This window comes from Magnolia sinica, chromosome 5, assembly GCF_029962835.1.
Source record: "Magnolia sinica isolate HGM2019 chromosome 5, MsV1, whole genome shotgun sequence".
NCBI lineage: Eukaryota > Viridiplantae > Streptophyta > Magnoliopsida > Magnoliales > Magnoliaceae > Magnolia > Magnolia sinica.
Genome location: NC_080577.1, coordinates 16,223,278 through 16,295,366, shown reverse-complemented (window position 1 = coordinate 16,295,366; position 72,089 = coordinate 16,223,278). Strand labels below are relative to the sequence as shown.

Genomic DNA, 72,089 nt, shown 5'->3' with positions numbered 1-72,089 from the left:
GGCCGATCCAAGATTCAAGTGGGCTACACCAAAGGATATGGTGGAACCCACCGTTAAAAAAATGGGGTGTTACAGGCTAACCTTTAATGCGGACCACCCATATGTGAGACTACATTAATATAAGGTCATCCATCATATGGGGCTCACCTTTTATGTGGAGCATTTACTATGCAAGCCCTACCTTCAATGTAAACAATCCACCATGTGGGGCATCTTTTGATATGAATCATGCGAGAGAGCCTCCTTTAACAAGGACCATGAAAGAAAGAAAACTAAAAACTCACAAGTAAAAAAGCTAACGAAAATTGCTTATTAATATAAATAGCTTATAATACATAAGTTACTTTCACCATAATACTTACCAAATTAACTTAAAATAAAAAAAACATAACTTAATTACTTAACGCAAGTAAGAAAGTAACTTATTTGGTGGTATCCAAACGGCCTTTAGTGTGGCCCACCTGAGTTTTGGATCTGTCCGATTTTTAGATTCATGCTGTATTATGGTCCTTAAAATGGATGGGTAGAGTGGATTTGTCACGAGAATCTCAGTGGCCCCGCACAACTTCCGACTCAGGAACGTACTATGGTCGGGCTCACAGACAATCCGCGTCCCTATAGAATCCCACGTGCTAGAGTAATGCTATGGTCGTTCTCTCTGAAGCATTCACGCTATTGCATCGACAAGTGTATTCAACACGCGTCGCGTGCTGGCAATGTAAATCTGTGGGGCGCACGATGATGTGTATGTGAAATCTAATCCGTTCATCAGCTGATGAACGGGTTGGATATCATATAAACATCACAGTTTGCCGACTTGAGTTGGATTGGCATAATTTTCGGGCTTACCCCTTAAAATAGGGCTCTCACGTGGTGAACGGATTGGATGTCACGTATACATCATGGTCGGCACCACAGATATTCATGTCGTCTGCCTTGGAGCAGAGGACCAAATCCTCTCTAAGCGGTTCACCTATTTGCGTGTGGCATATTATTTCCATTTGCTAATGTGGCAAATTTCTTTTTGAGATCTAAGCCGTCCATCGGGTAGGTCCCACTTTTTGGATGCCCTTAGGGCAATTTTAATAAATTGTTCACTTGTTTTGTAAGTTGTAGATCAACCAGCAAGTGGACAAGCCTAATTCGTGATCATCTGATGGACGGATAATATTGGTCCTCTAACCAGGCGGCTCAATCTCGTGTGAGGAAAATGAGCGGTCAGAAAAAGAAGTCCAATGGTCCAGATTGAACCAACATGTGGGGTTCACTTGATGAGTGTGTATTTTTAGGTATCAGCATGTTCACGGTGTCCCCTACCTAATGAGTGGCCTGGATCTCTAGCACGTGTGCTGAATGCTCGATCTCTTAATTAACATGTCCCACCAAAGGATGGGGATTGCGTCCAATGGGAACGTTACTATATGTGCCCGTTGTGTGGGGCCCATCATGATGTGTGAGTACCATCCAACCCATACATCACATGCCCTCATCATGTTAAGAGTAAATTCCAAAATTAAGCCTGATCCATTAATCATGTGGGCCACACCAAAGGGAACAATGGACGACAATGAGGGAGGGGAAGTCCACCAAAAGGAACGTCCGTACCTAATGTGCCATCCAACCCATTCATTAGGTGAACTTCACCATGATGAGGGAACTGAGTGGTAGCCCAAACCAGCGATATGGGTGGTATCCTCACCGTGGGGCCCACCTCGATGTATGTATTGTATATCTACGCGGATGGGATGATCCCAAGAAATGAAGTAGATAAAAATCTCAGGTGAGCCACACCACTGGAAACAGTCGTCATTAAATGCCCACCATTAAAAAATAAAATTTCCAAGGATAATGTAATACTTATTTTCCATATCCAACCTGTTGATAAGGTCACACGGACCTAAATAGAAGGCTTGATCCAAACTTCTGGAGTCCACATAAAGTTTTTAATAGCAAACTTTTGAGGCTTATAAAAAGTTTCTAATAGTCATTCACTATTTACTATTTCCAGTGGTATGGTCCACCCGAGATTCATATGGAGGCAGATATCAAGGTGGGCGCCATGGTCAGGGTACCACCTACATTGCTAGTTATGGGGTACATGCCAAGTTATATTCCTTGCTACAATGAACATTAGGGGGCAAATTAGATTAATGGTTTGGATTCCAAGGGTGGTATTTGTTCGCTACTTATTGGAACTAGAAGCCATATGTGCTAACGAAGGCTTTTATTTCATTAAATGTGTGTGATTAGGATGGTGTTGGTGTGTTAGAGATTTACTTAACTTATATTTGATTAAACGCTTGAAACCCAAGCGCCAAATGAGTCGTAGGATTCAACTTGTGAAGGGTGACTGGATTGTCCAGCTACCAATGTTGCAACAATCAGGCAATTTAGAAGTAACGTGTTGGTTATTTTGAATGGAAACATTTTACCTTGAGCGAATGACTTTTCTTTTTATTGGTGATTGCGGGCCTTACATCTCTCAATAATACTCTAATAGATGAAAAGAATTATAAAGTAAAGGCTGAAATCTTAAATTTATTGACTTATAGTTGAAGCTCATTGCAATTAGCAAGGAAATAAAAATAAGTAGATAAATAAGTAAAAATAAATATATGCAAACGTTTGTATGAATAAACAATCGAGGTGGATGGTCAGTAAGATGTGATCAAGGTGTGATCTTCCAAATAAGGATCTAGTTGGTCGGGAATTCGATAACAGTAGGTCGTGAATATTTATACTGAAATTGCATAATTATATAACACGATACCATAACACAGAAGTTTTCGGAGCTTAAAATTATGACTAGTATATAGGATATTTTAAAATATTGACCAATTTTAAACAATTTGATTCACAAAGTGAATTAGGTCCAAGATCATATACCATAAAATATTCAATTATATGTGCAACAAGTCTATGATTTGAAATAGCTATATCTAGTGCGTACAATGCATTAATTGCCTAGCATACAATCTAATCATGCATCTATATGAAATTTACAAATCACAACATAAGCGTAATAGAATTGCCTTCCAAAAATAATGGCAAACAAATGATATATACTGGTTCAGCTGAGTTCCTATTCTACTCTCGAATGACGAACTCAAATGCGAGTTTTTCGGATTTCACTATCTCATTTGGTTTTCTATAGATTCCCCAACAAACTTTACAATGGTTTTCAATATGTTCACCACAAACCTTTGTTGTCTGATATGAGGATTTACTCATATACACCCGTGTCAGTGGCTCCCACGGAGACTTATAAAGGTTTTCTATATACTAACCAATAACCTACACATATGAACTCATATTAATGGCTTTATCAAAGACTCTCAAGGTTTTCTATAGGCTAATTAGGAATCGATACAGTCATACACAAGGATCTATGTACACTTTTGCTAAAGGCGGTCCTACACAAGGACATACGGATGCTCCCGTTGAAGGCACTCATATAGGAGATATATTTGAGTTTAGATTTTAAAATTGATAGACTCTTAACTTAAACTCTTACGAGTTCGGATGAGCTTTGTTGATAACGCCTTCTCTATATGCTCGATGAATCTTGATGTGACTTCTCTTTTACTTCTCTGATTTTTTTTGCAGATCTTCTTCAGCTTTAATGATTGACTATCTTGCAATGGTGTACCTATGAGGATACTAAGATAATGGGATGGTGGTGGAATTTCCTACAACTAAGAGATAGTTGGTTCGAATTGGGAATTCACCTATATGAGTATTTTAGATAATGATAGACAAGAGCATTTACCTAAAAAGTTAGTATCTAATATTTAGAGAATGCAAAAGAACATGTATATATTCAAATGGAGCTTGGAATACTTATTAAAGTAATAAATCACAAAGAAAATGACATGGATTTCTTTGGATTAGAGCATATATATATATATATATAATATCATATATATATATATATGATATGGATATATATATTTTGGATTAGAGCATATATATATATATATATATATACACACAGTATGGTAAGTAATTGTATGCACTAAGGTCTCCAAAATATAAAAAACACATCCATTTTGCAAAGGTTTGAATGCCACTTTTATAGAGAAAAAGCTTCAACGGATACATAATGGTTAACTATCGATTTAATCGACAACTTTGTCGATTCAATTGTCAGTTCATAGAATTGTCTAGTTTGCTTGCTGAACAATTTTAGTTGTTCTTGATTGGATTGTCAATTCAATCGGCTTGAATTGATGGACTATCGATTTGATTAACAATCTTCAAAATTTTGCTCAATGTGATTTTTGGTTTTTAGCATATCAGAACCTCAATGACCCGTGCCAAACATGTTCATTTTAAGACTAATGCTTAGGATGATCAAAGATTTTTCTATGGAAGAATGGATCATCTAAAGATAGGTTTTTTAAAACTAAAAAGTGTCTATGACTAGTATCACTAATGCACTTCAATGTACCTATGTCTTCAAGCCTTGATGCTAAAACTCTCCAGGTCTTCAGTCTTCCAACATCTTCTAATGGAGGCTCAATTAATTCAAGACACACAAGCACACATTATTGACAAACCAAAGCATTAACATATACTACTCATATCTGAATAGCAGTGGTGATGCTCAACAACAATGATTCTAAATTATCCTAAACTTTGAAGCAGCGGGCCTGCACGGAAGTGGGGGAATCTAAGCAACGTTGCATTATATAAAGAGATTGTGGTCGGCATGTAACTCGATTTCTTCACCAATCATGTGGATCTCCTCAATTTTCCTTGTAATCATAGCGAATTATCTCAGGCCACGTGTACATGAATGATTCCATAAGCGGCTTGCTATTTTGGTCATACAACGTCCCTGGAAAACTTCGTTAAAGCTTTGACGTGATTGGATTCTTTTCTTTTATAGGGTTTTTTCTTTTTTATATAGTACTGGTACTTTATACAGTACTCTCACTCAATTAGCTTTTTATACTTACCACTTATAACATGGCTGCCACGTGTCACCTTCTGAACTATTCAATCTGACCATAATTGGCCGAGCATAAACATCATCTCCAAACCAATGTTGACATGATTTCCTTATTAGTTTAAAAGGAAAAAATCCGAGAGATTTTCTGGACCACTTGCCTCAGTGGCTTAGGACTACTTGAGTGAGGCTAAGGCACCAAAGTCACGTTGGAAGAGGTTTTATCCCGGGGATCAGATTAGGATACGGGATGCATCTTATCTTCTCATATCTGAGTTAGCCAACTCACGGGAACTCTCTTTTGAAAGCAATTCACATTGGTAGATGTAACATGTACGGGTGAATTATTTATGAGAGCCTTGAATTTATTTATTTTTCAGAATAAAAAAGGCCGTTTGGGACTTCCCATCCCATCCCATTCACACTCTCTTCATTAATGGATAACTACAAGTACCACACCACCCGTGAATGAACGGTCCATATCCTCCGCCGTTTTTCTTTTAAACGGTGGTGACTCTTTTTTTTTTCTTCGTGGCACGCAATCATGGGGCTTGTTGACAATCCTAACCATCTGCATTATCACGTTCGTTGCTAGGGCTGTCCAATCAGTCTGATTTTACGGTTATGCTTCATCCACGAAGGGACTCGAATCTTGGACGTCTGGATTAACGTGCATCCACGGCACTTGCATGTGGTGGGTGAGTCACCACCATTTAAGACATTGGTGAGGGAGGGTCTGAGACCTTGATTTATTTTCCATTAATCCGTAGAGGGTGGTCCATGGAATCCTGACCGCACATGCTATGCCTCATTGGTTCATGCAACTAGCACCTGCCATATCATAACTCAGCCACGATGACTGACTGGATGGTTGTGGGCCCCACATCTTTTCCCACCACGCAAGCACCCACTAGAAAGGGGCGTGGTCTCTAGAAGGTTATGATCACAGCCGTCCAAATCATAATCGACTTATGAGTCACATTTCACGAATACGAACTTTGGTACTCCGACAGATTGTGACGAATGATACGCAGCCATTTAGAAATTACACACCTGCCATATAACTATTCAAATTGAACCGTCCAAATAATGGGTCCCAGTTTAGATGTACGATGAACGAAACAATGGATTATATTTGAATATCCGAATATCAGATTGGTGTGCATTTATTGGACAGCTAAAAATAAAAATATCCAATGGTCCTCTTTTGACAAACAAGTGGCCACAAAACCGAGGTTAGAATTGCTCAAACAAGCTAGACTTAATGGGTTCCACAATTTAACTTATTTAATTTGTATCAGTTAACAATTTCTGAGCCAGGGTATCAGGCATCACACTTTTTCAGAGTATCAAATAACTCTCCGCGACAGTTGGAGAAGAAGCACAATGCAAGTTTATGACTACCTCCTATAGCGACAAATCTGACTTTGGCTCGTTAGGCGAGTCGGTAGAGGCATATCCCCGGAATAATTCTCGGGAGATTTTAAAATTTTGAGGTCTTTCTAGCGATATTATTTGGAAAATCTCACGAAAAAATATTTTTTGTAAATTAATAAAAATTTAAATTTAAATAGATATGTATAATATAAATTTAAGAGTTTTACTATTTTTCCTACTAATATTGCAATAAAAATGTGCTATTTTAAGATCAGCTAGTATTTTGAAAATATCGTGATTATATCAATTGGTGATTTTTTTTCATGATATTATCCCAGAGTTGCAAAATCTCGGTGATATTTGTCAGCCTACGGCCGCATGCGTCGTATAAAATAAAACCATAAGCCCACAATAAAAAATATGATAGGGCCATCTTTGGTGTAAAGTAGCATAGCGATGCATCGATCTGGACCGTCCATCTAGTGGGTCGTACCATGGATATCTAATTTTTGAAAAATCACATCCATCAAATCTAAGTCTATTCCAACTTATACAAGTACAATTGGTTTTTATCAGTGGTTAGGATCAACCAATTGACATATTTTGAACCACTTTCCATCAACAGTAGAGAGAAAGAGATGGACGATCTGGATTAACAAGTCACCCCGCCATATGTGCTGTGGACGGATAGTTTTATCCCTGGTTATGAATCCAATCTAGTTCTGTACGTCCACCGGCCGCGTCTTTAAATCCATGGTTTTACCATATTCATGGGCACTATCAACGAAGGGAATTCAGCTCAAGTCCCATCAGGTAGCACCATTTGATAGAGCCAGTAACCCTTCATATATACTTATAATGACTTTTCAAAAGTTTGGCCCAATGCTTTATTTCTATCCTAACTCTATCATGGTGGGGATTGCGCCATGATCATGTCACCACTGATGAATTGATGTAGCAGAATTTGACTGGGCCATGTCCTTCTGTTAGAGATGGAGCCCACCCAAAAGCATGTTGAAAGGTTGTTAGGTTGAATACGGACTTGATTCGCCCATCTCTGATAGTAGCATATGGCATAATCAATCCCACACTGCTGGGTCACCACAGCAAGAACATGGATTGCCTGCCGCTGGCTGTTGTAGGATCTCATTACTATAAAGGGAAGCTAGGTGAGGTCCACTGTGATACTTGTGAGAAATCCATCATGTCTATCTGATTTATCATATCATGTTAGGGGATTAATGCGGGGGCTTTTTCACACCGGTTCGAATGAAGTGGCTCGTGGGATGCAGAGGCACACTTGGGGTGGGTGGCCCATGAAACCTATGAATTTGAGACCCGTGTGAGGTGGAACTCATGGATTTGGAGCCAATAGAGATTTGAAACCCATGAATTTGGTGCCCACGAGGAGGGTTCGATGAAAGACCTAACTCATGAATTTGAAGCATGGGCTATGAGATAAAGGGATTTATTCGCCATACTTTATTAGTTCGAGCTTTTAAATCAAGTGGTTAATTGTCCTGCATTAGGCATGAGCTCAAAAATTAGGTCAATCCAAATCTCAAGTGGGCAGCTAGATAGGAAACAATCAAGATTGAATGACTACTGTCGAAACATTCGTAGAGCCACATAAGTTTCGGATTAGGCTAATATTTTTGTGTTTTTAGTTCATCTAACTAGGAATGCCCTTATTTATGAAGGGTATGGATGGCATATAAGCATCACGGTTGACCTAGGGCGAGGTTTCAACTGTATGAATTCCTCCATCCACTTTTTCTTTTCTCGCAATCCACTTGAGTTTGGTAGGCAATCCGCATCCAGGGGATCAGTTCAAATGACAGACATATAGCATATAATAGACCATTCGTATCCATTACTATGGGCCCAGGAGCAAACTATTTCGGCACAATGTTGTAGTCTTCTCTCCGTTGATTCTTACTTGACATTTGAAGTGTACGAAAACATTCCCATGCATGCATCTAGTTGTATGGTTGTATTGGACTTTTAGACATCCATGCCATTTTGTCCGGAGCTTCTATTTAGCCCAATCTATTATTCATAGGCTGCCTTAAAAGAATCATATTAGATATTTATTTATAATTTATATAAGATTGGACCGGATCTAATGAAAGGTCCAGAAAGTGATGACCATGCAAATGAGTCCAAATGCATAAGGTGCACCGAACATTTCCATACATTGAGCCCGCTGGACCATTTATCATTAGAAGTATATAGTTTGTTTTTTCAATATTGCAATTTTCTATTTTCTTATTAAAAAAAAAAGACTTTGGGCCTATTTGGTAGACCCCTAATCTCATTTTTTAGGTAATTTATGTGTTATAGATCGAGCTTTGCTATACAGGTACATGTGTGCAATAAAGCTCATGCATGGTAAGATAAGTCTGAGATCCAATCCATCTATTAGATGGGTACCACTATATTGGTGCCATTGCTCCGGTCCAAATTAAATACGATTAATCCAGCATGGGCTACGCGAGCTCTGAATAGTTTACTGCCTTCCTACCCACCAAGCAAACCGTATGGTTTCTTGGTGATGACCAGCTCAATAATTAGGTTGATACACTGGTAAGGAAAGGTGGGTTACAATTCACAAAACTGTAATGTCTCGAAAAAATCCATACAAGAACCCGATTACCACCTCAAGCAGAAATCACCCAGGACCAAAACCTTTAGAAATTAGGTTAATATTAGCAAGTGCTAAATTAGAGTGCTTATGAAATTAACACTAATCACTTTAAATATAATCTGCAAGACCCAAACCGGGCGGCATCATTGATGTTACGTTACCCTGAAATCTAGAATCCATCCCTAAACCCGGTTGCTCTTGGGAGCACACCGAAACTCCGCATCGGACCTTGACCGCACGTCGAAAGTCCGATTACCCCGAAACTATACAGATATGACCGCATGACTGGACTTGACAACCCCCTTAGAAAGCAAGTCTTAATTATGTTTAAAAATGCACAACTTGAGCCCGGAGCAAAGAGTGTGAGAAACGTGAAAATATTAAGAAATAAAAATCTGAATTTAAGTAATCTGAGTCGTGTCGCTTGCGGGCTAAATATAAGGATTCAGACTGTCAGAATCTGACCCAAATATACCCTCGGATCAGGAGAAATGTCCCACACATGTCGGTGTACTTGTGACCCTGATCGAGTGGCCGTGACCGTTGAACTGAAACTGGTCCGCCACGGCTGATCTGTAAATTCGATTGGAACAAAAACTCAGCCTGACCTAGATCCATAGTCAGGGAGCTTAAGTCCGACCGCACGTGAAAAAGAGGCCACCAGAAGTGCTCCGTTGGGCTGGAACAGTTTATATTTGGATATAACCTAAGTATACCTTGGTCCTAGGGCCATTTCCATTAAACCTGGGCCTATATAAGGACCTTAAACACTCTCTCTCATATGTCATATAAATTTTGCAAACCCTAAGGGAAAGAAGAGAGAAAAGAGAAGAAGAAAGTGAGGAAGAGAGAGAGAGAGTGAGAGATAGATGTTGGGATCTTTCCCTAACACTCCACGTACTTAGCCACCCCCTCTGTATCACAAATTCGACATTTTTGATAACGTACTTAGGTAAGAAAACCCAACCCTAACTTGTCTTAAGGTTTCCAACTATTGTAATAGATGAAATAGCTGACCTATTCCCTGATATAGGTTATTGTGGTGTCGTAGACAAGACTTAGCTTTAAAACTGAGTTCGTTACAAGTCTATCGGCGAAATGTGCGGACTATAAACATATATGTTATAATTTTCAAGGCTTTCAATATCGGTTAATGGTTTATTACTGATGTGGGTATTATTTCACATGCCAAATGCGATGTTTGTTAAGCGTTTTAGATATATATGAACTATGTGGAGTTTAATGTATTCCATGTATTTATAAAAAAGACCATATACGTATGGAATTTGGAATTACGTTTGCCATGATTAATTGCCGTGTGTTTATCCTAGTTGTATGTGTAACAACTCCTTGGTGAAAAGATTTGCCCTAATACGTGCTATAACCAACATACATTCTGTAGGTTAGGATATGTAGTCTAAGTGTTTGTAGAAATATCTGAATGATCAGGCATGTAGTAAATTGTACTTTATATGGGCGTTGAGAATAAATTCTCAACTACCTTAACGATGTGTATGATTTCCTCCATATAACTTACATCCTTTGTCTGTTTTATTTAAGGACTACATATGTGTGAATTCATGTTTAAGTTGAAATCTATCAAATGCTCATATTGCTAGTATGATTGGAATTATTGATTCATTACTGTTCTGATTAGCTCGTATGATTATTTGTTATAATTGAATGTATTTGGGACTACGGAATAGTCCAGGCAATCGGTAACAGGCATTGAATAGGTGTCTGAGGTTGTCTCGCCACATAGGACGTGATTGATGAATCTGAGCTGTACTTGGGATGTCGGCAGTGGTTAGGTCATACGGAGTGCTTACGCACTTCATGTCGATCAACTCAATGTATGCTCGTACTAGTCGAGCTTGTCAAGTAACCCGATTGACCCAATGTATGTTCACTATGTATGGACGCTACTGCTTGAATTAATGTACCAAACTTACCAGTGAAAACCCTTTTAAACCTTGGTACCTCGATCCGCTAAGACTCATGAGCCGGGCATGGTGGTATGGGACACCGTGGTCGAGCTGTCGGCCTACACTGGGGTGACGAGCCTCCCCGTAGTGACCAGTGAACAACTCAGACTTGTGAACCGAATACGGTAGTATGAGACACTGTATTCGAGCTGTCGGCCTACACTGATAAGGTGACGATCCCTTTGTAGTAACCTCGAGCGTACGCTAAGACTACGTAGAGGCGACGAGCCCTTACGTAGCAACAGGAGTATACTAGGCCTACACTGATAAGGTGACAAGCCCTTTGCAACAACCTAGAACCATATCATCGTATGAGATTTACTAGAATTGACGACCCTAGATTGGATCATCGTTTGAGAATTGATATAAGGGAGGTACCTTAGCTTCTCAATTCTGCTGTATGAAAAGGACCAATAAGAACTTGGTAATCATGATCATGCACTACACTGCATGTGCCGTTTGGCGTTGGGCAGAGCACTGAGGAAGTGACTGACATGCGCGACCGTTAGATGAAGATCACAGAGAGAGTGCAGGCGAGGGCATGCATCATTTATACATATCATTCTTCCATTAATCAGAGTATTTAGGAATGTTTGATTGTATTGCTTTATCATTACTGCTTGACTAAATTGATAACATGTTAACCTTTACTTTATTGTTCCACTGAGTTGATTACTCACTCCCACGTTATGGGACGGTGTTGTACACACCAACTAGACTCTGTCTTAGATGCAGATGGAGACCCGGCTGATGAGGCGAAGGCGGACTTCGTAGACGATGAGGATGCCTTCTCCTATATGAAGTATTCTGGCAGGTTTACCTAAACGTTCTGATCGGCGGGGCTTCAGGGTTATATTTGTAGTGGATTATTACATTTTTGACATTTTGTAATTTGAAACAATACATGTAATTATTGACCTGGCAATGCGTACATGCTTTGGGGACTTATACTGGTTTATAAAGTTATACGTATTCGTTTCAGTCTTCCGCTCGCATATTACATCTGTTCCTGGATTATGTATTGCTGATTTGGTTTAATCTTATTCATGTTTTACGCACTAATATAAATAATATTTAATCATCATTAAATATGTTGCATAAGTGATGCGCTGAAACTCGGGAGTTGGACTTCTACTCGACCCCTAATTTTCGGGGCGTTACAAAAACAAATGTAAGGTTATGAAAAACTTGGATGAAGTTTTCTAGCCAAACCACTTTTTTCAATATTATTAGGGCCTACATGATGAGTAGACCAGATTAATTTTTGGAAAACATGTAAAAGGTTGCTAGTAGGACCAACCTGATGGATGGATTGGATCTCATACCTTTGTGCCAAGTTTGTGCATATGGCGCATTCACTAGCTTTACAGCGTAGGCCTATGCACTTAGCAAAACTCTCATAGATCATATTTTTATTTGGGAGGGTATGTTTTGTTGCACTAAATATCATGATATTTCATGATTAATTAGTCTAATTTTGTGTAAAGTTTCACAATATATCATGAAATTTGGTGCAACTAAACACACCCATAAGATTAAAAGCAATCTTGATAACCAACAATGATCTCTAATACATAATTATAACTAAAATGAGATGAATTTATTTTTAAGCATCTACCAAAACAGTCATTTCATGTTTGATTCCATTCCAAAATAAACAGTCCAAAACCTATATCCGGCTCTGGATGGACCATAAGACAAATCTTACCATGAATTGAATCAATTGATGCCATAACTAGTGAATTAGTGGACACTTAATGCACGATTAAACGAGAAATATTCTTCGTGATTAAACAAGAAGTATTCTTCATGATCTGAAATCGATGAACAAAATCGGCATAAGTGATTTGGATCATCCAATCAAATTATGCTTATGACCAATTCATCATGGGTCCCTTGATTTGGGATGGAAATGGCCACCTTTGAAACCTTCCTGGGGCCCACCATGATGTTTACATGCCATCCAACTTGTTTAAAAGGTGATTCCTATCTAGATGAAGGAAAGCACAAATATTATCATGATCTAAACTTCTATGGCTTCGTTCTTGTTTTAATGATCTGCGCACAAATATTCCAGCTATTTCTTGGGTTGTGGCTTACTTGAGTTTTAGAATTCCTTATGTCTTAAACTAAGCTGGTGAAATTGACAGATGGAGTTCACATAAGACAAAAATCATGGTGGGCCATTCGGAGCTTGGGGTTACAGGAGGAGCCGGGTTACGTGGATGCTGCATCCACGATCCCGCTCACTAAATTGATAGGTCTCAGTGTGGATAGATCAGGCCTTAAAAAAATTCATGTACTTTTTTTTTTTTCGGGGTTAGCTTGTTAGTACACACCTATGTCAGTACACACACTCCATGTTAGCCACCCTCGCTAAAAATTTAAAAAAGAAAAAAAGAAAAAAGAAAAATCTTGTACTTGAAACTTATAGTACTTCAATGTTTGATTATTATTATTTCCATTAAAGATAGGCAATTGCTGTAATTTCTTCTAAACCATCTATTTTCAGGCCACCGAGTTGCTATATTTTCTTCTTAGCCATCCATTTGGGGCCAGTGATGTAAGGGTTAGGATTGCTCAATCAAGAATATTTTTGGGGGACTTTCTCATTGTAGGTGGGGGCCAACAGACCAACAATTTGGATCACAGATCCATGGGCCCCACTTGTCCAAACTACAGCTAAGGATATAGGGTATATCCTCGGTTCTTTTTTTATTTAATTTTAAACAATCGGCTAACATACCTCTTCTTGATATGGGTTTACCTGTACATTTGTAAGACACGCATGCAACGTGAATGATGATCGTAGCAGTGGATTGCCTACTCGTCTGAGTTGACTCAGATTCGGTCGAGTCTAATTTCTCAGTAAAAATGCCCAACTAAGGATGACCAGAAGGAGTCACCCCTGACTCGACTCAGTACCCGACAAGATTGAGTGGAAAAAAATTCAGGTAATAAGCACTTCACTATTTTCAAAATGGTTGTGAAATATTACAGGAGATTAGCTCTCATAGATAAGACCTCATATTTGAAAGTGAAGTTATTGGATTTTCTGTCAGAGCATGTGTTTTGACAAGGCACTAAAAATTCATACTCATTTTACACATTTTCTCAAATTCAACCGACTAAATCGTGGAATCCACTTACGCTCAATCAATGTCAACATTAGATGGGCTGAGAAATCATAACCTATGATTTGTAGACACTTGTTCTTTAAGATATGATCCTTGGATATTCTTATCATTAACTGCTAAGTAAATGTCCACGCCAATCTGATAATAAGATAATCAAATAAGCATAATTTTTAGTTCTCTATGCATGGGACCATAAGTCGGACAGTTTAATTTTAATTACTTATATGCCACATATACTTTGTAAATGTAGCATCATTCATCACATTTTCGCCAAAGTATCAAAGTTTTTAGCAAATTAAAATACGTGACGGAATTTAAGGAATAAACAATATAAATATCCACGCACACTGTGAATAGGTTCTCATGAGAACTTTGTGAGAACCTTTGACACGTGACATGGGCACAAAATTCAGACAGTCCACTAAATGAGTCACCATATGAAATCTTCATGTGAACTTTTTGGCTTAATCCAAAAATTTGATGGGACATAGCACAGTGGAAATCTTGTACACTTGATTTTCCTTTCACTTTGCTATGATACACTAGATTTTTGGAGAAGGCCAAAATGTTAGCTAAGAGGATTTTATGAGGTCACTTATCTAGTGGATATCTAGATTATTTCATGCTCACATCACATGTCAAAAGTTCCTGTGAAGTTCGTATAAGAAGCAGTTCTCTGTGTGTGTGTGTAAAGATCGTTCATGAATGACATTGATACATGTGCGCATCAGATGATACATCCAAATTCAAATTTCAGTAAGCCGGCCCCCCACATAATGCTTTGAATCATGTTAATAAGCATTTTAAAATATAATGCTGACACATGGACTCATTTTTTGGCACCAAATCGATAGATACAAAAACCTTGTTTAAATAGGTGGCTAATTTGCATTGTAATAAGTGGGGTAAATAAGGTGGGATTTGTTTCATAAGCTATGGCCCACCTGATCAGTGGTTCGAACTGATTCTTAGGCCAGGAATCATCATAGTTCGACTCTTATAATTAAAGGATTGAATCTCATTCCAATGTGCCATGCCAGATCTTGCGTTGGCACGTACATGAGCTGCATCGCACATGCATGTGGGTTTAGCTAAGCTCGTCTTGCAAAGACAATCTGCGAAAGGATTGAGGTGTTGTGGGAATAAATTTAATAAACTAGAAACAAATAGAATTGCAAATATACAATCTAATGAGAGAGCATTTCGAGAATAGATTGCGCAAATGGGATTATAAACTTTCCATCCAACGGTTGTGTACAATATGATTTATGTACAACAGTGAGTTATAGAGTCTGGATGTATCCAATATTTTCATTCATACATGCTGTTCCCCATACCGTTGATTTAATGGGCCAGACACCGATGTGGATTCTCCAAAGATCCATTTTTATCCAAATGCTTATCTTTCTTAGATGTCTATACCAAGGCACTGAATTAAGAGATAAGATCTTTCAAACCGTGACATTGTTTGGGATATTCCACATCCCCAAATCAATAGTTTGGATCATCAAAACATGGCCCACTTTTACGCTGATGTGTCCAATCAATTGCATGGATGAAGAAAGATGATTCATCAAGATGTGAATAGTGTTCCAAAGTACTAACCATATACAAGTAGGGCACATGGTTCCATGATCCAAGCCGCTGAATAGAAGCAGGCGGATGCGGCTACACCCATTGCAAGCTACACCCCAAGAAAAAAATATAGGAATTTTAATAGCAGGTAACCCAGGCCTATTTTTTCCAGTGTTGTGGTTAACTTAGAGGGCCTATTCCAATGATTACAATTAGGTGGGATGGAATTGCATTTGGTCTCATGCAGGATTCTTAGTGAATTTTGAAATTCACTATATCCATGGGCTCTGCATTAATGCATGTGTTTTATCTATGTTGTTCATCAGTATGTGCTTTTTACATGGGACATTCAAATTATATACATATGTAAGAGACTGGCATTAATTGTAAATCTGGTACATTGATTGCAATTCCATGGTCCATCAAACATAGATCTCATTGAATATGGTATTTTTCCTGATGAAAAATCTAATCCCAAACGTGGGGATTGGATGGCCAAAATACTATGGTACTTTTAGACACGTAATAACAGTGTTAATCCCATCAATGCAATTCTATACCATTTAGGGCATGTTTGGCCCGACGCACTGGATGGTATTAAGTGGGATTTAATCCCGATTTCTATCCAATAGTCTATTTGGATGGTCGTATGTTACTCCAACGCCTAACGCATCATAAACTGCACTGGCCTCTGAAGGGATTCGTGAAATCCTTCCTTCAGGCTTCGCCCATCCCTCAATGCAACGATGGATACAGGATGGGACCACAGGTGGCCTCATAAGCGGGCCACTGTGATGTATAACTTCAATTCACACTGTTCGTATGTAAGGTCCATTTAGTATAGAGAATTGGACCAAAACAAAGGTAATTCGAAGGCTGTAGTGGATCATACTGTAGGAAGCAGTGGTGCTAACGACACCCGCTGTTGAAAAATTCTTGCATTTCCAAACACTTCCAGGAGTTTACGGCTGGAAGAGGCCCGAATCCCATCACCCAGCCAAATAGAAAATCCGGCTCTTCTAATCTACTAGAATTCCTGGACAAGAGTCCTCTCATTACCTTAAATCTAATTCCACCCCTTCTAATTTACTCCAATGCAACATCCTCCCTTAATCTCCTGACCAAAGAAGCCCTTTCCCATTTTTCGGAGCTAATGTCCTATCATAAAATTGGCGGATGTTACAAAGTCATCATAACAGGCTGTTAGAGCCTTTATTGACTGAATGCAACTCCCATCAAAGATAGACTTGAAAAATAAGTATTCTTTAATGGCATATGAAGTGACCCCTCTCTAATCATATTATTGCCTTTGAAAACAAGGATTGTTCGTCAGATATTTGTAATATATGTGGTTTATCTTAAAACAGCCACCGACACCCATACCCCCACATTCTTAATCCTTGCATGAAACGTTGGATTCTTTTCTGGTTGGGTGGATCGTCCGTCACTGGCGCATTGCTACTTAATGAATAGTGATGGTATCGTGGGCATGTGAAGGAATATTAATGAACAGTGACAAGTGGACTGAAATCCAACATTCATTGCGGTCATGATATGGGATGTTCCAATGAAATGCATCCTCACATCCGGGCCTAATCTTATTGTTATGAAAGGGACAAGGACCACATGTGCATGGAAGGTTGTGAGGCAGCCATGCAGGACCACTTCACTGGACCACAACAATCATTGTCCTTCGGCTGGCTGATCAATGATAGCGAAAATTCATCCCAGCTTAGGTGGACGTGGATTGGGTGGTCACCCCAACACCACGTAGCTACCTGGTGTCGGGACTTTGTGGGGTCCACTATGATGTATGTGTTTTATGCATGTCAAAATTGAAGCGTATCCAAAGCTCAAGTGAACCACATCACAAGAAACAGCCGTATAATGACTCCAAAGCTCAAGTGGACCACATCACAAGAAACAGCCGTGTAATGACGTCGTCCACAGTTGAAACCTTCCTAGGGTCCACGGTGATGTTTATTTGTCATCTAACCTATTCATAAGGTCACACGGACCTAGATAAAGGGAAAATACAAATATCAGCTTGATTCAAAACCTTTGCATTCCCCACATGGTAGGCATTCAATCCCAGCTGTTTCCTATGGTGTGGCCCACTTGAGTTCTACATATGCTTCAATTTGGGGCTCATGCCCTAAAATGAGCTGAAAAATGGATGTACAGCGTGGGAAAAACACATAAATCACATTGGGTCCCACATAATCCTAACATCAGCAACTCACAATGTAGCTACGTGCGTTGGGGTCACCACCCATCAGTGTCCGGCTTACCTAGCAAACAAAGGCAAAAAGAGAAAAACAAGAATTTTTTTTATTGATTTTTCATAATCATAGTTCCTTTAATATTATAGTTTTGAAACTCATGAGTGGACTTGACTCAATCAACTCGAACCGAGTCAACTCAGTTACAAATAAAGTTTTGACAAAAAGAGGCAAAACTTGACTCTCCTAACCAAAAAGAAGCTGTTGATGTGCCCGCACCTTATATGTCCCCAATGATTTTTAGTGGCACTTGGGGTGCCTAATCATTAATCTGGATGGTCCATTCTTTCATACAATTAGGTACAAGCCATAGTGTAAAAATATACCAATCTGGTAAATAGCATGGGAAATGGACAGCTAAGATTGAGCGGAGAAACAAAATAAGTCCAATCATCATCTTGAACTATCTATTTGATAGATCCCACTTTGTATTACTTCTGATTCCAAAGTAGCACTTTGGTTTAATGAGTATGACCATATGATCTATAGCTCCTAAAAATATATTGTTAGAACAAATTGGCCTCGGTCATAAGGTTCGGATCATTTGATTGGTGTGATTCTTGCACCATGCCTTTTTCCCAATGGTGCTATTGAATGAATGGTCCCGATCGATGATTGAGCATACAATGTGTAAATTACTAAAAGTAACTTCATGGGATGTTAGCAAAACTCTACACGCACAAATGCTCTCGGGAACTACCTAGTGCCCATGGGCACTTCTTGAAAACTTTTGACATGTAACATGGCCACAAAATTTGGAAGGTCCATTGAATGAATCACCCCATGAAACTCCATAGCTAACATATTGGCCTGATCCAAGAATATAGTCTGTGGCAAAATGAGAGGCAATCAAAAGCTTTGGGGTTTTCACTTTGTTATGGCCCCTAAATTTTATGATTAGGACAATAATTTAGCCAAATTAGTTTTATGAAGTGACCCGTCCGTCTAGTGGACAGTCTAGATTTAGATTTGTGGTCACATCACATGGTAAAAGTTCTCGTGAAATTCACACACACGCGCGCACACACACACATGTTCAAATTTTGTGTCGATGACATGTGTGCAAAGGTGCGCATGGGTGCACACGTGACAAGGTGTGCAAGTGGGCATCTCTCTCTCTCTCTCTCTCTCTCTCTCTGCATATATATAGACACACACGTGGGTTCTTATGAGAACCGTGAGCACTTTTTGACATGTGATGTGTGATGTGGGCACAAAATCTGGATGGTCCACTGGATGAGTCACCTCATGAAAACCCTACTTGCCTCTTATTTTGTTATGGCTCACCAAACTTTCGGATTGGACCAACTTTTGGGCATTGGGAGTTTCATGAGGTAACTCATCCAGTGGACTGCATATAGATTTTTTACCCACATCATGTGTAAAAAAGAACCCATGAGTTCTCACAAGAACCAGCTCCATGTGAGCATCTATGTGTGTAAAATTATTTTAAACATTTATTACTAATCTAAAACCTAATTTGATAGACACCTAGAAATTAGTTCATCGCATTATTTTTGTTAACCATGATTATTACTGTTAACTTAAATGAGTTGAATTCATTCTAGATATCTACCAAAAAAGGCCTTATATTATTTAATTAATTTGTTAGATATTGAGTATCAACTTTTCTGATTCTTCGAATCAAATCGACCCAATCAAACATGGAATTGAGATTTTGAACTACGAGTAAGATTAGTTTAAAATGGGGACTGATTTGAATAACTAATAGAGTGGGACCCTCATTTCCTTCATCTGTCTTTTGGGTGATTGTGGACTTAGTCTTCAACGCCCTCATGTTTCATGGATGCTTTATAATCATTCAATGCACCTTTTCATGTGCATGTGAACATGGCTTCTCTTTCATAACTACTTCCGTGCCCATATGCTTTGTTCCTTTCGCTTCTTTATTTTTTTTTTATTATCAAAACTACAAGATTAGGGTCTGAATCTGGATTCTTTTCTTTAAAGCGTTTTAGCTAGAGAGAGATGTTTACTGAAGCCCACGTCATGTGGTGCGTAATCACATATGCCAACACGTGCAAGATCCCAGCATTCCATCAAATGGACCACACTGTTTAGATTTTTTTGGAATAAAAATCAGGCCATTTCACTCCACAGATACCAAATGGATGGCTAAACCATCATTTCTGTGCTACGGATAAACGCACTGATTCTCAGCGCACAAGTTCTGATGCAAAGCCCCGATCTCACACACTTGTGACATATTGGCAAAGGCTCCACAAGCGTGTTGGCTTAGTCAGTCCGCTAAAAACAGACCTCGTGATCATGAGGTTCCCGAGGGAGCAGAAACAAACCTCAGAAAAGATTGCACGTGAAATGACGAGAATGCGCATGGTAACAGCTAAGCAAGCCATAGAAATGCAATGAACTCGTACGTACCGCGAGGGCATTTTCGGACTAAAGTGGGTGGTGGGGAAGAGCCTCTTAGATTGCTACCGATTTGGTGGTTACTCTTTCTTTCATTTATCACGTGGAAATGCACGTGGGTGTTTTCAGCCCTTATCTGCTCTAACTGTCTTACCTGCCCCAGCCCTCTTGTAAAGTAAAAAACCAAAGAAAATAATAAAATGAATATTTAATTAGTTCAAATGGATGCTAGTCCGAAGGACTATTCAAATAAGATACTCCCAAGGACCATCAAAAATGGTCCTTGAATCCTATAGGTTGAGGCAAAATGCGATCGGCGGATGATGGCGTGTGTTAACTGTTATGGGGTGGGTCCCACTTCTTTCAGCCAACAGGTGTCTGCTGATTATCTTCATTTGTGGTAGTCTCTTGGACCAGCAAACTAAACTCTTCCATGGGCTTACATCTGGGCCATGCCCAACTGATTTTCATGTAAAAGATGCCGCGTGCAGCCACAGTCGTCTGTCCAGCGCTAATGTATTCCTTCGTTGCCCTCTTAAAAAAATAATTAAAATATTTTCTTTTGGGTTAGAAATGGGGAAGCGGATTACGGGGTCTGCCCGACCTCGGGGTGTGTTGACGTCACGAAGTTCTTTGGGCCCCACCATGATGTATGTGTTATATCCACATCGTCCATATATTTTGTGAGATCATTTTAAGGCATGAGCCCAAAAATGAGCTAGATCCGAGGCTTAATTGGACTGCACCACAGAAAGCAATGGGACAGTGACGCCGACTATTGAAACCTTCTTACACCTGTTATAAAGTTTATTTGTCATTCAAATTGTTCATAAAGTCACAAAGTCACACAGGCCATGATGAAAAGAAAACGAAATGGAATTTAACTATACTAACCTCATAGTTTGGTCAAATTATCTAACGAGATTCAACTTTCAAATATTCCAAGAGTGGCCTGGCAAGCTTCCATAAATCACTCAGACTAAGTTGCCCTTGTCCTTGTTTCCGTAATTGTACATTTTTTAGGGAATAAGAAGTTACGTCGTATTTAATACCAAGAAAGTGATGTGTACGGACCCTTTTTTGCGGGTGGGCAAGGACCAAACTAGAGGGGCCCACATTGACATATGTGTATAATCCATGCTGCCCATCCTTTTCGTTGTGTCATTTTAGGGCTAGGGCCCAAATATCAGCCTCATCTAGACTTTGTGTGGGCCACATAATAGAAAATAATGGAGACAATGGAACCCGTTGTTAAAACTTTTCAGGCTCACTGTGATGTTTGTTAGAAGTGAACACTGCCCAAGTTAAGACTTTTTGGGCCCACGACAAGCAGGCCAACAAGGTGAACGAAACAGATCACTCTATTGTGGGCCTTAGGACGTATCATTTTAGGGGTAAGGCCTAAATATAAGCCTGATCCAGCACTCATGTGGGGAAAAAAATAGAAAATAATGGTGGGGCCACATTGATTTATGTGTATAATCTATGTCGCCCATCCTTTTTGGGCCCATAGCGAGTTGACAAACAAGGTGGACGGAACAGATCACCCCATTGTAGGCCTTAGGCTATTATACCAATGGTTATCCTTTCATTTGGTAGTAAAGGAAGTGAACATGTAACAACCGCAACCCATATAACATGACAACCACGATCCATATAACAAGATAAGTACGATCCGTGACAACTACAACCCATATAACATGACAACCATGACGCATATAACATGACAATCACGACCTATGCAAACCACAATCCATATGGGACCCATATGGCAACTACAACACATATAACTACTCCATGAGAAACCACGACCCATATAACATGACAACCACAACCCATATAACATTACAACTATGATCCTTGACAACTACAACCCATATAACATGACAACCATAACCCATAAATATAACAACTATAACCCATGCAAACCACGACCTAATATGGGACCCATATGACAACTACGACCCATATGACTACTGCACAGGAAACCACAACCCATATAACATGATAACTACGATCCATGATGACAACTATGACTTATATAACATGACAACCATGACCCATGACAATTACGACCCATGACAACTATGACCCCTGCCACATTTCAACCACGACCCTTACCGCATTACAATCACCTGATGCAACCTATGCTACTATATAGATATCGTTTGCACGACTATGGCATGACTTGCACATAAGATCCTTATCGTCTATCGAAGTTAGAAAAGTAACGTGACAACCATGACCTATGTAACATGACAACCACGACTCATGATAACTACGACCCATAGAGTTTTATCTGATGGATTCAAGTTAGTGCAAGTCATGCCTTAGTCGTGCAAATGATATCCGTATGGTAGCATTGGTCGCATCAGGTGGTTGTAATGCGGTAAGAGTCGTAGTTGTCATGGGTCGTGTCATGAGGTAAGGGTCATGGTTGTCATGTTATATGGGTCGTGGTTGTCACGGATCATAGTTATCATGTTATATGGGTCATGGTTGTCATGTTATATGGGTCGCGGTTGTAATGGGTCATAATTGTCATGGATCGTATTTATCATGTTATATGGGTCGTGATTATCATGTTATATGAGTCGTGGTTCTTATTTTAGATCCAAGGCCTATAAAATGAAGACTACGACCCATATTGCATGGCAACCACGACTCTTGCCTCATGACAACCACGACCCTTACCACATTACAACCACGACCATTACCGCATTACACTAACTTGGTGACGTGCCCATCCGCATGACTATAGTGTGACTTGCACAAAAGATCCTTATCGTCCATCAAAGTTAGAAAAGTAACGTGCCCATCCGTACTAAAGCTAGCCTGGCATTTTTCAAATATGAGATGATTATTGATAAACTGCAGGAGTAGGAAATGCAGGCTATATGAGTCGTGGTTGTCATATGGGTCTCATATGGGTCATAGTTGTCATATTATATGGGTCATGGTTGTCATGTTATATGTGCCGTAGTTGTCATATGGGTCTCATATTGGTCGTGGTTTGCATAAATTATAATTGTCATGTTATATGAGTAGTGGTTGTCATGTTGCCTGGATCATGGTTGTGGTTTTCAACGTGTTCACTTCCTTTTCTACCAAACCATTGGTATCATAACTTAAGGCCCACAATGGGGTGATCTAATCCATCCACCTTGTTGGCTAACTCGATGTGGACCCAAAAAGTCCTGACTTCGGCAGTAACCACTTCTATCCACATTATCGGTTGATATTTGGGCCTTACCCCCAAAATGACACAGCAAAAAGGGTGGGTGGCATGGATTATGAACGGTATGGATGAAACACATACATCATGGTGGGGCCCACAGAGCACCGAGCACCAACCATTGGCTGGTGGCAGGGAGAGTAGCCGATTCGTCACTTTCTCAGGGGAGTAGTCAATCCGTCACTCCAGGACCATATGACTTCTAAACCAAGGACAGGAGCATTTTTGTCTAAAACAATATTCAAAGTTTGTCAAAAGGCCACTCTTGAGATATTTAAAAGGTTGAATCTTGTTGGGTAATTTGACTAAACTTCGAGGCCAGCATAGCCAAATTCCCAAAACAAAAATATCGGGAGCGGATTGCTTAGTGAGTAACTCATTAGGCCTACTCTATACGGTCCACCATGATTTATATATTTTATCCACTCCTTCCATCCATTTTACCAGATAATTTTAGGTCCTGAGTCCAAAACTTAAGCATATCTAAAGCTCAAATCGACCACACAATGGGAAACCGTATCAATTGAAAATCTACCGTTAAAAAACTCTTGAGGGCCACAAAGTTTTGGATCAAGGTTATATTTGTGTTTTCCCTTTCATCCATGTTTTTGTGATCTTATGAACAGGTTGGATGACAAATAAACATCACTGCGAGGCCGCAAGGTTTCAATGGTGGAAATCATCATTCCCACTGTTTCCTGTGGTATGGTCGACTTCAGCTTTGGATATGGTTAAATTTTGGTCTCAACTCCTTAAATGAGCTGGGAAAACGAATGGACGGCGTGGATTAATGATTTCAAAAATATGAGCTAGATCCAAAACAACTCATTTCTGGGTTTATATCTCAACATTAGCCGGAAAAATGGAAGGACAGGGTAGATCTCGGACGCGGATTTCCTGTGAAAGCCTTTCGCAGGAAGTTCCTGCTGTGGGGCCCACTATGATGTTTGTGATAAATCTACCCGGTCCATCCGTTTTGTGAGCTAATTTTAGGACTTTAGACAAAAGTGATAAGGATCCAAGACAAAATTTCAGTCTCGACTTTGAGATGAGAGCAAGCCTCATCGAATCTCTATACGAAATCTATAAAGTCGAAATAATTAATCAATTGTTGGCAAAATATCCTAATTGATACATGCTTTAAATCTATTGAAATATATACATATGGTGTTTGAATGTACGTAGGATACTGGACTCTTAGAAGAGAGAGTTTCTGTGGGTTTTAAACTCCTCTATCTTATATCTATTTAAACAAACTCGCTACCTAAAATCGACACCCATGTGAAGATCTCTCCCAACACCGGTATGAAGCTCCCTCTCTCTCACCTTCTTACTTCTATAAAAGTATATTGTGAATAATCTTCGTATTTCCTATCCACACAAATTTCAGATTCGATGCATAGTTAAATCCTTCGTATTTCCTATGGAATAACTCTTCATATTTCATATCCCTACAAATTTCACATTCGATGCATAGTTAAATCCTTTTCTATACAATCCCATAAATAGCAAGAAGCAGTGGGGCCCACTTACCACTGCTATTATATGTTAATCAACCTCCTAATGAGAGGTTGAATGTGGACCGTTGGCAATTTTTTGTGAGCCGTCACGTTCTTTTTGTATAGTGGTTGTCTTATAGGATCAGTGGAAAAGCCTGATTTTAATATGGTCACCTTCACCCAACTCGTGGACCAGTCGGATGGCCCACACGCTCTCGGTCGGCACTTGTGGGGAGTGTAAAAGTGCATGTGGACGGTGCTTGTGTGGGCACCTGGACTAGCTACGTAACTCACGAATTCTCAAGCCACGTGAACTAGCGAGCTTCTTTCGTTATCTCAGAAAATAAAAAAAATAAAAAGAACTAGTGAATTTCTTTCGACAGAAAAGACATGGCTATCCGAGGACGAATACACTAGCCTTGAGTGTGAACAAGTGAGCCCACGGCTCGGTGACTTGGACTGTCGATCTGATGGGGCCCTATGTGGATAGAGGATTCCCCAAAAGTCTCCTAGATTGAAAGATCGTAGCCATCTGAGTTTCAACCCTCTTTTATTGAATGTAGTCCATTTGCTGTTTTTCCTCAGGTTACCCTTGAATGAGTTAGATTTCTTCCATCAAGGAGATTTTTTGGGGGGGACTAATCGCTCATTCACAGTGGGGCCCATGAGATCAATGGTCTAGATCAGCGGGGGATATACCCCACTTCTGCAAACGCAAGGCTCGTGGATATAGTCCCTGTGCTAGTCTCGATGATGATATACTTCCTGTCTTTGAGACCAGCTAGGAAACGGTGTCCTTCCCTGAGAAATTAAAACGCGTCTCTTGAAAGAAAAAACCAAAGAAACAAATAAAATCACTTTCTAACATTTAAAAAAATAATAATAAATAAATAAGCGTTTATAAAAATAATAAAAGCCTCGGACTGTTCCATCTATCCCGTCATTGGTTGATGAAGCAGGGCCCAGATGTAGAACTCCAGGAACCATTCATTTTAGGGTGGCGACATGCCTTCCCGGAAATGATACGGTGGAACTTGTCAAACCGAAATACGATATAGCCACGTCTCCACAGTACACGTGGCAGAGTGGGGTGTGAACAATCAGAACCATCCATCTAATGGGCCCTACTATGTACATAAAAATCCTATCCTCATGCCCTCGAAATGCAAGAAACGAAAAACAGTTAATGGTTGACATCCAGGAAAGTGTAAGGAAAAGAGATGGCCATGATCGGTCAACATACATGCCTATGAAATCTGGCCCATCCATGTCATGGTTAAAAGAATGGACGGTTCCAATTGCCACCATACCCGACCACTTGTACGGTAAAAACGCCACATTTCTCAGTAGACAAGCAAGGAACAATGGCACAAAGAGAGAAATACAACTGCTTTCCTGATTGGCCCACCTAAGCAAGGGACCCACAAGAGTAAAAGCTGCCGGGTGGGTCTTGGGCCCTTGCTTAGGTGGGACCACGCGGTTAGTACCAGAATGCCCAACTGCTTATTATGACTCTTCCAAACTTTCCCGGGCGATATTTTTGCACTGCCTTCGGTTTGGATAGCCGTTGCATTCTTGAAAGCCTTGGTAGTTTCAACGTCCCTTCACTCAATTTCCGGTCCTCATTGGTCCACGCGTCATCCATGATTTAAACCCCTGACCTCAAAGAAATGTTGGGTCATTTTTGGATTATTAATTACCGAAAAAAAAATAAAATCCATGAATTGCATTGTCAAAATTCTCAAATCACCACCACCACCTTTGCTAATGGAGCCCCCACCACAATCCTCATTACTTCTCTTACTCAGTCTCTCTGCATCTGCATTGCAGAGAGCTCATGTCTGCCACTTTCACTACTCTCACCCAACCCATGATTTTCTTTTGATCTTTTGATTCGCTGGCGGCCAGCCAAGCTAATTGCCTTTTTTCTGTTTTCATTCAGTCGGCTAATACCTATTCCATGGACTAATCGTGCAGATCACATGCATTCAAAAGTCTCAAAAAGGCACAACATTAAAGTACCCACTGCTCTTGGTTATTTATAACAGCTCTCCCGTGTCTTAGCCACGGAAGTCTTATGCTTGATGATAGCCTCAGAAGGCATTGCATAATAGACGATGGTGTTTTCCCGCGCAAAATCCTTCTTCCATAGATTCTGCAGTGACGAATTCCGAATGGAAAGCAGTAGCTATGGCTTCTCCAATGATTTACTATTGCCATCCCTTGGCACCCGAATCAACCAAACTACCAGGCTTCGGAAATTCATTGTTTCTCCTTTCGACCAGAGATATAGGTGAACCAAGATTCCTTTTATTATATTATGCTTTCTACAAAAACAAAAAACAAACCACATCACCTCTTCATTTTATTTTTTTATTTTTCCCTTTTCAGAGCATGGGAGATGTTTCTGATTCTTCTGGTCATATACTCTGCCTGGATTTGCCCCTTCGAATTTGGTTTCCTAAGATACAAACCAGACACACTGTTCATCATCGACAATATCGTCAATAGCTTCTTTGCTGTTGATATCATTCTCACCTTCTTCGTTGCATATATTGATCGCCGATCCTATCTTCTGATAGATGGTCCCAAGAAAATTGCAATCAGGTAGATGAATACTTCTCTTATTTCTCGAAGTTCCCTGCTACTATTTGATTTAGCATGTATTTGGATGCACTCCTGAATTGAAAGTAGTCCTCCATTGGCAATAACATCCCTTTCAAGACCAACTTGAAAGGAATGAAAGGTTATTGCAATTTGGAATAGTGCATCCAAATGCAGACTTTGTACTTTCTATTTTGCTGATTATTGATGAGTGAAGTTGGTAGGAAGATATATCTCAAGTCCGCTGCACAATTTGAGTGCAGGTACCTGTCCACTTGGTTTGTCTTCGATGTCTGTTCGACAGTGCCTTTACAACCTCTCAGTCTCCTCTTCACAAATCAAAGCGCCGGCCTAGGATTTAAAATACTCAATATGCTCCGGCTCTGGCGCCTACGGCGGGTTAGCTCTCTGTTTGCAAGGTCCACCATTCGAATTCAAATTTCTGCATTTCGTTTCCCCAAATTCTGAATAATTGCGGTTGAAGAGTGATATTCATTAAGCAGGTTTGCTTTCCTTCAGACTTGAGAAGGACATCCGTTTCAATTACTTCTGGACTCGGTGCACAAAGCTTGTCTCAGTAAGTCATTGACACCTCTCTTTTCCTTTCCCCTGGTCTATCATGAGGATGGCAATTGGATGCTAAATTTGATTAAATTGCCCCCCCAAAAAATCAATTCAATATAGAATAAATATTCAAAGTGGCCATGAATCCATTGTAATTCATGATGACAATCAAATCCCACGTTTGCAATTTGATGTGTTACAAGTTGGAGTTGAAATGATAATGGTAATAATTTGGAGGCCTGTTTACTAATGATGGATGGATGGGGGCTGGCCCCACATTGGTCATTTACATTTTATTGACTGAATTATTACAGTTCAGTTGAGCATCAAAACACACATCACACCATAACGATACTTATCTAAATAATGTTTTCCCCCCCTTTTGATAGTGTGTTTTCTTCTTCTTCTTCTTTTTTTAACTTTAGTTTTGTTCGGTCACAGGTCACTCTGTTTGCAGTTCACTGTGCCGCATGCTTGAACTATCTGATTGCTGACAGATACCCAAATCCAAACAGAACTTGGATTGGTGCAGTAATGCCGGATTTCAAAGAAAAGAGTCTCCGGATAAGATATGTGATGGCAATGTACTGGTCTATTACAACCCTGACAACAACTGGGTATGGTGACTTGCATGCAGAAAACCCTGGAGAGATGTTGTTTGATATTTTCTACATGCTTTTCAACTTGGGGCTGACAGCTTACCTCATCGGGAACATGACAAACCTTGTCGTCCATGGGACCAGCCGCACCAGAAACTTCGTAAGTTTTCTTTCCCTCTACTAGTTCAAGAAAGCCTTCTGCTATTCTGCTGATACTGCTGCTTTATTCCATCTGTTCAGGGAGCAGTTAGGAAGATTAATCAATATTGTTTAGTGGCAGTTGGACAAATAAATCCTATTTCCCAGTTAACCGTGATTCTATCGACAATCAAAAATAATTTCGAGATGAAATAAATGAGTGTGTGTGTGTGTGTGTGTGTGTGTGTGTGTATATTGATATATGTTCTTTATGAGGAATGAAAAAACAAACGCTTCCGAGTTTTAATATTCCTTCTAGAGACCCCGAAATATAAGGTTGTGTTTGGATGATCAATCCCTCATTCTTTTTACAATGAGGGCCAGCCGCCCAAGTTAAAAGTTTAAAACAACCAATGTTTTATATTCCACTTTTAAACTCAGGAAATTGCAATTAGTAGTGCGGTCATTTCATTACAAATTAAAATGACGTCACATCCACTTTGGTCATTTCTTCTATATATATATTGTTTGAAAGGTGGTCATTCCTTCTATATTGAATTGTATTATTGCAATTCAAGTCAAATAAACACGCAAATGCTCCCTAAAGCATTTTATGGGAGATTAAAGGGTGAATTTTCATCTGGATTCCATTAAAAAAATAAAACCCTCCTGGTTCAGATGAAAATTTGTTTATATTGTTCATTAAATTGACTACAGTTCTAATTGAATGAATATCCATGTTTCTCTTCTATAATTAAACCCATAAGAACCACCTAAGGCCCTGTTTGGCAGACTCCAAAAATTGAGTTCAACTCACTTTAATTAACAGTAATTATGTATTAAAGATCTTGATCACAATTACTATTAACATGAACTCCTATGTATTAGAGACCAAGATTAATGCATAATTACTGTTAACTAAGATAAGATTAACTCAATTTTAGGCATCTACCAAATAGGACAAAAGCCTTATCCCAACTACTTCGGTCAGCCTATGATTAAACCCATTGTTTTCACTTAGTTAATACCATGTTTTTCAATGAAATGGGGAAGTTATACCACAGAAGGAAAAAAGAAATAGGACTTTCCATTCCATTGGATGATTAGAAAACTCAATGCCCATGTCAAAACTGAAGTATCGGGAGCTGTGACATTAACTTCCTGATAATTGAGCTCAACTTCTTCAGCTTTTGTGCATACAGAACGTTTCTGCTTGCTATGTTGCTGCTGACTGGTATTGCTTTTGTTTTCTTTGGCTTCTTTCTTTCTTTCTTTTTTCTTCTTCTTCTTCTTCCTCCTCTTCATAGAGGGATACTGTTCGAGCTGCTTCTGAATTCGCAGCTCGAAATCGGTTGCCACGGCGCATAGAGGAACAAATGCTGTCCCACATATGTCTCAGGTTCAAAACAGAAGGACTGAAACAACAACAGACATTAAATGATCTCCCAAAAGCCATTCGGTCAAACATAGCACACACTCTGTTCTTCCCCATTGCTAAAAAAGTCCATCTTTTTCAAGGGGTTTCTTATGATTTCCTTTTCCAACTGGTAAATATTTCACTTAACTTTCACATTTTTTTTCCCATTCAGCATAATGACATCTTATTGATATCACGCAACACTGATATCATCTTCCATCATGAAAAGGTTACAGAAATGCAGGCTGAATACTTTCCACCCAAGGAAGATGTTATACTCCAGAATGAGGCTCCAACAGATCTTTATATATTGGTATCAGGATCAGTGGTTAGTGACAAACCTGAAACTCTTTTACCAAAAAGAACTAAAGGGTCCTGAGCCTCGACAAATATATAGTTTTCCGAAAAGCAGGATTCCGCATATGTGGGGACTATGATCTGATGATTGTTCTGATGGGTCCCATCATGATGGGGGATGCCCCAATTTGGATTTTTTATTTTTTATTTTTTGGCATCCCCCATCACAGAGGGCCATGAGATTAACAATGGGTCAGTCAACCAAGGGCCCTGCATGTATAGAGCCACAGAATTTATATATTTGCTAAGGCTCAGGACCTGATAGTTCATCTTCCATAAAACTCTTAGTAGTACAAAGCAACTATGACTGTTGACTGAGTTGTACAATGGTGATTTGACTGTGGTTGTAGGATTTGATACAATATATTGATGGGAGTGATCAAGTACAGGTTTGTTTACACATTACTTGTCAATTTTTCCATTGATAGAAAATTTCATGCAGGCCAAAACTAACATCAACAAATCCTGCTTATACAATCCAGGTTCAGAGAAAGGCAGCTGTGGGGCAAATGTTTGGGGAGATAGGGGTTTTATGCCAGAGGCCACAACCATTCACTGCACGGACATGCGAGCTTTCTCAAATTCTACGGCTAAGCAGGATTTCACTCATGAACGTCATTCAGGCAAACATGGAAGATGGAAGTGTCCTCATGAGCAACTTTTTGCAGGTAAATATTAGGTTAGAGAGGGACAAACATAGGTCATGCAATATTCTTAAATGGTTTTTTTTTTTTTTGTTCTGTCCATTTATGGGAGAGAGAGGAGCTGATGCTTCTGCTCTCAATTTTACAGCAACTGAAGGGATTCGAAGGCTTGAATTACAAAGACCCACATGTGGATCCACGGTTTGTCCTCAAAGAATGGCTTGACGGACGACCTATAGGAGGAAGCCATTGTTCTCATGTAGGATATCATGATGATTATCCATGTAGAAACCCATCAACAACAGATCATGGAATCCTATGTGAGGCTGCAGAGAAGGGTGAGCTAAACACAATTTGTCATCTTGTGGAGTATGGAGATGATATAAATTCAACAGACTTGGGCGGCCAAACAGCCCTCCATGTTGCTGCACGCAAGGGGCATCTAGAAATGGTCAGAATTTTGCTGGAAAGAGGAGCCGACGTGAATAAAATGGATGCTGGTGGGCGGACGCCAAAAGTAATTGCAGAGGAACAGGGATGGAAAGACATCTACAATATCTTACAATGTTATGAAAACAAAGACAAGAACATAGAGGATCATAAAATAGAATTAAGTAACACAGAAACACTAAATTACAGAAGGTATAGTAAATGTCAAAGCAAGATAAGAGGGAGCCCTGACCTTGTAGAGTCTTGTTTCAAGAAGACAGCAATGAATTGCTATTCAAACAGTGGTAACCATCTCAATGATAATGAAGTCATGAAACTGACCAACAAAAGGGTCACAATCCAAATGTGTTTCGGAAGGGCAAATGCATCAAGGGGGCAGCTAGGGAAGTTAATACTCCTACCAGATTCTATAGAAGAGCTCCTCAGAATAGGCGGTAAGTCTTGTTTGCTTTCATAAGAGTATTTGATTATTGAACTGGAAACTCCACCAGAGAAACTATGATTATTTTCAAATCCAATCTCATTAGCATAAATAATAATGAGATATGATTCTATGAAAATACCAGTGAGAAAAGGATTTCAGATGCTACTGTGTGAAGATCCAGGCTGCTCATCAGGTAGGTAACACATGCATGAAGGGAGAGGAACACATGCATGAAGGGAGAGGATGCACAAACCGACCAATAGTCCATGGATACACGTGTGGCCCACCAATGAGCAAACCAGCTTGATTTTGGTCACAGCAAATATATGGTGGATCTCACTTGATGAACGGCCTGGATCTCACAAACATGCTGCATTGGAATGTAGGGAGAGTAGGATTTGAGATCCTAACTGTGCAAGTTGTATAAGCAGACCTCTAAAATAACATAGATTTTTTATTTTTATTTTTTTAAAATGAGCTGGAATATAATCCAGAGTTTCCAAACTTGCACCGGGATTGATGAAGTAAATCAGGTATGATTGGTCTTGCTTATAATCTCTTCATGGATTGTATCAATCTTGCAAAACTGCAGGTCAAAAGTTTGCAGGCAGCCATCCTACAAAAGTGGTCAGTGCAGAGAATGCAGAAATTGAAGACATAGATGTTATCCGAGATGGGGATCATCTGTTTCTCCTTGAAAATGAGTGAGAAGCTATAGAAAGTAATGTGGTATAGCCATTTCTGAAATGCTATAGTGTAGGAAAGCGGATTTGCAAGTGTATGCAGTGTAGAGTGAGTAAATCCCAATATATCATTTTTTTTTTTTTAAAAAAAAAAAAAACCAAAATTGGTCTTCAGAATTGGAGCAACATACTAGAAAGTTGAGTATTTCAATTGCATCAGGCTGAAGTTAATTTATGATTTCCCAAAGAACATCCATCATTTTAAGAAAACAAGGACTCATCCACCTCTCCTAGAGGCATGTGAGTTGTTATGTGTCTGTATCGTTTGCCGTGCAGATGGTGCTAATGTCAACGAGATGTGGGTCACTCATCCCATGAGCTCCAACATTGATTGCCACTGACTTTATTGAACAATCCTAACCATCTAACCAATAAACTTTGCCTCATTGATTAAACAATTAGAATCGTCCAATCAAGGACACGTTTTCTTTATGCACCATTTATAGTGGAATGCTAAAATAAATAAATAAATAAAAATCAGTGAAATGCTGAATGAACCATGACAATAATGTTGGTGTTCACCCGCTTATGGTAAATGGGCGGAGACACCACAAGCCATTGTGGATGACCTCCCACAGAAAATACATTCGGTGTGGGGGTGGTGCTGGCACTAGGATATGGAACTCGTGAAAATTGGCACTCAAATGGATAATAACACTCACGAAAATTGGAACTCAACCAGGAAAAGAAACAAAATGCTGAGCTTTTGTATGCATGGGCTAACATTCGAATTGAGGTTTGTATACAAAGAACACTTTCAGCCACACAAATACCCAAAAAAAAAAAAAAAAGGGAATTAAAAAAGAATAGGATAAAAGTGCTAGTCCTTCCAAGCCACTGGTCTAAAGCATAACACATCAAGCTGCATTAATGATACAAAGGACACCTGGTTGATTTGTTTCTGACCCATGATTTTCCTTCACAAAATGCACTCAGGACATGGTTACAGAAACCTTCTACATACGGCTCCCAATTCATAATAGATCCCACTGCTACTGAAAATCCCAGGCATTCAGTGTTCATACATGCTAAAATTTGAGAACTGCCAATTTGCCACCACTCCTGCTTTAGGTCTATGATGTTTGCAGCAGATTGCATCACCAGCATCATGCCTAAGGGGAGCTTTTATATTTGAAACAAACTTATCGCAAGGAAGAATTTTATAGGCTGCAATCAGCAAAGACAAATACTTCAATTTTCCTCCCATCCAAGGTCACCATTATGTCTCGTCTTTGGGTGGGCCGCACAATGACATAAGCAAAAGAACTACAACTGCCAATAATCCCACTCAATTTTTCCAAATAAATCTCAAGTCGACATTGCCCCAGTCTTTTGACATTTTAATATCCACTTCAAGATTCTCCCTAGTACGAAACAGAATCTTGTTTGGCATAACGATCAGGAACATTTACTAGTCTTTAATAAGACTTGAAACCTAGGCACCTTCCATTCTTCATGTCGACTTCTGCACTTTCCCGCCCAAAGAAAAATTCTTTCAACTACTTTCCAATTCAACTGAATGGATGATAACGTTTTAAATAGTTTTCTTAAAAACCATCAACTAACACAATTTTTCTAAAAGATGAATGGAAGCTTTCATTTCCAAACAGCCAAAAGACTCCAGTTCTCCACAATTGTGCCCAATCCTACACCTTAAGTCTACCCAATTTATATCACACTCCCAATTAGTCAATCAAAAACTCAAAAGAGAAACTTACAAGAACCATGACCAGATAACAAGAAGAATTATAGGGTCCTTGTGTGTATAGACAAGGAGAGTTCATGTTTGGCAACACACATTGTGAACTGATGGGCCCCAATGAGGATCAGGATGGCCCAAAAGACTTCCATGATAGCTCTTTTCAGAACCATTGTTATATTCTTTTCCTAACCATCTCCTTATGGGCCACTTATACAGCCACTTATATGGTTTAGGAGCTTCATATCTGGGATATTTTTCGGAAATCCCCATCTATGGTGGCACACATGAGATGATGGCTAAGATCAGTGTTTTAAATAACCTGCAGTATGTAGCATGTAGCTTACGCTATGTAGCTTAGTCTTATGCCACGTAGCTCATGAAAATAGCTTAAGTCACTTTTTTTTACACACGCACTCACACCACACACACAGTCTCATGCACTCACACCACAGTGGTATTTCACCACAATGGGTACTCGAACCCACGACCTCGTGTTGAAACTCTTGTGAGTCTACCACCAATGCGTGAGTAAGGACCTGGCTTAAGTCACATATAGCCCACGCTGCATGTTAATTTACATATGCCTACACACTACATAGCCTATGCTACACATAGCTTACAATACAAGTTTATATTCACTAAAATAAAATTCAATTAATTTTTTAATGATTTGTAACATATTTCTATTTTCCAATAAAATTAGTTAATCTTTTCAATGATTTTAATAAAATAATAGAAGTAACAGCATTAAATTAGTTATGTTGATCTTTCTTTATCTTTGTAGTTAATCATTGTCCTATTTTTTTTTTAATTATTTTAGATTGTGTTTGATTGCACAAAATATCACAATATTTCCCGATATTTCATAACATTTAGTGCAACCAAGCACAACCTTAATTAAAAATCTAAAAGTAGCATGTAGCTTATGCTACACATTATGAAGCTTAAGTCTCACTCTTTGAGTGAACGCTATGCTACATGCTATTCACTATTTAAAACACTAGTTCAAATCACTGAAACAAGGCCCAACTTTATGAATGGTGTGCTTTCCTCAAGCTTCAAAATGAATGCGCGCTAGTGCATTTTACTAATAGGCTTTGAAGTCATTGCTTGCTTGCTCAGCGAGCTTTAGCTTCAAAGCCATTGCGCTTTTCAAAGGCCTCCTTTAGGGCCCAGGCCCCTAACTCCATAGTCGCAAGTAAAGTGAAAGTAACTCCATAGCCCTATAATAAAAAAGGGGGCACTTTACGTTTTTCAGCTTCAAAATGTATGTGCACACTAGCACACAACAGCTTTTCAATCGTTCCTTGTTCAGCTAATACCGCCTTCTTTTGAAGCTGATTGTGAAGCAACAAGCAGAGCTTGAAAAGCAAAGCAAGCCAGAGAACCTAGCACGCATGTGGAACATCTGTTCCATGCATGAGATAGGACCATCTGTGCTGCAGATGACCTGGTACGAAAACCAACATGGTCAACTCATCTTGTGTACCATGTGTTTTTTTTATATTTTTGGTGGACAGTTGACAAGCTCTTCTGACCAGTCAATTGCTTCTGTACAGTGATTGCTCACCTGGTAAATTGATCAGCTTGATTTATCGGCTGGGTCATGCGGAAGGTAGGAGCCACCTCATGCATGGATCTTCCAGGTTGGCACGTGTGGAGAGGGTCCGCTTGTGAAGCCAACAAACCTCGAGACTGCAATATTTAGTCGCAACAAAGAGAAAATGTCGAAAGTTGGCATAGTTAGGGGTTGTTTGGATGCAGAGAAAGATCCACTTAAGGCCTTATATCCATATTCAAGGGCACGTTTCATTGTTTCTGCAATTGGCACATCCTCGTATATGGACATGGGCTTCCATTTGGACGGGGCTGTCCACAAATTCGGATATTGTGTTGTCCTAAAGCCCAGGGTGCAGCTATTCATGAACAAAGACCTCCATGAAAGGAGAAGAACCCTGATACTCTGGTAGAGTGTGATGGATGATATGCAGGCACTAAAAAGTTACTAAGGAATTGCATATCTCGCATACTAATTGTTATGGGAAAACCTGAGCCGAACCCGACAAAGGCTAACTTAGAGAAATCGATGAGCAGAACCTCGGACTAATAGTACTACATCCGAACTGACCCGATTCCAAGTTCTTTTGTACAGCTTTGACACTGGCCTGAAATCCGGAAGAAGCCATTACACACCCGACCCGTCGACTCCAATCAGTAGCTCGGAGATTCATAAGCGAAACCCGGCTCATATGAGAATATGGCGTTACACGTCCAACCCGTCGGCCAGAGTCGGAAGTCTAGTACTCGGTGCCGATCTGAGTCATCTAAGATCCGACCAAGATTAGCTCGCTCGTGAGCTCGGATGGCCGTGGGCTAAGATCGGCTCGGATGCATACATGGTCGATGATTACGCAAAGGGATTAACTCCACTAAGGCATGTTTAGGGAGTTATCTGGCGCACGATCTCAGGGTAACGGCCGACATCAACAAGCGTGCAGTTCTCGCCTTGTGTCAAGGATCGTGCCGAGACTAACGGGCACGCTCACTCCACACCAAAGGTATAAATAGAGAGCATAGCAGCAGAAACAAGTACACAAGATCTCGCACCCTAACTCCTAGTGATACCACTTAGACCCAGATTCTTAGCCTGACTTTGGCATCAGAGGGTCCCCTGCTCTAGCCAGGGTCTCCTTTGTCCTTCTTCTATGCAGGCTTACAGAGCTCGGAGCAAGCTATCGGAGCTCGGTCAGGGTAACCAGATTTTTGCATCAACACTGATAATTCAAATCACACTCTCCAATTCATGTGTCTCAGTTTAGATGCATCATGAACCAAGCATTAGACTTATTTGATTGTCTCATTACCAGATTGGTGGACAGTTATAGGACGTTTAAAAATGAAAATATCCAAAGGTCCTATTTTAACAGACAAGTGTACATCAATTAGAGGTTCGGATTTTTCAACTGATCTAATTCTGGGACTGGCAGACCGATATTGGGTTCCACAATGTAATCGGTTTAGTTTGAGTTCATGTATGGCACATGGTATGGTGCCTGCATATCAAGCGCCATACGCTGCCAGAGTAACAAAAACGCCCCCACCCAAAGAAGTTCTTTGCTCCTCGTCCCTACTGAACCCGCACACCAACAAATGTTCGATTTTCAGGACCACCTATCACAGGGACCTGATGTTGCGCACGTGTGCGATGTTTACACACGTTCTCTAGCTCTCCTCAACATCCATGGGCGCCCCTATCCACGCATCCAAACAGAACATCTTGACATCCGTTTCCATCATTTAAATCCTAGACATAGACATTTTTGGGCTATGTGAGCTTTTCACGCATCCAAACGACCCCTAAAGCAGCCTTGAATCGGATTGAATTAAATATTGAGTTGGAGTTGAAAGTAAACAAAAAAAAAACCAACCAACCATTTAGTTGGAAAATGTCGCGATCATTAACTTCAATGGCGATAGCAAAGCCAAATGCGCACAAGAAAATCCAAGCTACAAGCTATAAAGAAAATGAAAAATCTGCATGAGAAAGATTAGAGATCTGGTACGGACCTGTAGTACAGGGAGAACCCCTTCTTCGACATCGCTCTTCAACGAATTCTAGGTTTTTTTTTTTTTTTTTTTTTAAAAAAAAAAATGTTTTATTCCTTTGGGAAGAGGCGACCAGAGGCATGAGAGAGTGGGAGTTCTTTGATGGTCTGGCAGAGTGATGGTTGATACGCGGGTACTCAGAAATCGTATATGTCCATATGCATTCATTGACTCAAAATAAACATCCTTGGTTTTTGAATTATGGATCGGTTATGGTATATAATTACAAAATAATATTTGATTGGACAGTCCTGGTATCTGATTCCGAGGAATTTATTTATTGAATCCAGACCATTCAATGTTTTCATTTCAACCATTCAATGATGCCCAATCAATCGCCCAGTAAGAAAAAAATGAATCGGTGTGAATTCTGTTGAATTGTGAATCAAAACGAGGGATAAGATTTGAACGGTTTGATTTGAGTTGATCGTATGAGAATTGTACTGTTTCTCATCACTTGTGAATCAACGCTCATTCTCTGTCAGGTATGAAAGTTCTTTTCTCAACAAGCGAGGGAGCACGATGAAAATGACAGATGCGGAATGCTTCGTGACCCGACACCGCTCCATGGGGTTGCAGGATTTTATCTCGTCATGGTCGGTTGAAGGGTTTTGGAGGGTATCTGGAATTCATGGGTCGTTCGGGGGTATTTCTTCATTTCTAATGAGTTTTACGATCTCTTCCTTTGTGGAGATTACAACTCCACTCCCTTTTTTTCTTTTTCCTTTTTTCTCATTTTTAAAGTTAAGAAAGTTGCAGTGTAACCCAAATATTAATAAAGTATCAATAAGCTACTAATCTACTGTACGCATAACCCGTTGATGGATTATAAAATAATTAGATTATGAACTGCATCATTAAAATTATATTGATAGAATGATTTGAACAATGCAACACATTGGTAGTGTAAATCACGGTTAAAAAATATTGGTTAGTCACTCAATTGTAACATTATATGTTTCAATGGATTTATTACTATCCTCATGTTGAACATCATATATGCACACTAAATGGATTTATTACAATTATTGTGTCGAACATCACATATATACACTAAATAGGAATATTAAAGTTGATTTAGGGCCTGTTTGTTAACGCTGAATTTTTGTAATTAACGCGGAATTGGGAACATGTTCCGTGTTCAGTGGTGTTTGTTAATGTGTGGTTAACACGGAAGAAGGAAAGTGCTAAGTGGTTTTTCACTGAATTCTTTCTATAATAGGAGTCTGGCTTGTAATAGGAGTCTGGCTTGTTGGTGAACGCGCAATGCACTCAATAAATTTTTTATTAAACAAAAACTTTTGTTTCCAAAATTATCCCTTTTCAAGTTATTATGTAAATTTTTTCCTTTTAAATTGTCTTTGCAATACAAAATCAACTTTTAACATGTGAAACTTCATTATGCCTCACCATAATGTATATGTTTTATCCATTCCATTCATTCATTTTTAAAGATCATTTTAGGGCTTGATACCAAAAATGAGAGGAATATAAATCGTAAGTGGACCATACCACAGGAAAACAATAGTGATTGGATATGCACCATTAAAATTCTCCTAAGGCCCAATGTACTGTTAATTTGACATCCAATCTGTTGATTAGGTTATATAGACCTAGATGAATGGAAAAAACAAAGATCAACTTGATCCAAAATTTTTATAACCCCCAAAAAATTTTTAATGGTCAACGTTCATTCAACGTTGTTTTCCTGTAATGTGGTCCACTTGAGATTGGGATATAAATTATTTTTGGTCTCATACCATAAAATGATCTATAAACATAGATGGACGACATGGATGAAACACACATCATGGTGGGGCCCACATAGCACCGACCATCAGCCATTGGCTAGTGGCAGGGGAGTAGCCAATCTATTTCTGCGAAAGCGGATGGGATACTAACAAGTTGAGTAGCGAGACGGAAGTTACATCACCAAGTTATGTGGGCCCCATCATGATGTCTATTTTGTATCCACACCGTCCATGCATCCATTTGGAAATATAATTTTAGGTAAAGATCCAAAGAATGAGTCAAATCCAAACCTCCAGTGGACCTCACCACAGAAAACAGTGAGGAGAGTGATGCCCACCATTAAAAACTTAAATAGGCCACAAAAGTTTTTGATCAAGCTGATATTTGTCTTTTCCCTTCTTTCGTGTCCCTGTTAACTTGTGAACAAGTTGGATTTGAATTTCAAATAAAAATTATAGTGAGTCTTAGGAAGGTTTCAAAGGTAGGCATGGGAGAACTACATATTTTGGATCTCCCTCGTTCTTTAACTCGTGCTCTAAAATTAAATCTCGAAATAGATGAACGATGTACGCAAAGCACATACATCATAGTGGGCCCATAGAACTTGATGAATTACCTGTAAGTATCCACGTCCAAGTAGGATGCGGATTGGTTGGTATACCTCACACCAGCTATATAGCTGTTGTATGATGTCAACAAGTTCCGCGGGTCCCATCATGAGGTATGTGTTATATCCAAACCATCCATACATTTGGCAAGCTCATATTAAAGCTTGAGATGAAAAATAAGCTGCAAAAAGCAACGGGGGATTGAACATCTACCATTGAAACCTTTTTTAGGGACACAAAAGTTTTAGATCAATATGATTTTATTTTATTTTTCCCTCTTTATACAAGTATTTGTGGCCTTATGAACATATTAGATAGAAAACAAACTTAAATAGGCGACAGAAGTTTTGGATCAATATGTTTTCACTTCATCCAATCGGGAATGACCTTATAAATGGTTTGGATAACATATAAATACAAGGTGGGCTTATTTGAAGGTTTTGTTGCTACTGTGTTCAATCCTATACAACACATAGTGACAATCTTCCTACTAAGAGGAATTGAGGGCCTCATGATGATATTTTAGTTTTTTATTAAGTATTTTAATTTAGTTAAATTAAATATAATGATTTTATTTTCATTTAATAAAAAATAATTTCTTTATAATGTAAAACATTTCCAAACGAGATATAAGGACAAATGTGTCAAATTAACATATTTCAGACATTTAAGATGTTTGTTAACAAGCAATTTATTTAAGATTTAGTACTTAATTTTTGGACTTAGCTATAATTATCAAACAAGTTTTTTTTTTACTTCGGATTTCAGATTCAATCTTCATATTTCAAATTCAAGCTTTAGATTCTAGATTCAGTCTTCAGACTTCATATTTAATAAACAAGGCCTTAGTAATTAAACTCAAACTCATATAAATATATTATATAATTTTAATATATTATTGTTTTTGGTTTGCTAAGGATTCCCAATACAAGCTGTCAAGCATTGCTGAAGGATTCATAATCACCCTAATCAAATAGGCATCTACGTTCAAAAGTTCAACTAGATTTTGTGGTGACCCAACATCACATGGCTTGGTTGTATAAGAAAGTGGTGGGATTTGATTAGACTACATGTTACTTTCATGTGCAGTATCATGATAATAGTCAACCTAACAACTTTCAAACCTACTTTGCATGGGACCCACATAAATTGTACAGTGATCCCATCCCAACACCATGGCGTTTTATGTAGTGTAAGTAATCTATGGGGGCGGCCTATATATTTTACCTAGACCGTGTGAATAGAATGCATACCGTCTAAAACTTCTTATCGGCTAAAAACGTTTTGTATAAAGCTTACGTTTGTGTTTTACCTTTATCCATGACAATGTAACCTTATGAACTGGTTGGATGACAAGTAAACATCACTGTGGACCTTAGAAAGGTTTCAGCAAAGGATATCATTATCCTCACCGTTTCTTGTGGCGTGGTCAACTTGGCTTTGGATATGCTTCAAATTTTTGCTCATGCCTTAAAATGAGCTGGAAAAACGGATGCACGGCATGGATAAAACACATACGTCATGGTGGGCCCCATAGAGTCCTTACATCATGTAGCTATGTGGTGTTGGGTTCACCACGCAATCTGCGTCTCAATATAAGAGAGGGGTCTTTCGCTGGTAAGCAGAGCCAGTAAAGACGGTGCAGCATGTGTGAGTGTTTCAAGATTTGATTCCTAACTATCCTTCCATAGGCGTCAGCTTGTGGATCTGGATGCATTCGGGCCCCACATAGAATCCATCCTTGATTTAGGTGGGCCCAACTTAATGTGTCGGGTGTAATTCTTATGGATGAGTCTAGAGGCCCAGGTGTGGGCATGGAGGGTCTGTCTGTGGGCTGGTCAGGTTTTGTCAAAACCCAGCCCGCATAATAAATCTAAGCTGGAACACAGCTTTGGTCCTTAGTGGGCCAAAATGATCAGGCCTGAGCCCAGCCACGATGATTACGCATGGCCGGAGCCAGAGTCGGGTCTGAGTCTTGAACCAGTCCGCCCACTTCAGTGCAAGATCTGCAGTGATCATTAGGCGTGCCCTGTGATACAAGATACATGGTTTTAAGACTCAGCCGAGTCCAATGTGACTCGTCTGAGTCAACTTGGACTAAGTAGACTTTGTTTGGATTGATATCATGAGTAGAGCTGGGCAGAATCTGATCCGATCCGATTCAAACTGAAAGCCAGGATCAGGTTGGATCGATTAAGCCTACTCAGATTTGACTGTGCATTGAGTTGAGTTCAGATCAATGGCTAATGCGGACTGATCTGATCCAGGATCCGATCCGATCCGCACAATATTCATTCAACACCGTTTTTGTAATGTTGTCTACTCGATGCCCTGCTCTAATCATGGGTCACACCTAACGTAGTCGAGTTAGGCTGATTCACCCCCAAATCCACTAGAGACTCAACTAGTCGGTCCGGTTGTTAAGTCATTTAACCATGACAAGATTTACGAAAAAGGTACCTTTGTATTAAGAACTTAATTAACCAAAGGTATGAAGTTAGGCATTTAAATTCTTGAGATCATAACATTCCATCACGCTCTGCAGCTGATGTCCACAGCGGCCCACTCTATGACGGCACTCACTCCGGCCTCTATTCTAAGTAACCATTTCTTAAGCACGGCTGCACTCTGGTTGCTCAAGTAGCCCTTTTTATGTCGTAGCAGAATAGTGGTATAACATCATTAAAAAGATTGAATTGGTAGCATATAAGCTAGATTTACCACCCAACTCCAAGATACATCTGGTATTTCATGTTTCCTTACTTAAGAAGAAGCTCGATGCTGGAAATATCTAAGTTCATGATTTTCCATAATTAGCAAATGATAGTATTATTCAAGCCGAGCCAAAATCAGTTTTGATCCGTCATGGTTAGAGCTGGACACGAGTCGAGTCGAGTATCGCCTTACTCGTACTCGGCTCTTAACGCCCGAGTGCTGCTCGTACTCGGCTCTACTCGGCCGACGAGCATGGACTCCCTACTCGTACTCTACTCGCCCGAGTACGAGCCGAGTACGAGTATTAAACGAGTCGAGTCGAGTCCGAGTTTTCGAGGCGAGTTCGAGTACGAGTAGAAATCGAGTCGAGTAGAGTGCGAGTTTTTGAGGCGAGTTCGAGTCAATTGGAATTCGAAGTTAAACTAAACAATAAAAGATATAAAATGCACATAATTTATGATTAAAAAACTTCGATAATTACATTAACATATTTACATTACATTGTTCACTTCAAAATGACAATTTATAATTAATAACCTCCATAACAGGAGTGTCTTCCTGTATTGTCATATGATCCATCGGAACTGCTATCTATTTTTTCATATACAAATTGGTTCACTTCCTCTGAGTCAGAAGGCGAAGAGATTTTTCCTTCATGCTCTTTTACACTTTGAACTAGATTTTTCAAACTTGCTTTATATGAAGAATTGTATGTAGTACCCAATGCCCTATAAAATTCACCAAGACGAATCAGGAATTTGAATTTGTTACTCTTTTTTTTCTTCTTGTTTGTCGTACTCGAGTAACTCGACCCTGCTTCAATATCATGTTGTCTTTGACTCGAATATCGCTGAAGTCTAGAAACATCTTCCATACTGCGTTTTAAGGCGAGTTGGAATTGTTCTTCCTCCAAGCCTTTTAATCTGGCTTCCTCCTCTGCATCTTCTGTGGATGTCATTCGTGTACTAGATCCAGAAGCAGAAAGTTTGGATGGAGTAAAAGGTTTTTTATTCGAATCTAACAGAGCTTGAAAAAGAATTTGGACATCCTTAGGGGCATTGGGGCATGGTCTTGCATCACCACCTCGACATGACAAGTGTAAGCGAAAGCGATTAGTCTCGTTTACAAACTTTGCGCCACACAAACCATACTTAATCTTTATTTTTCCAGACTTTGGTGGTGATTCAACTAGAGAAGCATAGTCCCAAATGTTTGTCGATGGCTCAGATGATGACATATCTACATTCAATTTTTAATTTAAAAATCAGAATATTGATAAATAAATTGAACTTGATATAGGAACAAAAGAAAGTAATATAAATGTATCAAAAGTAAAAAAATAAAAGCAAATGAACAAGCATTTGTAAATAAATATCAAAGAATAAAAGTTTTCCAAACCACATTCCAAAAGGACCAACACTTTCGTGTTTGCAATTGCAGTGAAATAATATTACAGCTCATTCAACATTCAACCAAAAAAAATTGCAAAACTGAAAATAATTATTGATCTGTAGGTAGAGACTCGTCACGAATCTCAATCTCCTCGTCTTCATCATCATCATCATTCATATCTCTTCCCCATATTGGGCGCAACCAATCTTGCGTACAAATCAACGCATCAACTGTATTTGGCGAAAGTGAGCTTCGATACTTGCTCACAACCCTGCTCCCTGTGCTGAATGCGGATTCTGATGCCACTGTTGAAATTGGTATAGATAATATGTCCCGTGCCATCACAGATAATGTAGGGTATTTTGATTCACTAACCCTCATCTTCCACCATTCCAACACATCAAATTCAGATCGCACTACGATTGACTCCTTGAGGTACATTTCTAACTCTGATTCTTTAGTATCAACTCCCATTCGTGCTTATGCCAAGTATGATATGTATTCATTTAGTACATCCGGATTGCCAAGTACAAAAATATCTGCATCTCTAATTTCTTCAACACCCGCTACAGGTAAAGTATTAACATACAATTTGTACAAATCTTCAAGGGCTTGACGAACCTTAGACGTTTCTGCTGCCGCTCTTTCAGTAGGATAAAGCTTCGTGAAAATAAAGCTAACCAACCCCATATTACAACAAGGATCAAGAACAACTGCCAAGGACATCAACAGATGACATTCGTCCCAGTATTTATCGAACTTCGTCTTCATACCAACTGTCATTTGGAGTATGAAATCTGGACCCGCACTGGCATTTTTCTGTAGAGCATCCTTAATCTTCCAAAGAGACGGAAGAAACAGATTCGCGATTGGATACTGATTTCCAGAAAAAATCTTCGTGCAATCGTAGAAAACTTTGAAAAATGTGTGAACTTGTTGTGCTTTGGCCCAATCATCTGTGCTCGGCAACCAAGAATACGTTCTGTCACGTGCCGTGTATTCAGAAAATGCAAGCTGTAATTCCATTACCGCATCTAACATTTCATAGGTCGAGTTCCAATGTGTACAGATATCCAACTTCAACGTTTTTTTAGATGGCACATTCAAACGTTGGATGATGTCATTCCATACACTCAGTCTCGATGGTGACCCCCTTATATATTTCACATTTTCTCTTATGTTCTCTATAATGTTGTCAATTGCTTTCAGCCCTTCTTGTACAATCAAATTTATAATATGTGCACAACATCTGACCTGAAATATTTTTCCTTCAAAAAATAAATTTCCTGTAGCCCTGAACTGGTTACGTAAGCATGAAATGACACTGTCATTTGTTAAAGCATTGTCTAAAGTTATTGCTGAAATTTGCTTCTCAATGCCCCAGCCTTCTAGACAACTGTAGATGCAATCTGAAATAAGTAGACCAGTATGTGGAGGAGGAAGGTGTTTGAAGTTCAAAATTCTCTTGCATAGTTTCTAATCTTTATCAATATAGTGAGCGGTTAATGAAATGTATCCTTTTCTTTGATTGGACGCCGTCCATAAATCAGAAGTCAAAGCTATTCTAGTCACTGAAGCCAAAACTTCTTTCAGTTTCATCTTCTCCTTTGCGTACATCTTTATGCTTTCTCTCTGCACTATGACGCGGGAGACATTCTCAGCCCGAGGATTAAGGAATTGACAGAAAGCTCTAAATCCTTTACTTTCAATCATTCTGAAAGGTTTTTCTTCCAAAATCACTAATCTAGCAAACCACTCATTCAACTTCTCCTTGTCAAACTTATGAGTGGACACTATGCCTTGGGAGTCGTCCCCTTTTGACTTCGTAAATGACAGTATCTGTTGGCCGGGAGGAGGAAGTCTTGCTTTCTTAGGACACGTCTTCAAATGTCTAATCAGATGTGTCGTAGATCCTCCTGGAATCTTGCTGAATAACCCTTTGCAGTGATCACAGTTTATCTTCTGTACACCGTTAACTGTCACATCTTCGAAATCATCCCATACTGCTGATCTCTTCTTCTTCCCTTTGCATGCGGTTGATGTGTCTGTGTCTCCCTCTACTATTAGAGGAGATGTGGCCGATGCACCCATTCCAGGGGTATTTGGGCTTTCGTCTTGACTGGCCATCTATAAAATAAAGTTCTTGATATGTTATACGGCTATACTTAGGGGCTAGGGTCCTAGATGGCTAGACCGACCGCTAAACGGGCATAATTACTTAACTGTCTAAATCAGTCACCCATTCAAAGTTAGATAGATTGTAATGCTTCATTTTCCAATTTAAATGCTACGCCGAAATTCCGGCAGCATCTCCTCTTATCTCTTTAGAATATATTAATCTTGTATTTGATTTCCATGTCAATCATCAACACAAAGTGTGGACATTTGACGACGGAAATAAATACATGAAATATATCCAGAGAGAAAAAGAAGAGACGAAACCAAAACAGGCATATGCATTTAAATTGGAATAAATGAAGACATTACAATCTAACCCTGAATTGTCTAAAAATGGACAATTTGAGAATTTCTATGCATCAAAGAACACACTGAATCTATGTCTGGCAACATAGAAATCCTCAAATGGGCAACCGATTATCTTATACTACAAGTCTACAACTAAAACAATACAAATAATTCATATCTATGCAAACAATGGAGCATGCTGAAATTGACATTTATCATCTAGCTAACTAATAACAAAATGTCAAATAAAAAACCAAAATCATCTTAAAGTGGTAGCATTCAACACTAACAGTTTCATTAATTGTTAGCCTTATCCACTTATTAAGTGGATCACATTTAAAGATATTTATAAACAAAAGCTACTCTGACTTTAATAGGCCCACCATGATATTAATTGAAGACCCACAATAGGCTTAGAAATAAACAAACAAACAAAATGATGACTTGTAAGTTGTAATTGAGGTGGGCCACACACTAAAGTAAATAATTGGGAGTGAGATGTTCACCTTTGATTAAAAAATTTCTATATTAACCATTTCTAACATATGTTAAACAATTTCTATATTAACATATCAGGTTAATCCCAAAACTATATTTTGACCATACAGGATCAAATTGAATATTTTGACCTGGGCCCACATGGCCAATTTGAGACCGAGGGCAGGCTAGGAATTTTGATGGCCAACTTGGTTTGACTCATATACAATTTTAATTCTACCTAATGAAATTCAATACCATTTAATCTGCATTCCTATCAGTATGGATCCGGACTGTCCTGGGTTTGCACTCTCACGTACATCAAGTGATAGGACTGTGTAATTTACCTTTTCAAATCCACAGCCCTGCCCTGTGTACAATGATGAATGGCGATAATCAAGAGTGGGCTACCACGATGAACTGAGGTTGTTGCAATATATTTCGTACCATAGAAAACCAAGTACATGTAAATTATAGTTGGAGAAAAGGAAAATCAACAATGAGACCAATACAGTCAATGATACAACATGTATGCACAAACTTTACGTGCATCGTTGTCTGAGCTTTTGGAGTGAAGCAGCCCTTTCACTCTCTCATCAAACATGTGAGTCCCATGTTCATGATTCAGACAATTGATCTAATGGCTAAAACATGAATGGTGGATGCACAAGCATCTTCTATCGTGGAAAATCCTAACCCTTAGATCTGTGATCCCTTTTCAGTCAATTTAAAATGCCCCACTTTTATATTTGTACGCTAGAGCTGTACATGAACTGAGTTAGCTTGGTTAATTCGGTCAACTCGACTCGGCTTAGAACTTAACTCGAACTTGAGTAGGCTTAGAACTTGACTCAAACTTGACTCGGTTCAAATCAGTTCAACTCGGATCACATTCACTTAATATAAATATTTACAAAATATTTACATTCACTCAATGATACAATATGTATGCAAATGGAAACTGAACTTAGCAATTTACCATGATATCAAGAGAAAGCACAAATATCAGGTTAATTTCAAACTATATTAACAATTTCTAACATATATTAGCAATAAAAAATTAAAAAAATAAACCCCATACGGCCACACCTTACCGGGCGAGCAGAAGAGGGACGACCGGCAGCTGCGTGCAGGGCAGGGCGATGACGGACGACGGGACGAGTGGCAGCATGGCATGGACGAGCTGCGGCACACCGGACGAGTGGCAGGGACGAGCTCCGTCACCGGACAGGCCGCAGGGATGAGCGGCACCGCCGGACAGGGGATAGGGGCGAGTGAGAGAGAGAGAGGGAAGAAGAGGGACCGCCGGCCGGGCGCTGGGAGAAGGAGAGGAGAGAGAGAGAGAGAGTTTTTTTCGAACCAAGCACCGCTGGACAGGGGATAGGGGCGACTGGCGAGTGAGAGAGAGAGAGAGAGGGAAGAAGAGGGACGGCCGGACGAGCGCTAGCCGCTGGGAGAGGGAGAGGAGAGAGAGAGTTTTTTTTTTAACGCTGGCTGGGAGGGAAGGGTTTAGGGCGCTGCTTGAAAAGGACGGGTGGGGCCGTGGGGCGGTGGGGGTAGGGTTTGGGCGCTGTGGAAAATGACGGGCGGGGAGTAAGGTTTTTTTTTTTTCGGGCGGAGTTATATACACAGGTACCGAGTTGAGTACCGAGTCAAGTACCGAGTCGAGTACTTCTAGACTCGTACTCTACTCGTAATCTAAACGAGTCGTGGAAACCCGCTCGTACTCGGCTCTAACTCAGACGAGTCAAGTACGAGTCGAGTATTCCGAGTTGAGTCGAGCGAGTACTCGAGCCTTAGTCTGCTCGTGTACAGCTCTAGTCATGGTCAAAAAAGGAAATGCAGCTATGATAGAAGCCTTGGTCAAGTGAGTTAGAGCGGCAATCCAAGATGCTACAAGGGAATCGTGGCCAGAGCTCTCTCAACAATTTCCAAATTTCCAACCTAGAGGCCAAGGTTGTCCTTATGGAGGGTGGGATGATAGAATTCCACTAGGAATGACTACTAAAATAAGTGTAATTTATTTTATTATTTTGATAAGCTTCTTTTTCTGTTTTGTATTTTTAGGTAATTTGAGTAAGTAAAGGATCTTGGAATGAATCCTATAAAGTTACGTGATTGTAATAAGAGATGAAGAAAAAATCTATTTTACTTCCTCATTCTCTCATCTTTAACCAGGCCTCTCCTTTTCTTCCTCTTCCTTCCCTCTCCTCCCTTATTCTTTTCTCCTTGTTTACACCCTTAAATGGATTAGGCTTGGCCTGGGATGATGGCCTCTTAGACTCGGTACTTAACCCAATTAATAAATGTACTTAAATTTTTTAGGCCGCTGTCTCTAGCCTAGTATTCGAGACCTTGCCCAGCTCAAAATAGGTCAAGCCTACAAGATCGATGGACCAGCCCAGCTGAGCAGGTCACAGATAGTTTCATGGCCAAGATGGATAAATAAATAAATAATAAAAAAAAAAAGCCCGATCAGCAACAGAAGTGATCCAGACCGTCAAACCTTAGATCAGGTGTATCTCACAATCCAGAATGAGTTATTGGGCGTAAAATATATAATTTTGGGATAGAATGAGCTACTTTAGCCACCTAACCCCGCGACGCCAGGTTGTGCAAGCTGGATTTGCGAAATACCCTTGGATTGATGGTCGTTTCTCTATCCCAACACAAAAAGAGCTTAAAATAATTAAGAGAAGAGCTTGGTGAAGCCAAATAGGACACTCACTATTTTTGGCCAAAAGCCTTGCGCACTAGTAGACATTATGATTACCCATAAATAGTAAGTTGCAAATTTTAAGAGTTTTAGTAGTAGTTTACTTTTGATTTCTCTCTCATTGGTTGGTATCCCTATTTAAAAGGTTATGAACTTGTTTATTTCATTCATTAATAAATTTCGAAATTCATAGAATTTGTTTTCTATTTTCTTGCTTTCTTTCTTTGTGGATTTGAGAAGTCTCTGTGAGGAGTCTAGAGAAGCTTCATGACTTTAGAATAGTTATTCTTGAGGAAGATAGTGATCGACCAAATCACGTTCATCCCGGCATCAATCGACAACCCTAGCCTTCGTGAGTTTTCAAGCCCCATAGCTAGTCAAATTGGGCTGGGCTTGGCAGACCTAATGGGCTATCCAATCTCAGCCCAACTTGCTTTCAAGGCTGGGTGTTTGCCTAGTGGATCATGCTTACGGGCTGAGATTAGCTTTGACTCGCGTGCTTAGCTCATGAGCCGTTGATAAACAGCCTTGGGCTTGGCCAGTTGCAACCATACGGAAAGGTCTAGCCCACCAATGCCTTGAGATACCGTGTGAGCTGGGAAGAGTTGGTTTTGCCTACGTGGCAACTCAAGATCACCATCATGGTTGCAAGACGTGGCCCACATGTACAGGTGACCTAATCAGAACCATCCATTTTCCGTGTGATGCCGCCATGACAGGTAATATAGAAAGAAATTTACACCACGGATGACTCTAAACACTTACATGAGTTTGAATTTAATTACTAAATTAACTTTAACACCTCTGATTAGTGTATATATGTAATGTTTGACACAATGGTTGTAATAAGCTCGTTAAAATATATACTTTGCCCAAAAATGATGAAATTTCAATTCTCAAATGGGCCACAAGCACAAGATTACATCCACATGATTAACCAATGATTTGTAACTGTTGATTTACATGGACAATGTTTGGATGATATGTATCATTGTATTAAAGTAATTATAGTGAGGCAATTGACAATCTAATTGTTTTGTAATATCATCAATGGGTCATGTGCCCAATAGATTAATAGCCTAGTGATATGCATGTTACACATGCATCTCTTAAAAGGATTTTAGATGTAATCCAAACTTTCACCTTAGATTTCTAATCCACTCTGAGGCGATTTGAAACCTATTACTTTATGATGCCAAATAAATAAGGGGATTTGAAATTCCCTCAAATCCCATCAAACCCTCCCAAATTCACGGTGCCAAATTACCCATTCCAAGAGTTGCATGTGTAACATGTGTCACTAGCTAGGCTGCTAATCTATTAGGCACCTTGGCTCATTGATGATATTCCAAAACAATTAAATTATTAACTACATTATTATAATTACTTTAATAGAATAGTATGTGTCGTCCAAACATTGTCCATGTAAACAATGGTTAAAATCATTGGTTAGTCGCACGGATACGATCCTATTCTTGTAACCCATACAGGACTTGGAATTTCATCACTTTCATGCAAAGTATATCGTTCAACATGCTTATTACAACTATTGTGTCTAACATTACGTACCTACACTACTTAGATATATTAAAGTAGATATACTATGTACAGCTTCGGATTGCAGAGGATTCTGAATCCGGCGTGGCCACGCACAAAGGGAGCCTAAATTTCAAATCCACGCTCCCAAACAGGTCCATATTGTAAGGTGATTTCTTTTTGGCTTTGCCACCGGTAAGCACAACTAGCATGTGGGCGGCGGATTGCTAACTGCCCGCACCAGGACCTAGCTAGAGATAGACTGTCCTAATAGGGCCTCCATGGGGCTGGCATGATGTATGTATTTTATCCACACCATTCATCTATTTTAACAGACGATTTTATGGCATGAACCTCAAAAGTAGGTAGATTGAAGGTTCAAGTGGATCACAATACAGGAAGCAGTGGGATTGAATGCCTGCCATTGAAAACTTCTTAAGGCTATAGAAGTTTTAGATCAAGCTAATATTTTTGTTTTCCCTTCATCGAGATCTATGTAACCTTATTAACAGATTAAATATCAAATAAACATTACAGTGGGCCCTAGGAAGGTTTCAACAGTGGACATGATTATTATGGCCGCTTCCAAAGGTGTGGTGAAGTTAAAACCGCTTTATTTTTAAGCTTATACCTAAAAAAAAAAATGGATGGATCTGCCTGGATACAACCCATACATCACGGTGGCCTCTCAGAGACTTTACCTGAGTGACCTCATCAACGAGTGGATGACAAATAAAGGACGTGGATTTAAATCAATACGGTCGGATCGTATTGCAAATCAGCGTCCGCCAGCAACGTATTTAAATCTATCTCTGTCCACCTGCAATACTAATATTGTAGTTGCATTAAATTCGAGCGCTACAACCATTCGTATTAAATCTTAGCCACAACCTATGAAATAAATGAGTAGCTGAAATAGTGGTGGGCGTCACTCCCTTCACTGTTTTCTGTGGTGGGGTCCACTCAAGCCTTGTATCTGACTCATTCTTTGTGTCGTGCACTAAAATGATATCTACAAATGGATGGATGGTGTGGATACAACACATACATCAAGGTGGCCCCCACAGAACTTTTATCAGTATCGGACACGGATTTGCTGCGGAATATTTAAATGAAGTTACTGTAACAGAAACTTAGTTGGGCCCACCCTGATGTTTATGAGAAATCCATCCACATGTTACTAAAACGGGATCCAATACTAAAGTGGGCTGCCTAAGTTTTGAATCAGGTTAATATTTGTGTTCGCAGCTCATCCCAGTAGGAGTTACGGTGTGTGTGTTAATATTTGTGTCCGCAGCTCATCCTGTAGGAGTTACGGTGTGTGTGTCATTTAAACATTACGGTCGGCTCCTAAGGAGGTTTCAACGGTAGGAATTTTCCTACCCACCTTTTCCTTTAGTGCGGCACATTGGAGTCTTGGAGTACGTTCACTTGTGGTCTCAAGTATTAAAATGAGATTTCTCACTAACAAAATGATGGGCAAAACTGATGTACAAATTAGATTTCTCACTAACAACATGATGAGCTCCATCTAAGTTTGAACTTCATGCCAAAGGCTTTCTAGGAAATCTGCGTCCAAGATGATAGGTTACTACCCTGCAATTCTATGATCGGAACAAGTGGGGGCTCCGATGGGCCACTGTGATTTATGGGTTCTATCACACTGTCCATCCAATTTTCCATATAAATTTAGGTTATAAGACAAAAGTGAGGCAGATAAAAGGCTCAAGCGGACCACAGTGAGGATTTTTGTATTTTATCCACTCCGTCCATTTTACTAGATAATTTTGGGTCTTAAGCTTAAAAATGAAGAATATCAAAATCTAAAGTGGACCATATCACAGGAAACAGTGAGAATTGAAGGTCTACTGTTGAAAATTTCTTCGGGGCCACAGAAGTGTTGGATCACGCTTGTTTTTGTTTGTTCCCTTCATCAGTCTCCGCATGATCTCATGAACAGTTTGGATGAGAAATAAGCATCACTGAGGGCCCTATAAAGGTTTCAATGGTGGAAATCATTATTCTAACTTTTTCGTATGGTATGGAACACTTGATTTTTGGGTATGCTGAGATTTTGGGCCCAATGAGCTTGAAAAGCATACGGACAGGCTAGATAAACCACGTAGGGCCCAACATAATTTACTTGATCTTTGGGTATGCTTAGATTTTGGGATAAACCCCTTAGCTGAGCTCGAAAAGCATATGGACGGCATGGATAAACCACATACATTCACAATGGGCCCAACGTAGTTTACCGAGTAACTCAATATGCAATCCTATTTCATTAGGCCTACCCGCCTTTATCCTGCCACGGATGGTCAGTTCTATGGGCAGGCCCACCGTGATATATTTGCTTATCCATGTCATCCATTCCTTATCTCAAATCATTTTAAGGCATAGGCACAAATATAAGGTAAATTCAACTCTCAAGTGGACCACACCACATATGACTCTTGCATTTAATACTTTGTGCATTTAATGCAACCTAAGCTTATTATTTTATTTGGTCCACTTGAGCATTGAATCTGCCTCATTTTTTTCACATACCTTAAAATGATATGAGAGAAATGATGGGCCCGCTCACATAACTACCCATTTGCAGTTAGAGATGGACAATCATTTAATGAGTTTTGTGGGGCCCAACAAAATATATGTATTTTATCCAAGCTGTTCATCCATTTTAAAAGATCATTTTAAAGCACGAGCTCAAAAAGGAAATAATCAAAGGCTCGAATGGACCACACCACAAAAGCAGTGATGACAATGCCCACCATTGAAACCTTCCTCAGGTCCACCGTGATGTTTATTTGTCATTTTACCCGTTTATAAGGTTACATAGACATGGATGAAGGAAATTCCTAAATATCAACTTAATCCAAAAATTTTGTGGTCCCCAAGAGGTTTTCAGTGGTAGCCATTCAATCTTCACCATTTCATCTCATGTGGTCCACTTGAACATTGGATCTACCTAGTTTTTGAAAAATTGATGGATGGCATGGATAAAACACATACATCTTGGTGGGCCACATAGAGCCCCTAACAGGACCGTACGCATCTACCTAGGTACTAGTTAGGATAGTACCCAATACCCCAACCAATTTTCATATACATCGTGGCCCACTTAAAGAGTGAAATTGTATGTGTTTTAAGTTGAAAATAAGCTCTATTTCCAACTTATGGAAAGCTAAGATCTCAGACAGACGTTCGGTATTTGCATGGCTGCCCTCGTGTGGATGTGCATGGCCCAATGGGTGCCTGGAACTAGCAGACCTCTTTGAAATCACTAAAAGGCCTTGTTTGATGGACAACCTAAAAATGAGTTCATCTCATTTTAATTAACAATAATTATGTATTAGAGATATATGCCAACTATAAGTAGTTGAGGCATTAATTATCATCCAACCAACACATAAATATCCACCTACGAAGTTTGTACCACATCTTACCTACCCAAAAGGCTGGTCCCATCATTAAAGAGCACCCAAGCTTTAAGATCCGCTGTAACAAGGTGGTTACCCGTCTTTCCCTTCAAAAGTCATGCCATTTATGCTTACATTATTATCCACATCATGTGTCATTGGTAGTGAGCTGTGTGGTGCATGGGTGAACGAGACATGCCACCATTGAAATTTTCTTTTAGATCTTATTAAGAAGAAATTAGGGTTGGAAGGGTGTGAAATAATAAGAAGAAGATTACCGTCTTACTCAAGTAGGCAAAACTTTAAATAAATAAATAAATAACTGAAAATTATATTAAGAGATGATCTTAAGATTTTTCAATTACATCATTTATACTACCCACCCACATGCAGTCATATGTGTTAATGTGAAAGATATGTGATAGATCTTAGACTTCATAAGGTGGGTTACATTGTTCAGATCTGCTGGCTTATTTCACACCTCAGGTGGGCCACAACATATCAAATAAATGGTTTTCTTGAAAATTTTGTCTTAACCCTCAATTCATTCTATACACTGTGGCCCACATAAGGAGTGAAACTAGCTAGAGATTTCTTTGCAAAAGATCTAAACATTATTCCCAACCATATGGAAAGATCCAATCTCGTACGTGTTTCCCATGTTGACTCGTGTGGCTGAAAGTGGGTGTGCAAGATTCCACACGTATGTGCCATTAGCTAATTCTTATCTAACCGTGTCATGACCTCATAATAGAGTTGATAAGGTCTTGAAATCCATTTATTGAATTCATGAACATTATCTGCTTTTGGTTTTAACTATTCATTTTTGGAGGTTATTTAAATGACGAAGTATTTATGATCATGCACTACTAATGCTAAAGTTTCTATAGTTATGTATAATGGTCCATACTCATGTGTGACCACTTTATTTTTGCTAACGTGGTATATTTTTCAAGCGCGCAGAGTAAGAACCTATGTCCTGAGTAATGCTTGCACATGTGTCTCTATGCGCACGCGTGTGTTGATGATGCATTTCATATTTTCTTTTCATAAGATGATAAGAGAGATGTGATTCTTAACTGTTGAGTTGAGAAAAAAAAATCTTGTAATCCCATTATTGTGCAATAAAGTTGGTTGGCGACCCCTCCCTCTTTGATGGCTTTTCATTTAAATCGGTATCTTTTTTATTTTTATTAATATTATATATACTTTTATCCCATTATTGTATAAAAGAGTTGATGGTTTTCTAGTGTGACCCTGTAATTTTTATTAGATTCCTTGCTGTAGTAGTATGGATTTATTTGCATCCATTTATTAATTACCTTTGTGATTTTTGAACTTTGAAATGATTCATATAAAAGAAAGAGTACTTTCACATCTCCCCATTAGTTTCACCCTAATAGGAAACCATGTGAAGAAATAGGAAGTGGGAAAATATTTAATCTTCTAAGTAAGTGTGATAGATGATACGCTGCAGGGACATAGAAGACACATACGTGGCATGCGAGTTATTCAAATTTGATTGTCCAAATTATGGTCCCATTAATTAGCATGTATCACCAACCAAAATCTAAGCTTATTTGATCATCAGACTATCAAATTGGTTGAGATTATTGGACAGTTAAAATGAAATTTAATATCTATATATCATATTTCAACCAAATGATTAAGAGGCCAGGATTTCTAAGCCACATTGATTTTAGGAGTGTGACCTAGCAACAGTGGTTTTCACCATTTGGTTTAGATTGAGTTGATGTATGAACTGCTTTGGGTGCTTCCGTGGTAGACTCCTGAGAGTTTCAACATGTAGTCGTAGATTTAAGTACCCATTGTAGTAAAATCCCACTACGTGTGAGTGGATGGGTGGGTGTAGGGTGTGAGTACATGGGTAAAATAATTTTAATATATGTGTGTGTGGAAAAGGTTCTATGCCGTGGAGCTCATGGGCACTTCCCATGAGGTCAAGCTATGTGGGCCCCACCGTGATGCGTGTCAAAAATCTACCCCATCAGTAAAATGCACTATTCCTTGGTGGGCCTAGGGCTTAAAAATCAAGTCAATCCGTGACTTTTGTGGGCCACACCACATACAAAAGTTGAGAGGGGTTACCCTCCATTAAAACATTCATAATCATTTATTGGGCCCACCGAGATGTGGTTCACAAATCCAGCCCATCTATTATGTGTGTCCCACTTGGATGAGAGGTCAGACCAAGTTTCAGATGCATCCAATTTTCAGGTGGGCCCCACCAAGTGCCTTTATATGTTTTAGGCATGTCTTCACATGTTTTAGATGGTATGGCCCACCTAAGTTCCGTATACGGCTGATTTTTGGGATATCCCATAATTAAAAGGGGACCCATCAAATGCACACTGTTGATGTTCGACATACATCATGGTGGGGCCCGCATAATTTGACCTCATGAGAAGTCCCCGTAAGCTCGACCGCATGGAACCTTTTCCCATATATGTGTGTGTGAACCATAATTCCTTAAGTGACCTTCAATATCAAGTTTTGTAGCCTCATCATTATGTATTTGTTTTATCCATTCCATCCCGTCATTTTTCCAGCTTATAGCTTATTTTAGAACACGAGCAAAAAAAAAAATGAGGCAAATTCAAAGTTAGGTAGACCATCATGCGAAGTGGTGGTGATAATGACAGTCACCCGCAGTTAAAACCTTTCTAAGGTGTACCCCAATGTTTATTTGCCATCCAACCTATTCTCATAAAGCCAGACAAAGGTAAAAAAATAATAATAATAAAAAATCTAACTTGATCCAAAACTTTTGTGGCCCACACGAGGTTTTCAGCTGTGCAGAATCAATCCTCACCTTTTATTGTGGTGTGGTCCACTTGAGCTTTGGATCTACTGCATTTGTGGGGGTGGATGAACTGCAAGGATAAAACCCATACATCATAGTGGGCCCACAGAGCTTCGACCGGTTCCGGAGCACTCCACGTCCATAATATCTAAGTGCCAGTCGTATCCAGGTTGTTATCTGTCCAATTATCAAACAACTGGCCCAATGGAATTATACAATCCTCCCCACCTCATAATTCAGATAAAATTAAATATATAAAATAAAATAAAATAAAATAAAGAAGAAGAAGAAGAAGAACTAAGGGCATTTCAGGCATTCAACACAGCAAACCATCTATAAGAACCTCACCAAGCTTTCAAACTCCCAACCCCGTCCTCTCTCTCTCTCTCTCTCTCTCTCTCTCTCTCTCTCTCTCTCTCTCTCTCTAAATCCTGATAGTCCAAAAATGACCTCCAAAGAGATCGAAAAATACCGAGAGACAGCTGAAATCTACCATGGAGATGACCTCTGCAAGCAAAAATCGATGGAATTGATGGAAGAGCTGTCCCTACCAAAGGGAATTTTGCCCATGGACAGCAACATCCTCGAAGTCGGCTACAACCGCTCCGCCAGCTTCGTCTGGCAGATCCGGAAGAAGAAATACCAGCATTTCTTCCAAAAGATAGGACGGAAGACCTCGTACGGCACCGAAGTCACAGCATTTGTCGAGAAGCATCGGATGAAGAAGCTTACAGGCGTCAAGACCAAGGAGCTCCTGTTCTGGGTCCCAATCTCCGAGATCTCCATAGACGATCCCGCCTCTCAGAACATCACGTTCAAGGCGACAGTTGGGCTGAGTCAGACATTCCCAGTGTCGGCCTTTGAGATCGAGGAAGAAGAGCAGGAGCTGGAGGAGGAGGAGGAGAAGGAAGAGGAGAAGGAAGAAGGGAAGTGAGGGTGGCAATTTCGTTAATTTAGGCCAATGGTGTTTAGGATTGACAATAAGAAAATATACCATGCTTAGTTATCCCCAATAAAGGTGGTAATAAATTTTTAATGTTTGTTTGGTTTTATTTTTATTTTTATTTTTATTTTTGTTATAAGAGAAAAACTTTCGTACTACGGCAGAGTGTTATGGATGACCCTTGATTTAAGTGGGACACATGCAATGGATGGGCTAGATGTTTGTACCATATCTCACCGAAACATATATATAATTAGGAAAGTTTCAATGGGCGAGCATCCACTCTCAACTGTTGTCTATAGTGCGGCCCACCTAAGTTATGGATTGGCCTAATTTTTAGGTCCATGGCTCACCATGGAAGGTGGCATCTGATTAATGGGATGAATATCCCTGGCTTAGACATCGCAGTAAATCTCACAGAGACCGACCTATAATACCTAGGCACTATTCCAAAAGAATAACTGTAGTTGAAATGATGCGGAGAGTTTGAAACGGCTCCATCCTTTCACGACGTTAAAATATTCATTTTTGTCTGTTAAAAATTATGCCTTCCTATTTAAGGGGCTATTTGAATTTTATTTTTATTTTTTCCACTAAAAATGCTTGGTAAATGGGTCATAATTATTCCCCAAGTATGTTAGATTTTTGTGAGTATTTCGGTTTCGAAAATCGATTAAAAAATGATTGACTTAAATTTGTGGGTTCCACCATGATGTATGTGAGATAGCCACACTGTTTATCTGTTTTACCCAAACACTTTTAGGGTATGAGCTAGCCTTAAAATGAGGCAAATTCAAAGATCTAGTGGCCTACACCACAAGAAACAATGGTTGTAAAACTTCTACCGTTGAATTATTATTATTTATTTCTTTCTTCATAGGGCTCATAAGACTGTTTAATTGTCATCTAATCTATTCATAAGGTCACACAGGACATGGATAAGGAGAAAACACAAATATGTTTGATCCAAAACTTCCGAGGACCTCGAAAAGTTTTTAACAATAGACCTTCAATTCCCACTTTTTCTTGTGATGTGTGATGTGGTCTAATTGAGCTTTAGATCTACCTCATTATTAGTTCATGCCCTAAAATCAGTTAGCTGAATGAAGACATGGGTAAGCCATATACATCACAATGGACCCCATATAAATCCACATTCCACCTCAATTTTAGCATTTAAAAAAGCAAAATGTCAACTCTCGGGGATGATATTAGAATTATGGTGGAAAATAATTAATACTATTTCAGTATTTACAATAGTGAATTGGAAAACAAAACTTCCCAAAAGGGGAAAAAAATGATAAATTGTAAATGTGGTAGTTCTTGGTTAGACTTAAATGGTCATCAACCGACAGCTACTTTTCATGATAGGCAATGGGTGGACATTTAATGGGTGGTTGGAAAATATTCAATAGCCCAATCCTAAGGGCATTTGGGTGCCACCTAGGCATTTTCATAAATTATCAATGAAACTTTCATTACATTAAAGGGTAAAGTAAACATTTGAGAAAAGTGGTATTTTTAAGATATTATGGGATTTTCATTCTCCTTAGTAAGTATATTTATATAAAGGGGACCTATCTTGATGGAACCATCTGTAATCCTTTTTCTAGCTGAACACTGTGAATATAGTCCATATACTGCGTATAGAAATTAAAAATGGATGGCTAGATAAGCAGGCAAACAAAAGGATTCGAATCAGTCATTGGAATGGGTGAACCTGGTAGACCCAGGATTCAGTGGGTATTAACTAGGCCGGTCCGAGAAAATCATTTTAATATCTTCATCATAAAAATAATAGTAGTAGGAGTTAAGAATATTTTCTAGATATTGTTAGACATAGTCCCAAGGTCCAACCCCAACATGGGACTATTATAATAGGTCCATGATCGAGCCCAAAGAAGTTAGTTGGAACATCGGCCGACCCATCCTGGCCTAGCCCGAATGTTCTTAGTTTATACAGACCTAGATGCATGGGTTGCCTTATTGAGGTACATACGGGCTAAAATGACTTGAGCCCAAGCCTCACTCAAAAAAAAAAAAAGGGGAGAGAGAGAGAGAGAGAGAGAGAGAGAGAGATCGTGCCATGCATGCTAGGCCCATGCCAGCCCATGGGCCAATTAATTGGTCCAAGCCCAGTCTAAATCTGGGTTGGGCTCGTTAGACTAGGTGGGCTGCCCGGCCCCTTGCCACCGTTACTTCCACTCTGCTAGAGACTAGAGTATTGATATTCTTCTCCAGCGATCTTATTTCTCAATTGTCTATCTACATCTACGGCTGGATTGCTGATTTTGACCCACTCTTTCCATGTGCGATGCATGTGTCAGGGAAGCGGATTGGCTGGTGTACCACGCACCAGACATATCGCTGGTGTATTGCCGTCAGTAAATTCTGTGGGGTCCCATCATGAGGTATGTGTTATATGCAAACCGACCATCCATTTGTCGAGCTCGTCTTGAGGCTTGAACCGTAAAATAAGACAGATCTAAAGATTAAGTGGACCACACTGCAAAAAGCAGTGGGGAATTGAACGTCTACCATTGAAACCCTTTTGGGGGTCACAGAAGCGGATCAATATGAAATTTGTTTTTTCTCTTCATCCATGTATTTTTGACTTTATCAACAGATTGGATGGAAAATAAAAGTTATGGTGGGCCCTACGAATTTTTTAACGGTGAAAATCATTATCGTCGCTGCTATTTTTGGCGTGGTCCATTTGAGCATTCAATATGATTCATTTTTTGTCTAATCCTCTAAAATGATCTCGAAAAATGTATGAACGGTGTGGATATAATAAATACATCATTGTGGGCCCATGTAACTTTGATCTCCTTTGAACCGTTCGTACAACTCGGAGCTCGTCTTCGCACGACACGTATGACGTATCTACACCAGCTATATAGCTAGTGTGTGGTACACCAGCCAATCCGCTTCCATGTGTCAGCGACCGGTGAACAGGGACTCCGTACATGCAGGGAGGTATATTTATGATCTAAACCGTTGGTTTGATTATTCCAGCTTCGGATGGTGGATGAGTTGAAAATCTTCCTGATTAGTAAATTAAAATCCTTTAATCAACAACTTAAAATTGACGATTAAGGAGAAATACAGTAATGATTCAGATTGATAAAAGTGAGTACAATAATCAAAGGGTTGGGGAACTTCAGATGTTTGTGATTTGGGTAGTGTCTATCCAAAAGGCTGAATATAGCGAAGATGAAACGGTCTGGATCGTCACATAGTGGGGCCTCTTGGTAAGGGATGCAGATTAGCTCCTGACAGGTTGAGTAGCAAGACTCGCTACTGAAGCGACGTCACGAAGTTGTGTGGAGCCCACCATGATATATGTGTTGTATCTACACCGTCCATCCATTTGGAGAGATCATTTTAGGATATTAGACAAAGAATGATGCAGATCCAGAGCAGTAGTGGACCCCACTACAGAAAATAGTAGGGAGAGTGACGCCTACCATTGAAACCTTCCTAAGGTCTAGCATGATGTTTATCTGAGATCCAACTTGTGGCCCTTAGAAGTTTTTTATGGTCAGCGTCACTCCCCACTGTCTTCTGTGGTGGGGTCCACTGGAGCTTTGGATGGACGGTCTGGATACAAAACATACATTATGGCGGGGCTCACAAAACTTAGCGACGTCACTTCAGTAGCGAGTCTAGCAACTCAACGTGTCACTAGCTAACCCGCGTCCCTTGGCAAGAGCTCCTCCTTTATAACAATTTTCATTAGTAACTCATAGGCAGGCATTTAAGAGAAATGATTTAGTAGTCGTAGTGCCTGGAAACATTTCCATGCACCCAGCTACATATGAACTTTTGGTATCTGCATCACCCATATCTAGACCGTCTGTTATGTTCAGTTCACTCTTATTTCATTAGTAAAGACTAGCAATAATCTGATGATCGTCTGTGACTGGACCTATCTTTTATGAATAATGTTGTCCATATCTTTATGCATGACCTTGACTATGTGATTTACATCATTGCTGGGCATGAGTTTTTCAAGGAAGCCTAAGATGAGGTCACTGGATCAAGTGGACGGTTCAGATGTGTAATGGGATTGCCAAATAAGTCTAAATGCAATTAGGTGCATGGAAAGGTGAACAAAGTTGAGAGAAGGCATTAAGAAATTGTATACATGGCACGCTATTAATAACAACTAAACCAAACAAATTGCGGCCTAATATAAATGGCCCTTAAATTGGAAATTACAAGGATTTAATTGTCTAACTAAGTGATTGGTGGACATTTAATAGATGGTTAAAATAAAAATAATCAACCATCTGAGTTCAACAAACAACTGCTCATCAGCTAGAACTTTTTACACGTGATGCATGCGTACATAAAATCTAGACAGTCTATTGGGTGAGTCACCTCATGAAACCTCAGTGTTAAATTTTTTTGGACTAATTAAAATATCCAGTGAGCCATGAAAAGGTAGAAATCACCAAGTCTCTTTTTGCCTTTGATTTTGCCATGACCTTTGGGAAAATTAGCCTGGGATTTTATGAGGAGATTCATCTAGTGGACTATCCTAATTTTATACCCACGTCATATGTCCAAAGTTCTCACAAAGTTTCATGGGAACCTATCAGCAAGGTTTTTCCATCGTGAAAATGGGATTACATACAAATTAGGTCCATCCAACCATGAAATGGGATGTCTGAATTGAATGTGGAGTTTTTGAGTGGTTGTTCATGATTTTCTATGGTTTGCCCCACCTGATAATTGGATCAATCTGATTTTCGAGGTATCCTATTTTCATAATGAGACAACCTTATTAGACAGGCGAGATGTTATGCAAACACCATAGTGGTCCCACATATTGTAGAGAGAGAGAGAGAGAGAGAGAGAGGGCGATGTCAAGTCAGACCTGTTTATGGTATAAGTATATGGGAGGATATATTGGGAAGGGAAGGGAAGGGAAGGGAAGGGTGAGGGTGCAGGCGAGTATTAAGGTCGCCCATGGGAGAATATATTATGGATGAAAGGGTGAGGGTGCGGGGGCGCATTAAGGTAGAAAACCCTTACAAGAAAAAAAAAATCAGGGCATAAGGCGACAAAGACTCAATAGAATAAAAATCTTAAATTTTACATTACTGACTTTTTTCAATTACAAAAGCACCTAATTAGCCCTTCGGATGCATAACCTTAGAAAAACCCTTGCTCCTTTCAAAAATTCCTTCCTAAGCTCTTACCACTGTTTTAGACTCTCGTCTCCCAAAACCCTCATCCTTATAGAGAAAACACATGTATTAACTAAGCTCTAATCAAAATTGGACTTAAATACCTTGATTTGCATTAATCTGCATAAATTATTCGGTTAGACTGAATGGAACCTTCAGTTGGACCGCATCAAATCGACTCATATTTTTCTATAAAATCAAAAACTTGTAAATCTACACGACAAGCAAATTGAGAATCCACCCATATTTCCATTTGACCAAAAAAAAAAAAAAAAAACAAACAAACAAACAAACTTAGGTCAAACCAACATAGGGCTTCTCTCCCCAGCAGATTGGTAGATTGGAAGGTTACCTAGCAAGTAATGCACTGGTAGAATGTATCTGGCACAGCACTCCACATGTGTTGCACACGCCGTACCCACCCAATATCATGTAATCCCGCGTTCATTTTTAATGCATAAATTAAAATATCAATTTACACGCTAGGGTACCTAGCAAGTAGTGCACTGCATGTCCATCTTCATACCATGCATCGCGACTTCAAAGTAACTTGTGATCCAGTTAATCTTGATAAGAACACTGGCCTGTCCGGCCACACTGTGGGTCTACCATTCACTAGAAATCTTAATCTCGCAGATGGAAGATCCTGGCCACAAATCTTGGCTCGGTTTTCGGTTGAAGTGAGCCACTCAGTTTCTATTTTAATTCTCGAACGTCCATTCGAACTCCACTCAATCCAGTCTTTAATTGACTCGATTCTCCACATACAGTAAACACAACTGAATTGTATGGCACGTTGGTAGGGAGTTCTTGCTTTGACAGATGTGGTCGCCTATTCAATTCTCGAGAAGTGACTCGGTCGACTCGACGATTCTTGTTCGAGTCCTGACCGAGTCACGCTAGTCAGCGTGTTTCCATGAGACTCGGCTCCAAAACTCATTGAGTCGAGTTGACTTGGCCGAGATTTTCGTGTTGACGCTTCCTGCGCAAGGATTCTGGGTGGGGCCCAGTGTGGTGTTTGTGAGAAATCAAAACGGTCCATCCATTTTTCAAGCTCATTTTAAGACATGAGACCAAAAATTAGGATAATCCAAAACTCAAGTGGGCCATAGGAAATGAAACAGTGGGGATTTAGTAAACACCGTTGAAACATTTATATAGCCACAAAAGTTCTGTATCGATTTAAGTTTTCGGTGTTTTTACTTCATCTCAGTGAAAATGACCTTATAAATGGTTTGGATGGCATATGAACTTCAAGGTGGAGCTAGGAAGGTTTCAACGATAGGCAGTCCTTTCACCACTGTTTCATCTCCTATGGTCCACTTCAGTTTTGTATCCTCCTCATTTTTTGTCCCATGACTTAAAAAGATTTCTCACAAATTACCACACTTGCCCCACCCAGAATCCTTGCGCAAGAACTTCCTGGCTTTCGCAGGAAATCCACGAACTGCAGAGAAAGTTTGCACGTGGATTGAAGTAGGATGTTTTAACCATAAATCAGTCCGGTGCACTCGTCAGGTGGGCGCCTGCGAGAAAGATGATCTTTTATAAAAAGAATATCCAACGGTCCAGATTCGTTGCACATGTGTGGCCCACCTGATGAATGGAGTAGCTTGATCTTTGTGCTCGAGCAGCATTCACGTGGGCACGCGATCCACGAGTATCCTTCAATATTTGAGTTTCTCTACCTAAGCTCTAACCTTACCTTACCAACAAGAAAAAGAAGAAGAAGGGCAATTTAGTCATTTGCACAACAGAAAAACAGATATAAGAAGCCCCAACCTGTAGAAGAACTCCAGCACCATCCATCCCTTCTTTCTCTAGTCCACTCCTCTCTTCTTCCCCTCTTCAACCTACAAAAAATAAAAATAAAAAAACTCCGAAAATGTCCTCTCAGGATATTGAAAAATACCGCCAGGCAGCAGAAATCTACCAAGGGAGCGCCCCCTGCAAGAAGAAGTCGATAGAGCTGCTGGAAGAGATGTCCCTACCAAAGGGCATTCTGCCGCTTGACGACATGATCGAGATCGGCCACAATCGCTCAGCCGGCTTTATCTGGATACGCCAGAAGAAGAAATACGAGCACGTCTTCCGCAAGATCGGACGCAAGGTGTTGTACGAGGCTGAAATCACAGGGTTCATTCAGAACCGTCGGATGTGGAAGATAACCGGTGTCAAGACAAAGGAGCTCTTGATCTGGGTCTCGGCCTCAGAGATGTACATCGAAGAGTCTGCGCCAGAGAAGCTTATGGTAAAGGGGCCCGCCGGGCTGAGGATGAACTTCCCGGTGTCAGCCTTCGAGCTTGAGGAAAACAAGATGGAGATAAAGAAGTGAGGATGGCAAGTTCGTAAATTTGAGGCCTGTGTATGGCATTTTACTGTTGGCGGTGGGTGTTACTCTTGTTACTGGGTAGTATGATTAGTAAGAAAATATAATAATAGGGGATTTATGGAATAAAAATTGATTAAGGCCATGTTTGTTAATGCTGAATTTTTGCATTTAATGCGGAATGGAGAAATTTTTCCATGTTTAGTGGTGTTTGTTAATGCGTTGTTAACGCGGAACACGAAAAGTGCTAAGTGGTTTTTCACTGAATTCTTTCCGTGATAGGAGTCTGGCTTAATGGTGAACGCAGAATGTGCTCCGTGATTTTTCATTAAACAAATTTTTTTTGTTTCCTAAAGTACCCCTTTCAAGTTATGCGTGAATTTTTTCTTTAAATTGTTTGCGCAATACAAAATCAACCTTTAACCTATGAAACTTTTTATGCCCCACCATAATTTATATGTTTGATCGACACCGTTCATTAACTTTTTTAGATAATTTAAGGTGTGATCCAATAAAAGAAGTAGGTCCAATAATTAATTGGACCATAAGGTGGGGATCGAACGTCTACCGTTAAAAACTGCTTGAGAGCTGGAGAAGTTTCAGATCAAGTTGATATTTGTGTTTTCACTTCATCCACATCTACATGACCTAATGAATAGGTTAGATGGTAAAAAAACATCACAGTGGCCCTTAGAAAGGTTTCAATGATGGATGTCATTATCACTGTAGCATCCTTTAGTGTGGCTCACTCAAGCTGTGGACCTACTTCATCTTTCATATCATATATTAAAATAATATAAGAAAAATAATAAATGGCTTAGATAAAACACTTACATCATGGTGGGCCTACAAATCTCTACAGATTAGGGAAGCGGATTGGCTGGTGTATTGACGTCAGTGGGTCTCAATAGGCCGCGTTTTTTGCGCACGCTCCGTCACGGTGGGACTCAATAGATCGTAAAAAATACTTCTTTTTCGCAATGGTTTGGACGTGAGGGTATCAATCTGAATGTCATAGGTCGTTCATCTGGTGGCCCACACCTTTATATGACTTGGGCTAAAAAATCCAGCTCTTTTGGGTCCGGCATTTGGCCAAACAAATTGGAAAAAATGGACGGTTTAAAATGATTGACCAGCATTCCACGTTCAATGTAAAAGTGCACCTGATGAATGCCCCGGATATTGCTCACACATGCTACTTTCACAAGTGCAAGGAGAGTTACGGATGCTACTCATCAGGTGGGCCCCACTTGTACTTTTACCTGTATCTATGGTCAAATCTTCCTGACCTTCCATTTATTGTACATGGAGAGTACACTTTACTGGACGGCCCTGATTTTGTTGAAGGACCCATACATAGTATGGCCTACCTAATGAATGGCCTTGATCTCGATCACCTAAGGATAATCTAGCGGTAGGCTAGTAACCGATCCACAGTATAAGTGTGACATACACGTAAGCCACTATGGGCCATTCAAACCATAGGTCAGATTGTGGACATTGCATGGAATGGCCGGATGATCATAACCATCTGATTTCACCATTGAATTTTAACGGTGTTCGATTTACTTTTAATGGTTCATTTTTGGCCTCATATCCTAAAATGAACTAAAAAAACGGATGGACGAAGAGGATTTCACTTCATCTCAGTCAAAATGACCTTATAAACAATTTGTATGGAATTTAAATATCGATGTGGAGTGTAGGAATGTTTCAATGGTAGGCATTCTGAGGATTGAACATGGACTAAAACTGACCTTATAAACAGTTATTTTAGAACATGGGATTAAAACTGAGGTGGATCCGATAATCAAGTGGGACCAAAACATAAGGATTGAACATCCTGATTTGAAATATTCCTGGGCCAACATAAGGAATTTATCTATTTTTTATTTTTATTTTTTTATGAATGATGATATTTTATTCATTTTTTTAGGAATAATCATATTTTAATTTTCTCTAAGTACTTCAGTTTATTTGAATTAAATAGAATAATTTTATTCTCATTTAATAAAAAATAAATTCTTTATAATGTAAAACATTTCTAAATCGAGGATAGGGGCAAATGCGTCAAATTAATGTATTTCAGTCATTTCAGATATTTGTTAACAAACAGGTTATTGCAAATTCAGTACCTAATTTTCAGACTTCATCCATAATTACCAAACAAGTTTTTTGACTTCAGCTTTCAGATTCAGCTTTCAGATTTCAGATTTCAGATTTCAGATTTAGCCTTTAGAGTTCAGATTTAACAAACAGGGCCTAAGTTTTAAGGATTTTTATATATTACTATCTCATTAATTTAGTATTTACATTCCACTCCCTAAATAAATTGACTCATCACTATGCATGGTGGTATTGTGAATCACACTACAGGTCAGACTCCATGGCTCAGTGGTAGACAGACTAGTCTTTGTACCTAAATATTACAATGAGATTAATGGAGCAAATCATGACGACTTTTCCAAAATACCTTACAATGGTAGTCTCCACGTCAACAATCAGATGCATTTGGTGAAAGTCTACCCGAATCAAAGAAAACAGAACTACTCTTTACCGGCTGATTACATGAGGAGATGCCACATCAAGTGATCAATTATTTTTATTTTGCCTTAAAAGACTATATAAATTAAAAAAGAAAAGATGCATTCGAAGAAGGGACAATAACAATCTCAAAAACTTCTCGATCTTTCGTATGAGCCCACTAATACGTACTCTCGTGCCTAACATAAGCCTAGTTTAGGATTAACTTCCCCACCGCTCATCAGTCACGGACCCTTAGCCCTTAGGAATAGTTTTAGTTATTCCTTAGTTCATCCTCATCTTCCATCTGTGCCTACATGACAGATTTGTCGCCCAGCGGTGGGGGTTCTAGGATACCTTCCACCTTTGCTCATCAACACACTTCGGCAGTGGTTTAAGAATCTCCATCTTCCCGCACACTGCCACCTCACGATCTATTCCCGCTCATCCCTGGACGGTTGTTGCACCTTTCAGAAGTCTTTAATTCACAAGGTAAAAAGAGCTCTTAGTATATTTTTTCCATGCATGTTAGAATTATTGGTCAAATTACTTATTTTGCGAATCCAGGTATTATAATTTATAATTATTATACTTTTACATAAATTACGTATATGGTTGCAAACCGAAGAACTGCACTAGCCTAATAAATGGTGCACCTACAATTAAGTAAACACCGCATAGGGATGAATGTGAGTTGGGGCACTTTCCCATCAGGTGTGACACACATTTTCACAGTGAATATTAAAAATTAGTGTAAATCAAGACGTAGGCAGGCTCACCATAGGTAACCATGTAAACTCATGCTTAAAAACTCTAAATTCATGTGGTGTGTCCACATGAGTTGGAATGTCTTGATTTCACGGAAATCCATTCATCTGAGCGTCAGATGAACGGATAGGATGGCATATACACACTAGGATGGATCCACATAATTTAGATGATTATAATGGTGGGACTTTCCGTCTCTTCCCCTAAGCTTACAGTCGTCCTAATTTTTGAGCCCCGTGTAACCATAAGGTTGTTGTACGTGAATGATGGGGTGGATTTCATCCAGATCAAGTACTCCATCCATTTCAACGGATAGTCATGCTTCCACGTGAGTACAAGCCTACTGTTAAATTTCTATTACGTTGAGTAGGCTTCTTATTGTAAAAGACGAAAGTAGATCTAAATATAAAATGAGTAATTGACATCAATTCTTTGTATAAATAATTTGGACATGGGTTAGTTTCTTCAAAAGAGCTCTTATATCTGAAAAGATATCTATTGTTGTAGGCGGCAGCGTATTGTGTCCTGGCCCCGCCAGTCTCTATCAAAGAACGGACAGATCTGTGAGAGCCACTGTGACATGTTAGGTGATCAATACTATCGAAGGAATTACAATTATACTGGCTTGCTTTTACATAAGACACAAACGGCTTTAGAAACTATTTGACCCTCATTATTTTTAAAATTAGTTATTTTTATATATTTCCAAACTTATAAACTATAGGTCCTTTTCAACTAGTTGAATTGGAGAGTGGCAGAGAACTCGTGAATTGGACACGCCAACGAATCTCCATGGTATGGGATGCAGGACTAGTTGAATTTTTTTAAAATTATATTCCACATTGTGATGATTACGATGTATGATGGACCACACACGATACTTTACTAGGCATGCATTCATATATATTACTTGCACATACTGATATCCCTCGTAGTGGTACAGTACGAGACGTATCAGAATCCTCACATTATTCTTATAAATCTCTTGAATTATTGTTAATCTTAAATAATAACTATCAATATGAGTAGGAGATTGACAATCTCCAACCCATACAGATATTAGGTGAATTACAGGTTAACGATACGGACAATAATCTTTATGTGGAAGTTATGTTTGAATAAAGAAGAAAAATGATACTGAAATTTATTTGTTTATATGTTTTACGTTGTTTACTTTAATATGATGTAATAAGCTCCCATTGAGAGGGCGTTTGAAGATTAGTCAAACGCTTTTTACTCTAATAATAAATACAGTTAATTTTACTCTCACGAATGTTTATCTCTGTTAATGTAACTGGATGTGATATAAATGAATAATAATAATAATAAGGTGCGATTTTGAAGCATCCAATTTTTACATTATTAACATCCAGAATTCTTAGGCACGAGTATATATTTGGACCATGAAAATTCAAGATGTTACAATTTGACCCTTGTTATTTTTTAAATTAGTTATTTTTATATATTTCCAAACTTCTAAAGTACAAGTCCTTTTTAACTAGTTGAATTAGAGAGTGGCAGAGAACCCCGTAAATATGTAATTAGGGATTATTTGGTTAATATACTCTAATTTTTTAAGAATTTAGCATCCATATCTAATATATATTAAATAAAATATATAGAAAATTTATCTTATTTATATTATATAAGAACTGTGATAGAGAATGAAACTTAATTATATAATATTATAATTAAAAGATATAAGAAACAAAATTAAATAAGAAAGTTACTAAATTTTGATAACTTCAAATATTGGAGATTTTGAGAACTTAAAAACTTGAAAATTTTTCAGATTCTAATTTGAGAAGTTTAAGACATTAACGAAATTGAGACCCATGGACTTAATCACTTGGAAGCCTAAGAGCATGAGTATTTAGACAACTTGAGAGTGAGTGAGTGAGAGAGAGAGAGAGAGTTTGATATCTTTGATGAAAGGAATAATCCATTTTTATAGTTTTACTAAATGTTAATTATTTTTGTCCCTAAACTAGATATTTTGTGACTGTTTTAGGGGGGGACAAAATGACCAATTTCGCAAAAGTACACCTCCCGCGTTGACTGCTAATCATGCTAAACGGGCCATGTCGCGTGTTGTG

The 72,089-nt window shown here is 39.3% G+C and overlaps 3 protein-coding genes and 1 long non-coding RNA gene across 7 annotated transcripts; 3 read left to right on the top strand and 1 right to left on the bottom strand.

Annotated features, from left to right (window-relative positions):
• Window positions 1-26,624: 26,624 nt before the first annotated feature.
• LOC131245565 (potassium channel KAT3-like) lies at window positions 26,625-33,094 on the top strand. Of its 4 annotated transcripts, none has more exons than XR_009170914.1 (11): window positions 26,626-27,372; window positions 27,471-27,686; window positions 27,947-28,102; window positions 28,203-28,260; window positions 28,689-29,006; window positions 30,292-30,531; window positions 30,631-30,729; window positions 31,109-31,147; window positions 31,241-31,426; window positions 31,551-32,473; window positions 32,579-33,094. XR_009170914.1 is itself a non-coding variant. In XM_058245116.1 (11 exons), exons 1-11 carry the CDS (start codon window positions 27,197-27,199, stop codon window positions 32,982-32,984), a joined length of 2,340 nt encoding a protein of 779 aa, XP_058101099.1. In that variant the 5' UTR covers window positions 26,626-27,196; the 3' UTR covers window positions 32,985-33,094. The 4 variants fall into 4 exon arrangements, 3 of the variants coding, with proteins under 3 accessions (XP_058101102.1, XP_058101099.1, XP_058101100.1); XM_058245116.1 differs by having other exon boundaries at window positions 31,551-32,286; window positions 32,869-33,094; XM_058245117.1 differs by having other exon boundaries at window positions 26,627-27,372; window positions 31,247-31,426; window positions 31,551-32,286; window positions 32,869-33,094.
• On the bottom strand, window positions 28,898-38,966 carry LOC131245566 (uncharacterized). The gene is made up of 2 exons (XR_009170915.1): window positions 38,289-38,966; window positions 28,898-29,078 (listed from the first exon to the last, which is right to left on the bottom strand). It is a non-coding gene; the product is annotated as an uncharacterized LOC131245566 (long non-coding RNA).
• A 19,624-nt stretch (window positions 38,967-58,590) lies between these two features.
• Window positions 58,591-59,194, top strand: LOC131245564 (uncharacterized). Its single transcript, XM_058245115.1, has one exon. The coding sequence runs from the start codon at window positions 58,678-58,680 to the stop codon at window positions 59,164-59,166; it is 489 nt and encodes a 162-aa protein (XP_058101098.1). The 5' UTR covers window positions 58,591-58,677; the 3' UTR covers window positions 59,167-59,194.
• Window positions 59,195-66,161: 6,967 nt separating this feature from the next.
• LOC131245562 (uncharacterized) lies at window positions 66,162-66,837 on the top strand. The gene has a single exon (XM_058245114.1). The coding sequence runs from the start codon at window positions 66,259-66,261 to the stop codon at window positions 66,706-66,708; it is 450 nt and encodes a 149-aa protein (XP_058101097.1). The 5' UTR covers window positions 66,162-66,258; the 3' UTR covers window positions 66,709-66,837.
• Window positions 66,838-72,089: the final 5,252 nt, after the last annotated feature.

Excerpts from the sequence above, each read along its gene's own strand:
- LOC131245564 (XM_058245115.1), top strand. The coding sequence starts at position 58,678 with ATGACCTCCAAAGAGATCGAAAAATACCGAGAGACAGCTGAAATCTAC.
- LOC131245562 (XM_058245114.1), top strand. The coding sequence starts at position 66,259 with ATGTCCTCTCAGGATATTGAAAAATACCGCCAGGCAGCAGAAATCTAC.
- LOC131245565 (XM_058245116.1), top strand. The coding sequence starts at position 27,197 with ATGGTGTTTTCCCGCGCAAAATCCTTCTTCCATAGATTCTGCAGTGAC. Across the intron at positions 30,730-31,108 it reads TATTGGTATCAGGATCAGTG|GATTTGATACAATATATTGA; the intron begins GTTAGTGACAAA and ends CTGTGGTTGTAG. Across the intron at positions 31,148-31,240 it reads ATGGGAGTGATCAAGTACAG|GTTCAGAGAAAGGCAGCTGT; the intron begins GTTTGTTTACAC and ends TATACAATCCAG.